This window comes from Lygodium microphyllum, chromosome 29 (genome assembly GCF_053477565.2).
Source record: "Lygodium microphyllum isolate KBCC chromosome 29, Lygodium_microphyllum_v1.1.10, whole genome shotgun sequence".
Classification (NCBI taxonomy): Eukaryota; Viridiplantae; Streptophyta; class Polypodiopsida; order Schizaeales; family Lygodiaceae; genus Lygodium; species Lygodium microphyllum.
Genome location: NC_141163.1, coordinates 12,899,771 through 12,971,859, shown reverse-complemented (window position 1 = coordinate 12,971,859; position 72,089 = coordinate 12,899,771). Strand labels below are relative to the sequence as shown.

Sequence of the window (72,089 nt, the reverse complement as noted above, 5' to 3'; positions counted from 1 at the left end):
GAAGAAGTTCAAGATCGCGAGGCATATCTTAATCAGCGTGTCCCATGTCCTTGCTCTCAATGCAAGTTGGCAATTAGACGAAAACGCTGATTGTCTATAGAACACGTACAACGATTTGGCAAGTTTCAATCTGAGATCATTAATCAGGCGATTGCGGATTTTCAGCAAACAGTAATTTGAAGTTAATATCAATCATGCATTGTACTCGCAAGCTAATTGAATACCATATACAATAAGATTGGGTCTTGCTGGCGAATTTTCTATCTAGGGAGGTGATGTCTCGTCTCAAGGGGGAGTGCACCCTTTGCGGCCAATTAGAAGAGTTCATGGCATGCGATGGATGGAGTGCAGGAGCCAATCCACCACTCGCAAGGCCAATCTATACCGTCAATGCCAGAGGAGACAGGAAACCTTCCAGACCTACCTACAATCTTGGAGCCTGAGATGGAGGCAATGATCGATGCATTGATTCCCATGGATGTCAAGACTTCTGATCCGCTTAGAGAGGAAGCATCCATACCATTATATGATGGGTGCCGAGTATCTCGATTGAAGACACTACTTGCACTCTTAAGTGTGTAAGCAAAATACGGGTGGAGCGATATGAGTGTGACTGAGTTGTTCAAGCACCTTGTACATAGGCTTCATTGATTTTTTTTTTGACACTATTATTACAAACATTTGTGCTTTTTCAAGGTGTTCTATGATTTTTTTCAGGTTATTGAAATATCATATATTACCACCTGCAAATACCATGCCTGAGTCTCGTGATGATGCACGACATGTTTTACGGAAGCTTGGCATGGACTACAATAACATCCATGCATGTATCAACGATCTATCTGTTTCGAGGAGAATACGAGACTATGGAGACATGTCCAAAGTGTAGTGCTCACAGGTATCGACAAGACTTGCAAGGGCAAACCATTCCTCAAAAAGTTCTCAAACGCTTTCCGCTCATCCCCCGCATAAACCACATATTTCGTACGTCTGGCATGGCAAGCTTGACAATGTGGCATGCGCAGAATAGGTCCACGAATGGAGTTCAACGAACATCAGCGGATTCGCGCGCATGGAACCACATTGACTCTACATTCCCAAGCTTTGCGTGAGAGCCAAGGAATCTTCGGCTCGGTCTCGCAATGGATGGCGTGAACCCATTCAGTCTGCGCTCAACTTCTTATAGTGTGTGGCCTATAGTCCTTGTCAACTACAACATCCCTCCATGGCTTTTTACGAAGAAAGGGCATCTCATCCTTAGCTTGCTCATCCCAGGCCGCTACAAAGTAAAAAATATGGACGTGTATCTTCGTCCATTAGTCGATGAGCTTAAGATTTTGTGGGAGAAGGGGGTCACTGTGCAAGATATGAGCAGGTGCGATGGTCGGCGGTCAACCAATATTCGAGCCATTCTCATGTGGACGATGCATGACTTTCTGGGATTGGGAGAGTGCTCAAGTGAGCAGGCCTCCATTCTCGCTGGTAATATCTATATTTTATCTCATTTAATCAAGTATTCACTAGGTCGTGGTGTTGGAACAGGTCTGGTTACCTCAGGTTATCATGCATCCATTGTGCGGGCCACAGTTAGACTCCCGAAGGTCATGAACCATGAAAAAGATGGTATATCAAGGACACGTTGCTTTCTTGCCGGAGGATCATGAACTCAGGGAAGGTTTCCTTGGAAGACCTTCAACACGTATGAATGCCGCAAGCTGGTACGAGCTGAAAATGGTCCACGCGGAATCACATCCAAATGGAATGCGACAGTTCTCAATTTTCTACGAGTTGCCATATTGGACCCACTTATACAGGTCAACCACTTGTTGAATCCCATGCATATTTTCAAGAATGTGGGCAGCTTGTTATGGGACCACATCACAAGAAAGAGAGACACTATAGGGGCACGAATGGATTTGAAGGAGGTAGGTAAGATGGAGGCGCTTTGGCTGCAGTCGAGTGCTGACGGTCACGTGCAGCTTCCTCACGCTCCTTGGGTTTTGTCCACTAAAGAAGAGCGCATTGTGAAGCAAGTAATTAAGTCTATCCGCACTCCGACGGGTATGATGCGTTCTCTCAAGTCCGCATTTTCTAAAGACAACCAAAATCGGGGCTAAAATCCCATGATTGGCATAAGATATGTCAGGTTTGTACTACGAATGGATTGTGATTAGCGTGGGCATTTTGCTATTTGGAATGTGGCCATTATTCATAATGCTTTCTCATTTGTGGCAGTTTGTACTACCGATTGCGAGCAGGATGTCTTACTCCAGAAATTTGCAGGGTCATTTACAAGTTGTCGACTTTGGTGCAATGGATCTCACAGAAAGAGATTAAGACATACTCTATTGAATCCGTGAGGAGGGGAGCAGTGGAGACGGTCTGTCTCTTTGAGAAATACCTGCCCACCAGCATGCTCACGATACAAATCCACCTTCTTGTGCATCTTGTGGACGAAGTGGATATTGCTGGACTTGTCCATACGCGATGAATGTTCTTCCTGGAGCACTTCATGAAAACCCTGAAAGGCTTTATGCGACAAGGAGCTCGACCAGAAGGTAGCATAGCCGAAGGTTGGTTGGTGTCTGAGGCGCTAGTGCATATTTCACAATGGCTACCAACGGTGGAACCAGACAATGAAATGCTATGGTTGCTGAAGGATGATGATAGACTCACTGGAGATGTGGTGGTTGGAAATGGAGTAGAAAAAAGAATGGATGCCTCAATGGAAGAGAAGGTGAATCGCTTTTGTATGTTGTACCATGCCTCCATGGAGACGTGGCTCGCCAAGTACCAGATTGCAAGACAAGATTGAGAGGAAGCACGAGCTGAATTCCGACGTAGTACGCGTCATTGACCGATTTGATATCCCGAAGGCATGGAGGAGATGCTGCGGTTTATGTCAACGCGATGATTGCATGGAGCCTTGACCGCAACATCTCGCGAAGGGACACAGGTCTCAATGGAGGAGTGGGAATTCTCGAGGGGATGTAGTCCAAAGGTGATGAGGGGTTTAGAATCTGTCGTATCTAAATTTTATATGCAACATCTAATTTGAGTGTTTCAATGTACAATACAAAATATATAGTGCAGCGTGGTCGCACGGATGGCATTTTCACGTGGAGCGTATTGACAAAATGTGCTCCACAATGGACTGTGGTGTCATGGCAAGGTTCGAGCAAAAGAGCCGGCGACAAGCAACGGATCCAAACACAGTTGTGGATGAGATGGAGTATTTTGGAAACTTGCAAAGTATTATTACGGTGGATTACCGTAGCTTCTCCATGATACTATTCGATATGTAGTGGTTCAAAGTGGTATTTGGAGGAGCTGGAACAACAGTTCGACGAGGTCCATCTGGATTTCTCGAAATAGATTCCGAAAAAAAATGGATGGATTTGCGCGACACCTTTGTGTTGCTGGCCCATTGTGAACAAGTGCATGGGGTCATTTGGTTGCTAATTGTATTACGACATGGTTTATGTCACAATGGTTTAAACTCTCTTGTACATGTTTGTGAACAGGTAATCTTCTATCCAAACCCCCGACAACCTCGATGGTGGTATGTTATACCTTCAACTCCCCGAAGTGCGAGAGTATATGATCAAAGTGATGTTTCGAGCATAGATGAAGATAATATGCAAATAGAGGGGTCGATATTGCAAGGGGTGGAGGCCGTCGAAAGCTTGGAGCCAGCATCGGCTAACAATGATGAAAATACAGGAGTCCAAGAATTCTTTGAGAACGAGGCGGACTCATTCTTTTGTGGTGACATGTTTATCAACCTTCGAGTGTATGCGGAGTTGTGTCAAGAGATTAACGTGGGACCATAGGATACTTCATAATTGGAGCATCCACTTACTCAATTCGTTGACCGGTCTCTTATAAAGATACATAAGATATGCATTTTAAGTGAGATTTTTTTAAAATGATTTATATTACTATGCTTTGTATGATTTAAATTGATTATTCTAACATCATTTTTTGTTTGTGCAGGTGACATTTTTAGGATGAGTCGAGGGATGAGCGATGAGGAGTTACATGACATATTCGCACACATGTCTCCAGACCAGCTCGCCAGATTTAGAGAGATGGCAGACCAGGAGCTGTCTCGTTCTTCGTCAGGGCGCTCTGCTAGATCTGCTTCAGCGCGATCAGATGCTTCGGCTTCGAGCAAACGATCTCGACGCTCACCACTTGGGCTAGAGGGAGGGAGTGCATCGAGATCAGGGGGATGCTACTGTGGAGACACGGATGTGGTGTCTCCGTCTCGTTGTTCAGCTAGGGCTACGTCACCTCCAGGATTTGTCACACTGTGGGGACGTCTACTCCAGTTACTCTGGCTTTTGTGTAGCCGTCAGCACAGGTGGCACCCCTTTGAGTGCCACTCCGAGAGAGATTACCCCCGTTGATACACCGGATGCAGAGGGGTCTCTTGGATATGCCCAGGAGCGTGGACGCAGATGGGAGAGGACCCATCTTAGGCAGACTCCTAGGGGTTATGGATATCTGGTCGATAATAGGTCAGGAGCCATCATCATGAATGATGAGGGGAGGAGGGTGATGGCTCACATGAGAGAGTTGTGCCAATAAGTTTTTCGGCACAACGTCTTGGATCATTGGAAGAACATACCGGAGGGGAGCAAGGACTACATAGTAGCATCCTTGCACGAGGAGTTTTCGGTACCAGCCGCAGTAGATAGATTCTCTACGGGCTGGATGATGGATTGCATGCGTGCATACATGCCACATAGACGATCTGACGCACGCAAGGCAATCAAGAGTGGGGCTGCAAAGCCCGAGTGGTTAGATGCATACAACTGGCACTAACTGAGGGAGGAGGCTACATATTCTCCAGGATGTTGGAGTCAGCAGAGTGAGACGGCGAGGGCACAACTCGAGGCCGGAGTGGTCCATCATCTTGGGAGTAGCGGCGGCCACATGGCATATTTGGAGGACTTTGTAAGTTTTTCTTTTGTTTTACTTGTTTGTTTTTTTGAAATATTCTTTGTACTGGCAATCATGTTTTAACAGTTAGCATTTTGTTTTCTTTGCAACACTCCATTACAAATCGCGATCCATCTGGCCTTGAGACTCGATATGCAGAGAAGCACAGTCTCAATGCATTGATCGACCGATTGTATAGACGCGGCGGCCCTGTAAGTCACTCATCTTTCTTGTCCGTAGTTACCATGAGATATTTGAATGCATTATTGTATGGCGGACTGATGTGTTGTTTCTTTTTCTGCAGAGTCCGTTCGATGCTCCTTTGCGACGGGACGAGCTTTCGGGGGACGAGGATGCGTAGCTCGCCCTTGGATCCCTGGAGCTCACACACATTTATTTTTGAGTCACCTGATTTATGTAGACATTTTCTATGTATTAGTGATATCCTGTCATGACTGTACCAATCGCTTTTTATGCGATCATGTATTTTTTCATGTATCAGTTTTATGATTTCAGTATACATTCTTTTTGTTTGCAAGTGCTTTATACACAGTAGTGCAGACTGCCCTGCCACAAAAAAAAATTTATCCCTGTTACCGTCGCTATTAGCATCGCAAATTTTACTGCTCGCGTCGCTATTGGCGCGCTATGCGCGTCGCAAACCATCGCTATTAGCGTCACTATTGGCGTCGCTATCAGCGTGGCAAATACCGACGTTTCTATGGCATCGTTAATAATGACGCTTTTTGCGACGACGAGGGTAAATTTTGTTGTTTGTATTTTCGTTGCTTTAAACGTCGGTATAAGGCCTATATCTTGTAGTGTATGAAATATACTTATCATGAGGATATTACTTTTCAAGCTAATTGGAATAAATTAGTTGGAAATAACTGGATTCCTATTGATTCACTGTCTTACAATGATGGATTCATGTTTTATGAAAAGAGATTATGTGTTACAGTTCCATTTAGATCTTTTGTTTTGAATGAGATTCATTGTCCTCCATATCAACGTCATAGAGGTATTATCTCTACTTTGCGTACATTGACTAAAGATTTTTATTGGCCACATATGGACACTGATGTATCTAACTTTGTTTCTGAATGTTTAGTTTGTCAAAGAGTTAAGAGACATCATGGTAAACAGTATGGTTTACTTATGCCTTTATCTATTCCATCAAGACTATGGGAATAGATTTCTATGGATTTTATTATTGGTTTACCTAATACTGAAGCTAACCATGATATGATTTGGACTGTTGTAGATAGGTTTAGTAAACAAGCATATTTCATTCCATGCAATAAAACTTTAACAGCATCTCAGGCAACACAATTGTTTTTTAAAACAGTTTTCACTAATCATAGATTACCAAAAGTTATTATTTCTGATCATGATTCTAGATTCTGTAATAATTTTTGGATTACTTTGTTTGCTAACTTAGAAACAAAGATTGATTTTTCATCTACATTTCATCCTGAAACAAATGGTCAAAGCTACTAACAGTACTATTTTAGATCTTTTACGTGCTTACACTATTTCAAAACCACATACATGGGATACACATCTACATTTACTTCAGTTTGCATATAACAATACTCCACACACAGCTACAAAGAAAGCACCACTTGAAATGATTTATGGTTATAGATTGTCTACACCTATTGCATCATTATCAAATAAGATTCAGAGTGCTGATGATATTGCTAACATGCACGCTACTATTTTTTATGAAGTTAAAGACATGATTGCCAAAGCCGAGTAATCATATACAAAGCAAGCCAATAAGAAAAGACAAGCCATGAATTTCAAAGTTGATGACTATGTTTGGTTAAGAATAGAGAAACATAGATTACAAAGTGTAGATAAACATCCAGTTGTAAAATTAGCACCTAGATTCTATGGACCATTTAAGATCATTCACAAAATTAATGACAATGCATTTAAGTTAGAAATACCACCACATTGGAAAATTCACAACACCTTTCATATTAGTTTATTACGACCCTTTAGAGGCCAATTACTTATACGCCCTGTTTATGAAAGCCCACCTTTGTTAGATGACAAGACTGAAATCCTTGAGCCTAAAGCTATCATAGATACGGACTTTATGACCACTAGAACTGGCCGTAGATATTCTAGATATTTGGTCAAATTTAAAAACCATCCTGTTGAAGAGGCCCAATGGATGCACGCTAGAGACTTAAATACTTTCTCCACTCTGTTAGCTCCACATTGAGCTAATAGCAATTGAGGACAATTGCTATCCCACCCTGGGGGTATGATGCCAGGAGGCATATTACACGGTGGATTCCGTGCCTCGGTGGATTCCGTAAACTTTGATTACCGGGGCTCATACATAAAGTGGATTCTTTGTGCGAGAAGTCGTTGGGGACACCCATCCTTTTCAGGTGTTTCGTTAATTTAGTGTGTACATGGGTGATTCCACAAAATACATATTAAATTAATAAAAGTTTATGAGTTTAGAGTGTACACTCGTGATAAATTAAGGTTAGGATTGATTTCTAACCAATTGATTTATTTATGTGGCTGAAGACTGCTAGGTATTCACTTTTGTCGGTTTAATTGTATTATTTTACTAACTATTGTGAATGCTTCAGTTGATGTGTAAAGATAGCAGCAGTGGCGGAGGAAAGCATTAGAGGATAGCGTGTATTCAAGTTATCACCTATATTTTGATGGGCGCATACCTCAGGCATGGCGCTTATATTTTGTCGCACCTATTTATTAAGTCATTGGATATTTATTTATTATTTTTGTATGCGAATGGACGCATGGTTATGATATTTGTATTTGGACATTGTATTGGGTATGCCTGGCTCTTTGGGCGCCCGCCCATTAGCTTTATTTCTATTTAGCATTAAAGCAAACTCAATAGCCGAAAGCGTGCTATTTTGTAATTTGGGCTATTATTTGAGCTTGAAGATGATTAATACATAAAATACATGCTTTGTGGAGCGCTCACACAAGGCATGGGGGGAGATTGCACCCAATTGGTCTCTTGTTCATGTCGTGCATGCTTTCTACCTTGAGTTTTGTGCAAAAAGTAGAGTTCTTTTGTTCTTGGGGACCTTTTGACGCTCACTGCGCATGCTTACGGCATCCAATCTGTGCACCAGAAAAGCTTGCTTTAGGCCATAGATGGCCTACCACAACCTATAAACATGGCCCTTCTTCTTCTACATAAGAAAACTAAGAGGTTATGACATAAATCTCCTCCTCCGTGACACCATTCAGAAAGGTCGACTTCACATCCATCTAATAAACCGGCCAATGGTGATGAGTTGCAACGACCTAGATAGCTCAAATACTGGATATCCAAGCTGTAGGTGCGAATGTTTTAAAGTAATCCAAGCCTACTCGCATAGAAAATCCATGGTTCCCATCAATCAAATCATGAACCCAACCTTTATTACACGGTTGATGGTGACAAGTCTCTCTTGATCATTTTGTATGTTGATGACCTTATCATCATAGGGAGTGTCTCATTAGAGGTTGACCAAACTCGAAAGATATTGCGATAAGAGTTTGACATGATGAATTTTGGGATTATACACTTTTTCCTTGGTTTGGAGATTTATTAGATGGCATGGGGCAGCTTCATATCCCATTATAGGTACATCTCTAAGTTACTGTTAGAGTTTGGCATGGCCGAATGTTGGCCTATTTCTTGCCCCATGGACCTAAAATCCAAGTTATTAGCAGCTGCAATGATCCCCTTCAAGATGCTATCTAGTACAAGCCTTATTGGCTTGTTGCATAATTTTTTTTTTAAAAAGGCCTCCCCTTCAACATAAATGTCAAAACTAACCCAATAGCAATGGTGTGGCTTTATTTTTATACATTATTGCTCCCACCACACTTCCTAGCTGTTCTAAAGTATATGAATGAGAGCTAGTTTACTCCATACTCATATAATTACCTTTCTTACCTCACATCCCTCTTGATTCATGTCTCTCCATGAGGTAGCACCTTCTTGACCACTCCTTCTTAATAAAGTCTATTCGTCGTATGTCATATGCATCTTACTTAATCCCCATGTCCTTCTGAGCATTTTAAGAAAAATAAAAATAAAAAATAGCAAATCTCCATTCCCACACTAAAGACACTACACTTACATCTAGGGGCTCTTAAGTCAGAAGTGTCTCATGGTCTCGACTAGTTGGCTCTGTCACTAACCCCCTTGCTCCCTCCCCTACCAAGTCACACCAAGGGCATGACACCCCTAACCTTACTAATTCCCTTAGATTCGCTACACAAATACCTCCCATCCATCTAAAATTTATGAAAGAGAAGCTCCAAGAAATCACAAATTTGGATACCTAATCTCTTCATATTTAGCGAAAACTTATCTTTTGAAATAACTAACAAAAGTTAACTAGGGCTTCAAGAGGGCGATGTTAAAACAAGTCTAAATATCAACATTTGTATAGTCTAGGGTGTGAATCACAAGAGCAATGTAATAGGTCACATAAAGTAGATGGAAAACACAATGTTCTAACACTTTAGTAATTAGATTCAATTGAAAGCTAAATCATTGTTATATATGCCAATATTTTAGCTTTTGTCACATCATCTATATCTTTCCAACATTCAACCATAAGCTTTTCATGTTCCACAAGTTCTCCAATCTCATTTATGCACACATATAATTTCATGATGCCTTTTTTACATCCTTACATTGTTCTTAGCCTTTTAGCTCAGATCAAGTGTAGGGCAAAGTCATTTATGCACACATATAATTTCATGATGCCCTTTAATCCTTTTAAGTTCTTAACCTTTTGGCTTAGATCGAGTGCAGGGCAAAGTTAGTGTCTGCCTTAACTTATATAATAGAAGGAGTCACAAAATATGACAAAGTTTGAGGCAATATGATGGTGAAAGATTATTCATATCTAAATTTATAGAGAACCTTTTGACATTTCCTCCTATGAAAGTCCACACTCTCCTAACACAATAGGTTTTTTGTTGGATAGCCTTCCAAACTTCAACTATACACTATAAGATCAAAATGGGCTATACAAAATGCACAACCTAGAAAAATCAAAATGTTTATTTGGAACATAACAAAGAGTTGACAATGGTTAGGATATGAAGGATCATGTTCCACCCCCTTTGCCAAGCGCATTCACCAAATGTTTTTTTATTTATACAAAATTTCAACCATGAATCCAAAATGAATAGATATAGTTACAATAAATACCCAACTACAACAAAAATATAGTCATTTGCTTTTGTACATCAAAATGACATAAATATAAACACCTCTTGCAAAAAGAAAAATGCAAGGATTTGTGTATAACCATCTTACCCTTCTCTTATTGTTTTGCTTGGCTAAGTTATTCATTGATAGTATGCCAACATCTATACTTGTATTATAAAATGTGTATGAATTTCCATTCCCTAGCCACTTCAAATGAGAGAGAGAGAGAGAGAGAGAGAGAGAGAGAGAGAGAGAGAGAGAGAGAGAGAGAGAGAGAGAGAGAGAGAGAGAGAGAGAGAGAGATTACAAAATGTCTATCTTGAATTACACATGGCTATGTGATAACAATGTAGTATACTATTACCAACTGAAAAGCTGTCCTATAGTGGTTTAGTGTTTCAAGGATAATAATTGAAAAACTGCATTGTAGTGGTTTAGTGTTTCAACGATAATAATTGAAAAGTTGCATTGTAGTGGTTTAGTGTTTCAATGATATGTGCAAGTTTATTTTGTCTAAAACTTTAGTATGGTAGCATTGTCACGGTTTGGTGTCTATAGGGTATGTTGTAAAGTTATGAGATGCAAAAGTGTACTAATGTAGTAAGATTAATGATTGAACATCAAAGCTCTTAGATCTAGAGACCAATCAACATCGAAGAAAGTAATGATTCTACTAGATCATTGAAATAATGAGTGAGCTCTAAGCTCTAAACACGTTTTTAAGAAACCAACAAAAGATCTAATATAATTGACAATTTTGTATTGCGGGTTGGTTCATAGTTTTGACTGACTTTTACTTGTTCATAGGTTCACAATTGCATTCTTATACAAAGGGGGCATAACACACAATTATAACAAAGTTGAACGAGATAGTAAATCAATGCCATGTCCAACTTGACGAAAAATATTGTCGATATTTGCTTAATAGCTCACTATGAGTGGTATATGTACCATCAAAGTCACTTAATAGTTGCATCCCTTCTTAGGTCGAGGCAAATACTGATTTGATCCATCAAAGAGACACCACTTTCAATTAAAAAGAGGGAACTCTTGTGTAGGGTTTATTGGTCCTTTGATGGCTAGAAGATCCAGTCCATGAGGGAAATTAGTCTTAGTTGGAGTGGAATTAATGTCAAGGTAGAGCAACATACACATATGCATCATTTGTTGTTGCATTCCTTCTTAGGTTGAGGCAAATACTGATTTGATCCATCAAAGAGACACCACTTTCAATTAAAAAGAGGGAACTCTTGTGTAGGGTTTATTGGTCCTTTGATGGCTAGAAGATCCAGTCCATGAGGGAAATTAGTCTTAGTTGGAGTGGAATTAATGTCAAGGTAGAGCAACATACACATATGCATCATTTGTTGTTGCATTCCTTCTTAGGTCAAGGCAAATACTGATTTGATCCATCAAAGAGACACCACTTTCAATTAAAAAGGGGGAACTCTTGTGTAGGGTTTATTGGTCCTTTGATGGCTAGAATATCTACTCCATGAGGGAAATTAGTTTTAGTTGGAATGGAATCCATGTCATGGTAGAACAACATACACATACACATACTTTATTTTTGTATTGGCAACATTTAGAGAGAGACACACACACACACACACACACACACACACACACACACACACACACACACACACACACACACACACACACACACACACACACACACGTAATATAACATAATATGTATACATGTGCATACATACCTATACATATAGGGGCCAGACCACTAATCTAAACTTAGTGTCATATACATGCACTATCCTATTGTTACGTATCTCTTTGGGTCATATGTGCATACAACTTTTCATCATTCTATCACGTATTACTGCTAACAAGTACTTTAATGGCTCATTGGATCCCATGTTATTGTTATGCATGCTTATGAAAAGCAAATGTAAATGGAAGCCAGTAAGGCTATTCGGATCGAGCAATATAGTAGCATGTTTGAAATGTATGTGGATAGAATACATTTATGGTGTTTGTAAGTCTAGTACCATAGTAAGACAAATTATTAAACATCAAGGCTCTAAGATTGATAGGTTGACTAATAGATAAGAAAACAACTATTCTACTAGATTGTTGAAATAGTGAATGACAAGTATAGTGATGCTTTCATCTCCAAAATCTTGTTAAGAATTGACTAGGATCCAATATAAATGACAATTTTGTATTGTGGGTTGTTTCAAAGTTTTGACCACCTTTTACTTGTCTAGAGGTTCACAATTGAATCTTAAAATGTAGGGTTTGCAACACATGATTTACCAAAGTTGAATGAGCTGGCCAGTTTAGTGCCATGTTTAACTTGATTAAAAGCTTTGTCATTCTTTGTTCAGGTGCTTGTTTCTAGGGCTAGTTGTATCACCCAAGTCACCTATCCTTTCATAGATGAGGCAAACCAGAAACCAAATTTGCTAAAAGGTGAAATCTTGTATAAGGGTCAGTAATCTTTGGATAGCTAGAGGATCAACTCCACGAGGGAATTTGATTTCAACATGGAGTAAAATTGACGTCAAGGTAGACGAACATAAATATACACATTGTTGTTGTAGGGCAAAAGACACACATATATGCCCATTTTCGAGTCAATCAATTAATCTAAAATAAATGGATTTCTACATGCAAATATAGATACAAATATATAGAGATATATCCATCCACCATTCTTACATACGTATTTATAAATGTACACATGTTATACATGTACAAATATCCTTGCTTCATAAACCGCCCATGCATACACCCTCCTCCTTGCCTCCCCCAACATCCCATCTCAACCCGAAAACCCCCCCGCCCCCCCCCCCCCCCCGGGGAAAAAAAAGCCCAAAAACATATGCCTATATAAACTTTGATACATATACATACATATGTGTACTCTGGACATATGTTTACATGTACACATGCACACGCCTAGGCCCAATGCATCCGAGAGAGAGAGAGAGACAGAGACCCGATTTCCATTCCTCTGGAGTCTGCAGTCTGCAGTGCTCTGCTGCCCACCCACCTGACCTTTTGTGGTTCTCCGCTGATTCACGAACCACCTCTCCCGCCTCCTTTCCCCCCGCGGCGTCCAAAAGCGCTCACACACAGACTCAGCCGATCGCCCACCTCCCGAATCTTCTGCCCGTTACAACCCTCTCTGCACATGACACAGAGGGCGATTTTCGACGCTAGTAACGCGGCGTAGCACATCGCCCCCAGTTTCTTCTCCTTCCTCCTACTGCCGCATTGACACAAAGAAAGAGCAGGGGAAACAGAGGAATGGGCTGGTTCAGCTGCTACGGAGGATCTCGAACGAAAGAGAAGAAAACTCCCCGTCGTCAGCAGCAGCAGCAGCAGCAGCAGCAGCAACTGGCCCTCCCTACAGCAGACCCTGCTAAAACACCACCCCTTAAGGCCCAGTCTGGTAAGATGCCTGCACGTCATTTGCAAAATTTGAGTGTTGTTTATTTGATTTTCCAGAAGTCGATTGAAATGCCTTTTTGTTCTGGCAAATAAGGGACATGATATTAAGTAAGCACGGCTCCCTTTAGAGGTGCAGCAAAGGACCGTAAGAGTCCAAGGCTCAGAACTGTGCTTGCACATTTTAGCAGACAAAATTTTACACTGTTCAAGAAACACACACATTCTCTATTTGTATGGCTTCTTGTGCCTTCCATAGCTATGGGAGGAGATCCATTAACAAGGGGAGCATCAAGCCATCCTTGTGTTTTGTGAGCTCGATAGTGAAGTCAAAATTTTGAGACAAGGTAACAAACTCAAGGGCACGAAGTTGTGGTTGTTGCAGAACTATTTGCCCCCTCGAGAGGACAGCAACATGAGCTTGGGCTGTTTTTAATGATTTCCTTTGCAAGTGTAAACAGCTTCTCCATATCATGAATGAAGTTAACTATTGATTGCATTCTTACTCTTGTGAGCTCTATGTTTTGCCTCATAAGTGCATGCTAGCATGAATACGGTACATTAGTAGTCAAATTTTGAGCATTGTTCTAAGCGAACTCAATTTGTGAAAGACAGTGCTCCTATCCGGATTGACAACGGGAGACATGCACACAAGGTATTCTCCACGCTTTGGTTGGTTCTTTCTACCCTGTCCATTAGTTTTGAGGATGATGGTCTCCAGTTTTTGGAAGATTGTTGGCGAAAAATGGCTATAGAACTTAGAATAAGGGATGATAGTTATTGACTATTTCATCGAGCAAACCATATAACTTATAAAGATGTTCGACAAAGAAACTTGCCAATTTGTGTCCTTTGAGAGTCAGTCTTTTGTTAGGTAAATGGAGTCATGTTAGCCAATTGGTCTACCATGGCCCAAATTGTCTCGTGGCTACTTTTTGTTTGGGGCAATTGTCAAAATATGTGACAAAGTAAAGAGAGAGTAGGGTTTGCGGGGAGAAACACAGAGTATCTATGGCAAAACATTGAGAGAGAAGAAAGAGAACACAAAAGAAAAAGATGATGAAGCACTAAATTATGCTAAGTGAAGAAGAGCTGATACAATGGACCCGAAGCTCAGAAGACGATGGCATTGTCCTTTTTGAATTAGGCAACAACAGTTGAAGGGAAATCACATAGAGAAGAGAGTGAAATGAAGTCCTTTTGGGTAGTGGGCTTTCGAAGTAATCATTAGGAGGTGAAGCATAGCTGATTGTTGAGGGAGTGGAATGTAGTCCTCAGATGCCGTCAAAGATGAAGAAGATGATCACTAGTTGTCAAGGTAGCGAAGTGGAGTCCTTTGATGTGAGAAAGTGGACTAGATTGCAAATGCAATTACTTGAGGTATGTGAGCTGCCAAATGTAGATGAGAGCAGTCTAGATGCTGACGGTTAGAGGTAGATGAAGATGCTAGCTATGAGGAGTGATGGTGGGTTGGAAATGCAAGTACCGACAATTTGTATGATGACATCAACAGTAGTGGAACTCTCGAATTTGCTAACACAAAAACCAAGATGATGCTAGGTGTGGGAGAAAAAACACTTGATGGTGGAGATCCTCTTGGAGTGCAAATGTAAGCCTATAGCTTGATGCCAAATGGATGGGAGTTGACGCCGGATGTGGGAGAGGTGGAAGATGACCTCGACTTGCAATGTCCTCTAGTAGGGGTTTGAGCAGTAGTGGTGAGGAGAGAGAAGAGAGATGGAATGACTGAGAATAAGTGTGGGATGATGTGAGGGATGATTGATGAATGAGGGGAGAGGTGGTGTAACCGGCCTGTTCACTGGGAAGGGCGGTAGTGTACAACCAAAATATATAAATGCTTTCATCCAATTAGCAGTCGCCCACTTTACCTGAATTTAAAGACAGAATCAAGAAGACATACATGAAGCTAGAGTGCTCCTGTTGTGACATAGACACCCTGTTGGCCCCTAAGTTAGGCGCCCCTTGCGGTATTTCTTTATTTTTAAAAAGAGAAAGTACAATGGACTGTCTTTCACCTATTCTGGGTGAAATTTGACAGCATAACAGTACAATTACTGACCCAAATCAAGTTGACCAGGAGGGGAAACTCTGCCCAAGTCTGAATCTTCTGGTTGAATGCTGTTTCAGACACTTGCTTGGTAAGGTTACCACCCTCACCTGTTCCTGCTTGTAGGCAGCAAACAACTGTTCCTGTTCCTGGAGAAAAGAGGCTCTTGCCTCATGCAAAAACAACATATTCCACACAGCTGTACCTGAATCAGAAGAAAGGCCCTTGATTCTGCAGCATAACCATATTGTCAGGGAGAGAAAGAGAGAGAGTAGGAAGCAAGCTCAAGCCTCTGTGCATCATAGACAAGGTAGACCAGCTCTCAAGAGCTCTCCATCTACAGCAATCCATCTCCCTTTCACAAAAAAATGAGCCCCCCATGCATTGAAACTCGTTTTTGTGCTGCCCTCTCTCTCTCTCTTTTGGGAATTTATACCCAAATTGTGACACATGGCATACATGTAACAATTTTCCTGTTTAAACCTTTCGGTCTAAAATTCTCCATCCTCGGTTTAAAATTTGACCTTGGCACATGCCAAAGGATTAATCCTCGTACAAAAACGAAGATAATGACGCGAACAGATTCTGGGGTCCAAAAATAGTAACTCCCTAAATTTTAGGAGTTGCTTCCATTGCATCCCCACAAGTCTTCTAACCATCTTTGCAGACTATGGCTACATCCAAATCTGTAATGTAGCTCAACTGAAAGTGATTTTCCACTGATGACCCCACATGGACTAATCTCTTGAAGATTTGTCCATCTTCACTTTGAACTAGTCTCTTCCAAGCTAGTTCTTCAACACACTTGTCCGTATATACTTTCACAAGTCTCTTCCTGGCTTGTTAATCTAGAGTGCCATCAGTCTCTTTCAGACTTATACTGGCAGACTTATACTGGACCTTAACTGTCTAGTCTTGACTCACTAGACATTCCTATCCGTTTCACAAACTGGCCATGCAACTCAGGCATTTAGATTTCAAGAGGGATCCTTCCAAAAAGAAAAACCAAATAAAATATGTAATAAAGAAATCAACAAAAAGGTAATAGTTGTCAGAGTCTTGTGACAGGTGGCCTATAAATAGGCCTCAGTCAGTCTAGGGTAGCTTCCCATTATATGAGTGTCTTGTGCCATTGAAAAAGTGCCTAGAATTTGGGCGCCCAACCCTTTTTGGGATTGTCAATGTGAAACCCTAAATAAAGGAATTATATTCTTTATAGACCTTTCGAGATAGTTTTAGGCATGGAAGGCCCTCAACCATCCCTTGACGTGTCAGCTCATAAAGAGAGTTGTAGCCAAGGTGTTCTAAGCGAAAATGCCAGAGATGCTCAGAGTCCATGGGCTCCTATGTGGTGGCCAAGGCTTGGAAGTGATGGAACTCCAAATCATTGGCAGTTGGCTTGTAAGAAAATGGTCATGTGGTAAAGGCCATTAGGTTGCGTCTTGTCATGAGCAATTACTAAATGAGTTTGAGAGTCTAGGACCTCGACTGTGGTTGTAGTGAAGAAAACTGCTCGCCCCAACTAGCAAAGTTGTTGAACGGACAACAAGTTTACTCCAAGCTGGGGGGGATGATAGATATCATCTAATGAAGCTAGATCCGGACCCTGATCAATGGGAGAACTGATGGGCATGAATCTTGACCGAGGAGTTATTTCCTACGCAGACTCGCCTGGCTATAGGGGCTCGGGAAATGAAAATGTCATCTATAGGAGTCTTGTGATGGATAGCTCCATTGTCCACAAGCCAAACATGTGCTAATGAGAAATGTGCTCGGATGCGAGGAGTGGATCTTTGTAGTCACCTCGTTAGGAGACAACTCGTAGATGCGAACGAGACTTGCATCCGATGTCTCTAAGGAGACGATGTGGGCCTTTGCAACTAGTTAGACAAACCCTTTGGAGTTGAGTAGTTCGCCAACTGTGATGGTTGATTGGTGGCAATGTGGGTTTGGTCTCGCCACTGCTCTTGTTGGGGGTTACTCAATTGGGGTGCAAGGGTTTGATTCTTGGATTTTAGCTGTGTCTCTTGCCTTAAATCAACACTTGTCATCATAATGGCCAACCTTTTGACAATGTTGACAATACCTATTCTTCTTTAGTACATTTTGCCATTTAGGTTTGAGAGTGGATTGTGTGGTTCCTTGGGATTCACTAGCCTTGTTTTGATTTTGATTTGGATTTGAATTTTGTTTGTTCTTGCCTTGCTACCCCTTTTGAGAAGATGCAACGAGAGTTCTCTCTATTGAGAATGTGTTATGAAATTGATTGAACAACCGTGCATTACGCAATAGCTGACACTCAAAATTCATACAGTGTGGGCATCTGAGGTTGTGAAATCACTTGTTGCACAAATGGAAATATTTTCTTGGTAGCTTGTTAAGGAACATGGTAACCTAATCATTAGAGGACTTAGGGGATCTAATAGTTGAGAACTCAGCGAGGAGACACCGATACTCAATCAACTTGACTTTCAGGTTATCCTTGTTGGTGATTTTAAAATTTTGGAGCTCATGATCCAAATTGATGCGACAGGTCCTATCTCGAGCCGCATAGTAGTTAGTCAAGTGTGCCCAATGCTTGGATGCTAAGTCGAAATGTTGAAGTTGAGAGTGAAACTTAAGCAATAAGCTCTACATAAGCTCGACAATAGGGAAGGTGTTATGAGCCTTCCATGAGCAGACAACCTCATATGGAACAAGTGCGGAATCAGGTTGGGTTTCAACCTCTACAACCAATATCATAGGTTCTAAGAGTCTACGACATGCCTCATCAAGTTGGACCAAGTTGTGTAGTTTGAGTTGTGGAAATGAGTCTTGTCATTAAAAGCATGCTTGGCAGATAAGAAGCTAGAACCGTGAGGTGTCTGTGAAGATGGATAGGGGTAGGGTGGAGGATAAGATAGTAGTGGCGGATAAGGAGGAGGAGGGGGTAATGGTGGATAGATAGAAAAAGGCTGTTGATGTCCAAGAAGTGCCGATTGATGGAGAGGTACCGAAATAGACATAGGTTCATATGGTACTGTAGGTGGAGGTGGAGGCAGTGGGACATGATAGCTCTATCCAAATATTGGTTGGGGCACAACATAATGACTGGATGGTCCACTAGATAATGCCAGAGGCAAATTGAGGCTGTGCCTAAGTGTGCAGAACCCCTCGCTGTGGTGTGTGGTGGTAAATGTAGTGCGCTTAGTGGAAGCAGAAAGGATGGTGCGGTGGAAGATGAGGGAGGGATGGGTGGGGGCCCAAATGGATTAGTGATAGATGTTGTTGTGGAAAACACGGTTGGTTTCTTTTGTCCATTAAATGCATTAGATGAAGATGCACCTACTTCAAATTGACCATGAGAAATAAAATCATTTGAATGAAAGGGAAGGGAAGGAATACTTACAAGTTCTTCTTTCAACTTCTTACCTAGTTTTGAGTTCATAAAGAAATACTTGTCTTCCTCATAACTTAGAAACCAAAGGTTATTTTGAAGAGTGCCTTCTTGATGAGCATGTCCCTTGATCCAACAAAAAATACAAATTAGTTGGCATAGAATTTGACATAGTAGGGTTTATATGTGGCATTGGAGAAAAGAAGTACTGTGGAAGTAGTGTAACCCGAGCCAGGTTCCACTTGCAGATGGCCAGTTTGTAGTGGAGTGTGCACCGAATCTAAAGGAGATAGCTTAGGCTTACCTTCAACCTCCCATTGAGCCCTCTGCATAAGGATGAGATCATACTTAGTGGCGGAAATCTAATATGGTCTGTGGACTCCATGGTATGGTAGTTTAATAGTTCTTTGCCCATGTCAAATCGGACAATAACAAGCTTGTGCCAGAAGTGGTGCAACAATGGAAGCATAGACAAGTGCTGAAATAAATTGCTGAACACAAGATGGAAGAGAAAGGAAACAAAAGAATGAAAGATCAAAAGAACAAAATAATAAAAGAACGTTACAAAGGAAGAGAACTCAGAGATGTGCTCAAGAATTGGAATCCATATACCAAACACGATAATGACATGTACAACAGTGAGTCACTGGCTGTGTGGGCACCGGCATTGGCTCCTCTCTCCAACAAGAAGGCCACTTGAAGAATGATGACGAATGAATGAGAGGAGGAGCCACTAAATAAACAGGCCCAAAAGATGCCAAACATGGTAGCTGATTGATGAGTAATAAATGCCTAAATAATCACTAATATGACCAGTGTAAAATGCCTAAAATACCCAGTAATGTCAAGGATAACCCAGACTCACACATGAGCTGACTAGAGTGCTAACACCCTCTCTTAGATCATGGGTGATTTGATACAGTACAATGGGACAATGATAATCATATACAACAAAGAACCACCAGAGTAGAACCATGGATACCCAAGTAGTGGGTGATCAAGCCACCACCAAGGTGCCTTGGAGAGAACTTGACGTCAATGTCGATTGTACCACCTCCCGAAAATAGAGAAGAGTCATGATAGATCTTTGTGTCTGCCAACAATGTCTCACAATAGCATATAAGACTATCTTGTCAAAAATGCCTTTGAAAATATGTGACCATGGATTCCCCGCCTTTGGCCAAGACCGCCAAAGTGTTGTTAGCATTCGAGTCATCCCCTGGACAGGCTGTGTTAGGGTTTTTGCACAGGTAGGGTTTGGTACAGCAGACAGATTACAGAGCCACGGCAGCAGCCAACAGAGTACAATGCCACATCAGCAGCCAGCCACGTCAGCAGATTGCGTAGGTGCCATGTGGCAGCCTGCAGTGGAGATGGACAGTTTTTTTGGCATTATTTTATTGCAGCCGGCTGCATTTAATGCAACCGACCTGTTTATTTTATGCATTTTATTTCTGATTTATATAGCAGTCCTCCAGCACATTGTTGGTACATTATTCAGTGATTTCAGATTCTGATCTTGAGATCTGTTGGTTGAGACAGACTGTGCTCGGGCTGATGGAGATCGAGGTCATCAAGTCGGAGACATATGCAGATATTTCCTCTGCTCCCTTGTGTATTTCTGCACTCTTATACAGCATACTACACCGCAGATTTTTTGCTTTTACACTCCTTTTCTCTCTCTCTCTTCTCTCTATGTTCACTCTCTCTCAGTCTTTGTCCTATGCTTCTGCATCGCTGCACTCTGACATGGTATCAGAGCGGTGAAGATGGACTGACTGAGGGCTAAACCTATCTAAAGAAGAGATTTCAGCACGACACAAGGCTGCGTTTCCAGGTTTCGAGGGCAAGCGGGAGGGTTGCGCATCGGATCAAGGCTGAAGCAAGCGTGGGCGTGTGGAAAAGGAGTCTAATTGGTGAATTTGCTGTAGGTAATTGCTGTTCAAAGGGGAGGAAGGCTGCGTTTGAGGCCTTCCATTCCAGATTTTACATTTTCATCGCCTCCGGCAGGTGAAGAAGGTTTGGGTAGCAAAGGAATCAGTCCTAGAAGGCTGTGTTTTCACAGTCAGAGGGGGCTGCTTTTGCGTTTGTGCAGGTATTGCAGGCTAACATCTCTACAGAGATTGATTTGGAGTTCTAGGCGATCATGGACAGGAAGGTGCCTGTCCTATCGGCTCTTCCAATGGATCAAAAGCTTGATGGTGACAATTACCGCATTTGGCGGGTGATGATGTTGGCCATTTTAGCGTCTTATGATTTGGCGGAATTGGTGATGGAGGAGATTAACAGGCCCTCGGTGAGGGATGAGTCTAAACTCTCTTCCAATGCTCGTGTAGAGTTGACCAAGGCCCAGTCTCATCAGGACAAACTGAATGCTAGGATTCGATCTTTTCTGTTTCTGTTTTGCACCACAGCTGTGATAGCTCACATCGAGCACTTGACGGTGGCTCGTGAGATATGGCTGGAGCTCGACCAAATATACAATTGGATGACCCTGATGAAGAGGGTTTATTTGGAGTTGCAGATGCGGACTTTGTCCGTGAATAAGTCTTCTTCGCTTGGGAAACACATCAGCAAGCTTCGACAGCTTCAGATGCAGGTTCAAAATGCGGGGAAGCCTATTTCCTTCGAAGACATGACTATCACTTTACTATCCTAGTTGCCGTCATGATTCGGTACTTTTTATTCCACTCTTATTACTTCAAGGCGGGAGTCGACTCTTTGGTGGGAAGAGTTGGTTCCTATGGTCTTGGACCAGGAGGAACAATTGAAGGGACAGAATGCTTCCAAATCAGAGGCATTGGTTGGTCAAGCCTCTGAAAAGAAGGGGAAGGACCAAAAGAAGAAGAAGTAGGACAACAAATCCAAGAAGGACAAGGAGAAGGAATTGACTTGTCATATTTGTGGAAAGACCGGTCACTGGAAGAAGGATTGCCCCAACAAAAACAAGAAGAATACCAAGAAGAAGGACACGAAGGACTCTGGAGCGGTGGCTGCACCCTCATTAGCTGCTTTTCTACACTTTGCAGTCAACGAGGACTCTACACCGACAACTTCTAATGCTGCGATGACAGCTCCCCAAGCTTGAGAGTGGATTGTGGAAAGTGGTACCTCACAACATGTGACTCCTCCTTCCGTTGGTGTTGCCCATTTGCGACCTTTGCGTGGGTAGATTCTCATTGGAAACAGCTCTTCTGTGTCTATTGCTGCGAGGGGTGAGATGCAGCTTATTCCAGATAGACGTGGTGGTACCCACACCTCTGAGGTGTTGCATGTGCCAGGATTGGGGTATCATTTACTTTCGGTTCATAAGATTTGTGCTCTTGGTCTCTTGGTGGAAATTGACAGTGATACTGTTCGAGTCCTTGATCGTGGATCGAGGAAGGTTCTCTCTGCAGGGTATGAGGAGAATGGAGTCTACAAATTGAAGTCTTCTTCAGCTCTTACTTCTCTTCTTCTTACTTCTTAGACACAATCTGAGCTATGGCATGCTCGGTTTGGCCACCTGAACTACGAGTACCTTCGGAAGGCGTTGCGAGGGTCGTTTGTCCGAGGCTTGCCGAACATAGTGGTGAGCCATCAGCCATGTGTCTCCTGCACTCGTGGGAAACTGCATCGGGATGCAATTTCCAACAAAGCTTCTAGGAGGACTACTTCACCCATGGAGCTTGTATCTACGGATCTTTGTGGCCCGATGAGGATTGAGTCCCTGAAGGGGAGCTTGTACTTCATGTTGATTGCAGATGACTACAGCAGGATGACTTGGGCCTATTTCTTGACTTTGAAGTCGGAGGCTTTCTCTCATTTCAACGATTGACTTCTCTTTGAGGAGAACTATTCTGGCCGGCGATTGAAGACCTTGCATTCAGACAAGGGAGATGAATTTATGCATAATGAGTTTGCTTGTTTTTGTGTAGATAGGGGCATTCACCAAGAGTTTGCTAACACCAATACTCCCCAGGAGAATGGCATTTTGGAGCGGAAGAACCGAAGTGTGATTGAGATGGCACGCACCATGATGGAGCACTGACAGACACCTTAGTTTTTGTGGGCCAAGGCAGTGGCTACTGCAGTTCACATCCTTAATCGATCTCCCACTTCGGCCGTTGACAGGATGACACCTTTTGAGGCTTACTTCAGGACTAAGCCTGATGTCTCTTATTTCAGGATCTTTGGGTGTGACGCTTATGTGCACATTTGGAAGACGTAGCGTGATAAGTTCGAGGCGGCTTCTCGACGATAGGTTTTTGTTGGCTATAGCTCCCAATCCCAAGGTTATCATTTGTTTGATCCCGTTAAGCAGGATGTCTACACGAGCCGAGATGTGCAGTTCGTGGAAGTACCGGCCACAGAGGGGGGTGAGGAGCACCCCATCCTTGGAGATCCAGGGGAGAGTTGGGCTCCCAAGTCAGTTCCTTTGGAGCCAGAGCCTCTTGATGGAGATTCTTCTTCGGATTCAGTCTTCTCTTTCATCGGCCACCCCCAAGGAGCTTCTGCCGGTGGATGTTCCTGAGTCTTCAGCAGATGGAGAGCGATGGGGAGAGGTTCGTCCTCCTCCTTGTTGGGCCCGTGACACCCTCTGAGATTTAGGGATCGAGGGGGTCCTTGAGGAGTGGGAACCGCAGGATGGACTGCGGAGGTCACGGAGGAACCGGACACATTCTTCAGAGCTTGTCTGCTCCAACTATTGTTTACTGACCTGTGTTATGCAGGATCGAGAGCCCACTTTAGTGAAGGAGGCTTTGCAGTCTGATCATTGATGGAAGGCCATGGAAGCCGAGTTGGAGGCTATTGAGAGGAATGGCACTTGGTCTCTTGTGCCTCGTCCCTCTTACAAGAAGGTGATTGGTATTAAGTGGGTCTTCAAGACGAAGTACCTTAGCGATGGTTCTTTGGACAAGCACAAAGCTCGCCTTGTTGCTAAAGGTTTTGCTCAGCGTCTAGGCATTGATTTCCATGATACTTTTGCTCCCACTGCTCGATTTGAGCTGTTCTTGCCTTGGCTGGCCATAGGAGATGGCCTGTTTATTAGTTGGATGTGAAGTCGGCCTTTTTGAATGGTGACTTGCAGGAGGAGATCTATGTTGAGCAGCCTCCTAGCTTTGGATCCTCGGATGGGATAGTTTACAAGTTGAAGAAGGCCTTGTATGGCCTCAAGCAGGCTCCGCGTGCATGGAACGAGAAGATTGACTCATTTCTTCAGTCGAAGTTGGGATATTGGCGCTCCAAGGCAGATCTGCAGCTTTATGTGCACACTTCTGAGGTTGGTCATGTGTTGTTCGTGTTATATGTTGATGATTTGATTTTGATAGGGGATCATGCACAGAAGGTCCGAGAGATCAAGACAGCTTTACATTAGGCATTCGAGATGACGGATTTAGGGCTTCTTCATTTCTTCTTGGGTCACGAGATTTATCAGTCTCAGAGGGGGATTTTCATCTCTCAGCAGAGGTACATTCAGGAGCTCTTGGTGACTTTTGAGATGGAGACTTGTCGTTCCATTACTACTCCTATGGATCTAAATTGGAAGGCCACTTCACACTCAGATTCTCTCTAATGGATGCTTTACCCTACTGTCAGTTGATTGGATCCTTGATTTGGCTTCTCAACACTTGTGTTGATCTTTGTTTTGTTGTGGGTCTTTTGGCAGGGTTCATGACGGAACCCAAACGGGTGCATTGGCAGGCTGCCTTGAGGATTCTTCGGTATTTGAGGGGGACCTCTGACTTAGGGATTTCTTATCCCACAAGTACAGATGCTTCAAATCTGGTTCTTGCAGGTTGGAGTGACTCGGATTGAACTGGCGATGTGGACCACCGACGGTCTACTACAGGCTACTGTTTTATCTTGGGTACAGGTGTTATTTTTTCCAGGAACTACAAAACCCTCGGGCTGTTTCATGTAGATCTCCTCATCAATGTCACCATGCAGAAATGCTGTTTTCACATCAGCAGTGAGAGCAAAAAGCACACGTAGTGTAGTCATCTTCACGACAGGTGAGAAGACCTCCTGGAAGTCAATCCCTTCCTTCTGTGCATACCCTTTGGCAACCAATCTTGCCTTGTACTTGGGTTTTCCATCAACTGTCTTTACTTTGTAAACCCATTTGTTTGGAAGAGGCTTTCTTCCTTTGGGCAACGACACAAGATCCCAAGTATCATTAGCATACAGAGATTTAATCTCTTCCTGCATAGCTAGCTCCCACTTATTGATGAATCTGCATGACTTAGCCTCTTTATATGTCAGAGGCTCACCCTCATCAGTAAGCATCACATAATGCAAAGAGGGGTCATACCTATGTGGCTGCCTTCTTAGGTGTGTAGACCTGCGTACCCAATGATCTACATCCTCAGGAATCGGATCTACATCTGGAGGCATGTTATTTTCAGCATTTATTGGCTGCTGTAAGCCATTTTCAGCATGCTGTTCATGCTGTACAGCACCTTCATTTTCATTTCCAGCACCTGCATTTTCATAATCAGCAAGTCTATCTTGCTGTCCATGACCTCCCTGTGCTTCTATTTGCTGTTCATCATCATTTGGCTCAAAGATAACCGGCTGATCATCAGTTTCAGCTTGTGGTATAGCACCATGAGGCTCATCATCTGAAGTAATTGGTGGCTGCGAATTCTGAAATTTGACCTTTTTCATGTCTTCATCAGAGGCTAAAGTACTTTTCAGCAACTTTGCCTCATTAAACACAACATTACGGCTGCGAACAATTTTCTTGGACTGAGGTAGCCACACTCTATAGCCAAACTCACCCTCATCACCATAGCCCATGAAAATGCCTTTGATGGATTTCGGGTCAAGTTTATTCCTCAGCTCATTTCTAACATGCACAAAAGCATCACAGCCAAATATTCGTAAATGGTCATATGAGGCCGGTTTGCCAGACCAAACCTCCTCAGGAATGCCATTATTTAGGGACCTGTTTGGAGAGCAGTTGCAAATGTGAACCGCGGTTTTAAGTGCCTCTCCCCAAAATTCACGAGGGAGATTAGCAGTGGACAGCATGCACCACACTCTCTCACATAGAGTCCTATTGTATCTTTCAGCCACACCATTTGAAGAAGGGCTGTAAGGGGCTGTAAGCTCCCTCTTGATCCCATGCAAGTCACAAAAGGACTTAAATTCATTAGACGTGAACTCACCTCCATTATCAGTTTTCAAGCATTTCAACTTTCTACCTGTCTGAGTGGTCACGAATGCATGAAAAGTTTTACAGCAAACACTTCACTTTTCTTTTTCAACAAATAAACCCAAATCTTCCTGGAACAATCATCAATAAAAGAGGCAAAGTATGCAGCACCATCCAATGATTTCACAGGCATGCTACATACATCCGAATGCACTAAGTCCAAGACATTTGACTTACGGGAGACACCAGAGTAAAAGGAAATTTTCATTTGCTTTCCAAACTGACAGTCATTACAAAAATCAAGTTTAGAGCCTTTTCCATCAACCCTCTTCAAAGAGGTAAGGACATCAAGTCCTTTCTGGCTCATATGGCCTAATCTCTTATGCCATAACTCCAAATGACAGCCAATTTCAGTAATTGCAAGAAACTTGCCATTCAAAGCTTTACAGTGCAAACAATACAAAGTGCCCTTCTTGGTTCCTTTAGCAATCAGCATGGAACCCCTTTTTAATTTCCACAAACCACCACCAAACAGTGTGGTGTAACTATGCAAGTCAAGCTGTCCAATAGATAGTAAACTCTTCTTGATGCCAGGCACATATCTGACATCTTTCAACACAAGTTCTTGCCCGTTATCCAAAGACTAGTGTATGGTGCCAATTCCATCAATGCTGCAAGCATGATTATTTCCAAGGTAAACCTTGCCATAACAGCCTGCATCAAAAGTAGCAAAGCACTCCAAGCATGGAGTCACATGGAAAGAGGCACCAGAGTCTACAATCCAAGTGTGAGTGACACCATCATCAACTGACAAAAGTGCATCAATCACATCAGCCTTGGTGATCTGCATATCCTCCATATGACATGCAAGGGCATCATAATCCACTGCACATAATACATCAGCCTCTGCATTCGAGAGCTCCTCTATGATAACACTGGAGGCCACATTGGCCTTTTCCTTGCCTTTGCTTGCCTCAGATGCATTTGTCTTTTCCTCTTTCTTCTTTTTGTCTCCTGCATTTTTCTTTTTCTCTTGTTCCTTCTTGTAATACATGCAATCAGGCTTCTTGTGGCCCTTCCGACCACACTGATAGCATGTAACATCACTCTTTTCTTTTCCTTTGCTCTTGCTCCTGCTTCTCTGTCCAGCATTTGCATTTTTCTTTTCAGCCCTGCCTTTAACATTATAAGCTGAGTTGCTGCCTTCTCCACTAGACTTACGTCTAATTTCTTCATTTAAGATCGAACCCCTCACACCATCATATGTGAGATTGGGGTTATTGCTGAGAGAAACAACCAAAGTCTCCCAAGAGTCAGGCAATGTCATGATCAAAAAGATCGCCCTCAACTTATCATCAAAATCCAAACTTGCATCCTTGAGCTGATTTAAAATGCTAGTAAATGCACTCGGGTGCTCAGCTGCAGGCTTGGACTCATCCAGCTGCATATTCACCAACTTGCGCATTAAATGCACCTGATTAACAGGTGTGGTGATCTCATAGGTAGTCTTCAACTTCTCCCATATTGCATGACCAGTGTCTAAACCCTTAATGTCTGTGAAAATGTCATCAGTGACACCCATCTTTATATAAGCCACAGCCCTTTTATTGACTTTGGCCCAATCTGCCTCAGACATTTGTACGGGTTTATCTATTTGCAAAGCATCCTCACAATCCTTTAAGAAACAGTATGCCTTGCATACGATCTTTCCAAAGATCAAAGCCCTGACCATCAAATCGCTTGATTTCCATCAAACTTTTAATGTCAGAACTGGAAGAAGTTGCAGCCATTTTATCACAAGTACAAGTGTAAAAGCACTGAACTGCAAGAGCACAAGCTAAATCAGCAAACACACTGCTGTTCTTGCATAACCAGCAATAATCCTCTACTGTTTTGACATAAACCAGCCACTGCACAGGCAAATAATGCAGAAATTTATCAAATTCTGCACAAAATCCCAAATTTCCAGGTCCAAATGTGCGCAAATGTCAGCCAAACTGACTCAGCTGAGCAAAATTACATCAATACATGAAAAGCCCCAATTTTTCTTGGTCCAATGCCAAGAAATTTTACTCGGATGAGCAAAATTCCAACAAATTTGAAAAACCCCCAAATTAATTGAGATCAATGCGAACAATGTCTGCAATTTCTGACACAGATGTCACTGTCAAGCATAAATAGCATCAAACCTGGGAAAAGCCCTAAATTTCCAGGTTCAAATTTGACCAAATCTGAGAACTGTGCTTGCGCGCGCGAACTCCCGTTAGTGGCAAAGGGGTTGCTTGTAGTAAACCTTAGAAAATTTTAAAAAATTTTTGGAAGAAAAATGTGTCGAATTTGTAGCCGTTGACCTGCGCTGCCCGTCAGATGCCATGCAGCCTTGCGTGAGCTGTCACCTGCTCAAAAACATGACGAAAACTGCATCGCGTGACCTGTGCAGCCTGCGCCTGGTGCCACGCAGCCTGTCGCTGCAGTTTCGTGACCTGCATTGACCTGTGCAGTGTGCGCCTGGCTGCTCGTGACCTGTTCGTGACTGCCTGCCTGGTCAAAAGTTGACCTATCGCTTGTCTATCAGGCTGTCGTTTGCACAAAACGTGACCTGCAACACTGTCGCCTGACTGTCCAGCACATACACGTGCCTGGAAATAGTGACGACCTGACCTGTATGAGTGACGACTTACTAATTTCTCGCGAGCGAAGAGCTGGTGATGTCTCACGCGGACTTCGAGGAGCGCGAGCACCTTAAGCTGTCTCTGATACCAGTCGTTGGAGCGCGCGGGTAGCGGAAGCGTGAAGATTTGCAGCAAAGGAAGTGAACAGGTGAGTGAGAGTAAGAGTAACGAACAGATTTGGGTGTACCAACAAATGTGTTGGTACACAAAGAATAAAATTTATTTATACTTAGGGCCCGTAAGGGTGCATTCACATGTACAACATAATACACGTGTAAAATACACGGAGGTGAATAAAGGACCTTTACATCCCAACAAAAACGGCTTGTACAAGCAGTCATCCAGCCATGGTTAAGGGCAGGAAACCAAAAACACAGGCTGGTCGAGCATTGAATGCAGCAAACAGACGATTGCAGGCTGAAATCCAGGCGCAGGCTGAAAACGCAGGTTGCTGGTCTGAAAAACGCAGGCATGATCAACAAGGGGATGAAAGACCTGTAATCAAGAGAAAATTGTAGCAGGAACCAATATCTTGCAATCTGATACCATGTCAGAAGTGGTGCAGCAATGGAAGCATAGACCAGTGCTGAAATAAACTGTTGAACACATGATAGAGGAGAAAGGAAACAAAAGAATAAAAGAACACTGCAAAGGAAGAGAACTAAGAGATGTGCTCGGGAGATGGAATCCATATACCAAACATGATAGTGACACCTACAACAGTGAGTCACTGGCTGTGTGGGTATCGGCATTGGCTCCTCTTTTCAACAAGAAGACCACTTGAAGAATGATGATGATTGAATGAGAGGAGGAGAAGCCACTAAATAAACAAGCCCAAAATATACCAAATATGGTAGCTGATCGGTCAGCAATAAATGCCTAAATAATCACTAATATGACCAGGGTAAAATGCCTAAAATACCCAGTATGTCAAGCATAGGCTAGACTCACACGAGTCGACTAGACTGCTAATAGCTTGGAGGTTCACTCTTGATGGTTTCTGTCCATGTTTGGATATGGAGATTGGAGTGGTGGTGTGAATGTGTTCGAAGTCATCAGACCCTTTTGTTGTTTCTGCTTGTATGGATGAGCTTTTTGATCAAGGGCCAAGGTTTCTTAGAGAGTACCTAGTTTTGATACCATGTGAACAAATGCTCTAAATGCAGAAAACACAAAACCAATTGTATGACAAAGCACAAACTAATAAACATAGAACACAGTTAGGGTTAGGGTAACTTAGAGACAATGAATACAATGAATAATGAAGTGAATGACTACTGAATATACAACGTTCATGCAGCAAAGAGACTATACAGCGAATATTGAACCTCAAACTCTTGTATCTTCGGGATCAAGGCAAAGGTTATGAGTTGGAGAGAGTGTCATACTCCAAAATGGATCCCGAAACATAGCAAGGCAGCCTCTTTGTGTTGAAAACTAGCAAACACAGCCAAAGAGGTTGGATCCAATGTAGATAGGCAGTGAGGAGAGAGAAAGTCTATAAATGCAAGTACTTGAGGAGAGAGAAATTGCACGATAGCTAGAAACAATAGACGACCATACAGGAAGTGTAGACAACAACTCGAGGAGAGAGAAACTCAACAAACACAAGGTTTTGGATGATGGTGACAGTGCTTGATTGATGGCAACAGCTCTAGATGATTAAGTCAATAGCAAACACAATGTTTTGATAGTAGGGAACAAGTCCAGGGTACCAAGTGACAGCTCCTAGATGTAGGTGATAGCTCTAGGATGCAGGCGGGTGGAGACAAAGGCTAGAATTAGGTACTAGATGATAGCATACAACAAGGGGAAGGTCTGACCGTGATGTCTTCCATGAACGAGGCGTGGGCAGTAGAGATACAGCTTGTGAAACCTGCAAAAACGAGATTGAAGGAGGGTGGTGGGCTGCTATCAGAGTGTAGCGAATGAAGAAGCATATGGACAAGATAGAAAGAAAATGAACACGAGAGAAAGGGAGAGAAAAGAGACCGAAGAACATAGGAATTTGTAGTCAATGAATGCTGAAATGAAGAGGGCAGATATATAAGGGCTATAGGCGTATCTCCTCAAGTTGTATCTCTCCCGTCAGCACCTGGAAAAAAGTGAGTGGGGCAGATTGCAAATTGGGCCTAAATAGGAGAAAAGAATGCAATAAAATACTGCAGTTGGCTGATAAAAAACTAGCCGACCTGACCAAAACCAGTCGACTACTATACAATGGAATAAAATAATGAGCGATCGGTCCTCCAACTACCATGTGGCATTATCGCTTGCTTGAGAAACTGCCCGCACACACTGTTTGCTGAAAATGCCTATTGATTTCCAGGAATAATGAGGTAATGCCGTCCAAGAGTACCTCCAAGAGAATTGACTGTTAGTAGGATTGTAAGCCCATGTGTGAGTTTGTGTGTGCCAGATGGGCTAGGCATTTTAGTCCATATCTTAGGCATTATTTTTGTGTGGCATTTGTAGCATTTTATGCTTGTCAGCCAAATGCTGGCCGACTAGCTGTCATATTTGGCATATTTTGGGCCTATTTATTTAGGGGCTCCTTCTTCTCATTCAGTCATCATCATTCTTTAGGTGGTCTTCTTGTTTCTTCTAGCATTTGCCTAAATGCTTCTCGACTATGTGATGGTCGTGGAGACTCACAATGTACCCTACCCTCTGCCCAGAGTTCTTTTTCCAAACAATTGAGCATGATCAATATCAATACAAAGCTATCCTTTGCACACATTGTTGCCCCATGCAAGCATCACATGAGATTCCATGTCTTTTATATCCTTCTTAGAATTTACAATAGCCCGATTACCGCAGTCATCCACATCTTGTTACTCATTGCAATTTGTATTTTGGGCTTGCCTATGGGAGTTTTCACCTCTATTTTTTTGCATTGCATGAGAACTAAATTGAGCATATCCAGTAGGGAGATCTTGAGGTGGATGATTATATTATGCGTGACATGAAGCATCCTCCTATAAGTTGATGAATAGGATTTAAATGATGCAATCATGTATCAAGCTTTAAGCATGAGCATGTGCTATTTAGCCTTTAGGGCACGTGGGAGTCTTCAGCTGAGACTTAATTGCTGAGTGTACATTATATACTCCTTTTGACATTTTTCTGTTCTTAGGTCCTAGTCCATTGGCTTTACTAAATTTCTTAGTTTGTACTGTTTCTTGTAGTCTTTGGTCCAAGTACTCATTATTCAATGTTTATTGTTGGAGTGTAGTCTTTATATCATATGGTATTTTGCAATCACCATTTGGAATTATTACTTCTACTCTTCGATTTGAGTATTCATTGTTTTTAACTATTTTCAACTTGCATTGCTAATGTATGTTTTAGATGTGACATTTTAGGAAGGCGTTTGAGTTAAGGTATCATTTAGTTTCTTTATACATTAGTTCAATTATGTCTAGAAAATATATAATTTTTAAGTCCTTATCTTGGTCCCGATCCCTTGTCCCCTTGTCTTCCCCATCTTCATTCCCATCCTTGGTGACTATGGACTATTCCCTTTGATGAATGGGAGTCATGAAGCCAATCTTGTGGAGGAGTTGTAGGACTATGCGCTATTGTCGATGAGGCAAGGTCTCTTGGAAGATGAGATTGTCGAAGAAGACTCCTCCACTTGATGGATGTGCATGATGTAGAGCAATTTGTGTGCACATGCATTGTATGTCAGAGAGCATAGCAACAAAGAACATGTTGCTTTACATTTGGAAGTTTTGAAACGCTTCTATGAGTGGAAAACTTGAGGTTTTTTTGACCAAAAAAGAAGTGAAGCTTGACTTTAGGAAAATGCTACATGATGCTTCGAGACCTTAATCTGAGCCGTTTTTTGTCCTTCCACCCTCTTCCCGTCACTCTGATTGCTCTATCATGCAGGCGCATGCATTGTATGTCAGAAAGCATAGCAACGAAGAACATGTGCTTTAGGTTTGGAAGTTTTGAAACGCTTCTATGAGTAAAAAATTTGAGGTTTTTTTGACAAAGAAGGAAGTGAAGCCTGACTTTAGGAAAATGTTACATGATGCTACTAGACATTAATTCAGGCCTTTTTTTCCTCCTCCTTTGCTCCTCCCATCTTTCTAATTGCTTTATCATGCCTAGATAGTAGATGCTTCTTAGTTCACTAGGCCTTTAAGTAGCAGCCTCCCCCTCTAAGCTGCCACCTCCTATGTTCATTATTTTAGTTCTTTTTTTGTGATATGTATGGATCATAGTATAGTTCGTCTGTCCAAAGACTGATATGTATGAATCATAGTATAGCTCCTCTAAAGCTTGTCCAAAGACTAAACTTTGAGATGAGTCAATAATGGATGCACAACGCGCTATCTCAAATAAGTCTCATGGAGCTGCAACAGGGAAGGAGAGCCTTTGAATGACAGCAAAGCAGGTTGTGATAGATGGCAACAATCACATGTAGCTGAGGATGCTGGGTGGCAAAGTGATGGCAGCAAGGTAGAGTGTCTGCCAACAAACGGCAGCAACCAAGATGTCGATGCACATGGCTGGCTGCAAGGCAGCACCTTTGGATGGTGAAGATGGGGATAGAAGATGATGGTAAGAATTGTGGATACACCAAAGAAAGAAAAGAAAGAGTGGTGTGCACATTGGTTCCTTTTATAGAACAAGTTGGAGCTGGATATTTGCCTTTGTAGCATATTCTTGAGGTGCATGGGCCATACTTTGCAGAAAAGGCAAGCATCGGAGTTAAGCCCATGTAGGGGATGGAAAATTTACACTAGATAGTGCATGGTGTATACCAAAGAAAAACTGATCATGGTGGAGGGATGAATTGCAGCAATCCAATGATCCTATTGCTATCTTGGTGGTTCAGGATCATAGTAGCAGATGAAGCTTAACTCTCACAGAAGAGAGCAAATGAAAGTGTATAGACATGATTAAATCACTTCGTGTCACTAAAAGAGCTCGTTTGATGTCTTAAGTGTCAAAGAAAACCATGCCAGGTATTTAGAAACAAGGCTTTGAGAATGTAGTTAATGGGTTCGAAAAGAGCTAAGATAGTAAAATGAAGAATGTGTTCAGTGTGAATGCAATTCATTATTTAAGAGAGAAAGAGAGAATGCATCTATGCAAACAAGTCTTAAAGTTTAAGCACTATATAAGAGGGCTTCACTTTCTATCTTATTCATTGCGATTTCAAATTTCTTGCTATGTAGGAAAGATGGCTGCAAAGAATGCTTTTTGGGGCTGTTTTAATGAGCAGAAATTAGCCAAAAAAAAGAAGAAGATGAATTACAGGCAAGTTTTTGTAGCTCAACAATGCCGAGACTATCTTGTTGGAAAGAAAAGAGGAGAGAGAAAGAGTGACGAGAGAGAAACGCTAGAAATATAAAAAAGAAGAGAGAGAAGCTATGAAAACTGAGTGCAAGCAGGTGAGATGAGAGATAGTTATTGTATATTGATAAAAGATGCTAAAAATTACACGTCTCAACTTTTATACATGCATTAGTGTGACAAGGTATTATTAATAACTCTCTCTCACTAATATATATATTTCCAACTTCTTACAATCCATCCCTGCCCAAAGGTTTTTTCCCACAAAAACAAATTTACAATGGCAAAGAAGGATGGATGAAAAAGAGAACTCCTTTGATTTCAGCTATACAAAAGATTAGTAATGAAACAAGTGCTGAAGAGTTATTTGTTGAAATGAAGACATAAAGAAAAGCCTTTGCCATATATATAATTTGGATGTCTTGAAAAGGAATTGGAACCTTCAAATCTTTAAGAAATAGACTCTGTAAAGAATAGACAGCTTGCCCTAAAAAATAGGTCATGTTGAAGAAAATTGCCATAACTTTTGATAGAAGTATCCAAATAGAGTGTGCCACATATCAAAATGTAGCTATTGAAGAATATTTTGATGCTATATAGGTGGCAAAATTCTAAAAAGTAGGCAAAGTAAAATCTGTTCTAAAACAGACTGTGTTGAGATTCTGTTTAGAGTACAATTGGCTCACACGTGACTATGTCTTAACAACCAATGCATCTCGTAGGTAGGGAAACTCATTGTCACGAGGGCGTGAAAATTTGATGCTTTGCTTATGTTTAATTGACATTCGATTAAAGGTTTAATCAAATGTGCAATTAAAAGATGCACATGTGTTGCACGTGTGAGGTGCAAGCTACTTTTTCACAGTTGAAGGCCGAAGGACCCTGTGAAAAAGATGGGTGTCAAAGGCAAAAGTTGTAACAAGTTACACTTGTTAGATTCTAGGTGAATTTTGGTGTCAGTTTGCCCCTAGGACCATTAATTGGCCATTAAGTGTCAGTGGTGACACTAGGGACTAGGCATTAATTAATGGATTAATGCTTGTTCAAGAGTCGATTAATACATGGGATCACATTGGGAACCATATGGCCTAGCCAATTAATTTTTGGATAGGCAAGGCCAATTTTCTGGACATGGATTAAGGGTTCAATTAATTTTCAGAATTAATTAATTCTGAAAATTAATTAAATGGTTGGAAATTGCTGAAAATGGATTAAGAAAGCTGCGACTTAGCAAACCTTTCCCATGGAAGTGGGGAAAAGGCTAAATAGGGCTTTTGGTGTTAATTTGTCCCTAGGACCATTAATTGGCCATTAAGTGTCAGTGGTGACACTAGGGACTAGGCATTAATTAATGGATTAATACTTGTCCAAGGGTCGATTAATACATGGGATCACATTGGGAACCATATGGCCTAGCTATTAATTTTTGGATGGGCAAGGCCAATTTTTTGGGCATGGATTAAAGGCTGAATTAATTTTTAGAATTAATTAATTTTGAAAATTAATTAAATGCCTGGAAATTACTGAAAATGGATTAAGAAAGCTGTGACTTGGCAAAACTTTCCCATGCAAGTGGGGGAAAGGCTAAATAGGGCTGAAGGGAGAGGGAAATATCGTTTTTTCATTTTGGAGCGGTTGGACTGTTGCTGCCAGCTTTTGGGGCCATTTCCCAGTCATTCGAGACCATTTTGGTGATGGAGATTGCATATTCTTGACCTTGGGAAGCTGGCAATTGCTGCTGCTGATGTACTTTCTCTTGAAGATCACAGTCTCTGATGCTCCTATTGTTGTTGGTGCATCCGTTTAGGGGTGGTACAGTAGGGAAGCAGCAGATTTTGATCAGTTCTTCACGACAAATCTCAGAATTTTCTCTCTCTACAGCATTCTCTCAACTCCTTCAGCCTATGCTCAGCCATTCTCAGCAATTCTTAGCCATTCGGAGGAGATCTAGGCCATTTTTGGTGGGCTGATCTGTAATTTCTGTAGTAAACCCTTATTTACAGCAGAAATTAGGGTTTAGCAGCCACCGTGGGATCCGTGCCAGAGATTGAAGGCTCAAGGGACTGAAATCAGTAGTTGATAATTGAAGATTATCAAGGGATTTCAGGAGCCAACCCATCTCAAATTGATTTGGGGCAGCATTTGGCCAGCCAAGGGTCAAATTGGAGAAGAAGTCCTGGGTGAATCAAAGGGCAAATGACCCAAAAGGCTTGCGGGTCATTTATGACAGTAAGAGCAATTGGTTAATAGGAGGAGATTGAAGAATCTCGAGTTGTACTCCTTCCAATTGAATGAAAGCTAAAGAAATACCGCAAGGGGCGCCAATTTTGGGGCCAATAGGGTGTTTACTGTTCAAGAATGTTATGGTAAAGTGTGTATTTCATTTTATGTGCATTTATTTATTGCTGTAATTAACTCTTAAATCAGGTTATCACCACCCATTCCAAGAAGGAAGGCCGATTTCACTCATCCAAAATGGAATTTGGCCTCTAAGAAGCTTCCTCAAGTGTGAAACTCTTCCACTTGATCAAATACTCAATGATGGAGCGAGAGTGAAGCTTTTTTTCATGTTGACCTATGATCAAATGTTCAAAAGACTTACTTAGAGATGTGTGATTGGCATCATATGGATCTAGAACACCAAACATGGGATTGATGAGAACTTGGACAAGCACAAGGCTAGGCTCATTGACAAGGACTGCCCCAAAAGAATGGATTGGACTATGACAGATATTTGTGGCAAGAGCTCGAATGACTACTATTCAAATGATAATAGCCTTGGCTACTTGTCAATCATAGGTGGCTCGTTTACTAGATGGATGTACTTAAGATTTCTGGAATGGTGTTCTTCAAGAGGAGATTTGTAGTATTTCAAGCTCAAAGTGTGTGCCTAGCATTTAAGTGAAAACTCTTTATGGCTTGAAATAGGTACCTTGAGCTTGGTACCAATGGATTGACTACTTCTCCTTATAGCATGGATTTTGGGGGTTGGATTACAACCTTGACCTCTATTGTAGATATGCACATGATTTGATGGCTTAGTATCTTGCACGTGGATGTTATGATCTTTACTAGGAGTCACAACAAGTGCATTGCTCATACATCATTTCTTTCTTGGGCTAGAGGTTTTGAGGATCACAAAAGTGAAAAAAACGTGTGGTCAAGTTGCTGTCAACCTTTTATAGACTGCGTGTAGGGCTCTTTCTTGCTCCATGGACTTGGGATCCACCTTGTCATAATGTATGCTGAGTGCATTGTTAGATGTTAGGTACAAGAGTGTAGTCTTGCCATTGATTTGACTCATCTATACCAGCTTAGTTGTTTCTACATAATTTCTATCTTGATTGTGCTACTTGCAAAGGCAATTGTATTCTCATTGGAAGCCTACATTGCGGGTATGATGGTACTTATAGGCCACTTGGGCACATGGGCTTATGCATGGAGAAGGGGTCTCAGTGTTATGTTGAAGGGATTTAGATTGGGGAAGTGATATACACATAGATACTATATCTTTTTGTTTTACCTTGGGATCACATGCATCATTGTGTGAGACAATTAATAATTCTTCAGCATAGATAATCAGAGGTGCTTGGCCATAGCGAGTAACCCTATGTGCATGTTGTCAGAGCTGCTTGCCCATAGCTAGTGAATCCTGTTAACAAACGTGTGTCTTGTATCGTCATCTCTTGCTTGTGAGCCTTAGTCTGAGTTATATGGGGACATTAGGAGCTTTGACATTGTTTTTGTTTGTCATTTTATGTGCATTAGGCACTTTAGGTGGAGGGTATATTAGTATATTTCTTTATGGGCAACGTAGGCTGTCCTCGGCACACACATTACGGGCCTAACCACTTTAGTATCAGTTGTGGCCCCAATTTGCTTATATAAAAGTGCCTTGTCCCCTCACTCTTATTTCAATTATCGATCCTTTCTGATCAGCCAGCCCTCCTCATTCTCTCTTCCCCTTGCTACCTTTTAGCTCCGACGCTGATGCATAGAGCTGTGTGTTGGGGATGAGTGTTGCAACCTTGTATCCTTCAGCCATTTCATACAGATTGTTCCTTTTCTCACTTGCGTTCTCTTTCTATCTCCTCCTCCATGTTTGGTTTCCTTTTCAATGCGCACTCTCACATGGTATCAGAGCTACGAATGGGAGCTGGAGTTTCTTTGAAGAGGAGCAACCTATCTGCCATATCCAACAAGGTGGGGTCTACAACATTCCTGCAAACCTGCGTTTACTGTGCTGCAGAGCAGGGTGGCCTGTTTTCCTCACTCCTCCCTGTTGCATTTGGAGCTGCACCCACTTCTGTACCCTGCATTTCAGGCTGAGGAAATCTCCTCTTTGCTAGGCGGTATCAACTTCAACTTGAAGACTACTATTTCTGCAGGAACAGACCCCTAATCCTCTGCATTTTGCACCAGCCAGTTTTCTGTATGCTTTGTTTTGGGCCTGTTCAACTTTCTTCTACCTAGGCGATAGTCATCTGATGTGGTCGGTCTCATATCAGGCCTGGATGGCATCTTATTGACCAGGGTGGCATCCAACCAGGCTGGGTGGCCTGTTTTCCTTGGCTGATGACTGCAGGGCTGACTCTTAGATCTGCGTTTTTGTGCAGACTTGTGTTTCTTAAGTAGGATACTTAGGTGGATAGACCCTTCTATTGCTTCATTTACTGGATACGCCTGTGTTTTGAGTTGGGAACCTCTTTTGGGTGCTAATGTCATCATTTGCTGAACTTGCAGCCACTTCTAGGCATCAAATTGTCACCTCTCCTACCTCAGATACTCCCCATCTTTATTGATTGTACATCAGCCTTTTTGATGAGCAGATTGACAGACCTTGCACAGGCGGAGAACATCTAGTGGAGCACCTATTTTCTTCTGTTTCTTGCAGGTAATCTTGAAGGACATGTATGGCATACGTGTATGTTGTGGGGGATTGTGTAGATTGACCACTATGCTATCATTCTCTCCCTTCATATTCTTTCAAGGTTTCTAATCCCTAATTGGTAGTGATGTCACTCTCTCTTTAGGTGATTGTTGTTGAGAAACCACTTCTTCAGTTTACACACTTCATTTAGGGTTTCGCATTGATAGCCCCAATAAGGGTTGGTGTCCACATTTTTGCCTCTTTTTTAGTGGACTCCCACATAGTGGTGCGCCACCCTAGACAACTTATGCCTATAAATAGGCAGTTACTTCATTCATTCTTTACTCCTACCACCACTCTTCAATCATTTTTCACCCCCTCTTCCTTCGTCATTAGACACTCTTCCCTTCACCAGCCCCTTGCATTGCCCTCACACTCCTTCAGGAGGACATTGCGGCTTGTGGCCCGTGGCGGCCTTCACCCTTCCTCTTTTGCTTCAGGTGCCCTGTTCTAGCATCAAACCTTGTGTTTGGAGCATCATCTGGTGTCACTCGTTTGTTACACAGGTTGTTGGCATCTGCGCTTTCACAGCTTGGCTTCTCCTCAATCACATGGTGTCACTTGTCTGTCGGGAGGTTGCTTGGACTTTTGTTTTTGCAACCCAGCTCATCCTCCATCATATGGCGTTAACATTTGGGCTGCTTTCCCTACGTTTGATGGCTTTGACACTCTGGGATTTATGTTTTGCTGCCCAAGTCACTCCTCGGCATTAGAGGATTGTGGTTCGCTCCCTTGATAGTTGATGATCATCTTCCACATCTTTGACAACATTAGAGGATTGTGGTTCGCTTTCTTGATAGCCGTCTTTTACCTTCTACTCATTACTTCAATAGCCCACTACCCGAAGGAGTGCGTTTCACTCGTTTCACTGCGCAGGTTTCCCACAGGTGCTGGCGCGTAATTTAGAGAGGACAGTGCAGTTATCTTCTAAGCTTTGGCTCCGTTGTATCATCTTTTTTTCTCATAGCATGTTTCAGTGCATCATCATCGTGTTTTTTTTGTGTTTCTGAGTTTCTATTGTCTTTGTACTTGCTGTACACACTTTGTGTTACTCCCTGCAAAACCTACTAGTTTGCACACTTACTTGTTTTGACATGGTATAGAGCATACCTCTTATTTTGACACGGTATCAGAGTATGCTTGTTATTTTTGACATGGTATCAAAGCGCATGAGCTCAGAGAGCTAAAGATCCATAGATGGTGATCATCTTCTACATCTCCAACATCATTAGAGGAATGCGGTTTGCTCCCTTGACAGATGTTTTTCATTTTTCAGTGATCACTTCGATAGCCCATTGCTCGGAGGATTGCGTTTCGCTCCCTTCAATGTGTAAATTCCACAGGTGCTGCCGTCTGATTTAGACAGGACAGTGTAGTAATCTTTTGAGCTTCCGCTCTATTGTATCAGCTTTTCTTCTCATAGCATGAATCAGTGAATCATCACCGTGTTTTTCTTGTGTTTCTGAGTCACTCTTCTCTCTTAGTGTTTGCCGTACACACTATGTTACTCTGCGCAAACCCTACTCTCTCTCTGCACTCACTTATTTTGACATGTTATTAGAGGATACCTCTTATTTTGACATGGTATGAGACCATACTTGTTATTTTTGACACCTCTTCTACCCTCTCTATCTGCATTCGAGAAGCTGGATGGGACAAACTACTCGCTACAATGGTGTAGAGTCAAGTGCATCCTCGACACCTATGACCTTTGGGATTTTGTTGCAATCCCTATATCTTGATCTACCATGGATGATTGGATCGTTGTGATGGTGTGACCTCAGACTTGGTAGCTTTATGGGATCGGTTGAATGCTAGAGCCTGCTTTTCTCTTTTTGAGTTGTGTGGATTTTGTGCTATTGCATGTAAGATGTATCTGCATCCTCGTAGAGGTTTGGAAGAGATTGGTAAGTCTCTACTGGATCCAAACATTTGGGCATTGCGTATCTCTTGACTTGAAGCTACAATAGTTCTTTGTCGTAGATTTTCCTACAATGAGGGATCATATCGACAGGATGGAGGAAATTTGGGATGGGCTTGCATCCCTTGGTCAGGACATTTATTCGGAGGACCTAGTTGTCTCAGATCTTCCATCACGGACTTCTGATTTGCTCTACACCAGTCTTTTCACCTGCTATATACAATAGAATATCACTTGGGAGGAGCTAATCCCATTGGTGCTTGAGTAGGATGTGCATCAGAAGGAGATAGATTCTAGTGGAGCCCGTGCACATAGTCATGCTCTTGTGGCCTTATCCACATGTACAGGACAAGCAAAGTAGAAAAAAGGGAAGAGGTTGGAGCTATCTTTTGACTCTGATACCGATTTTGTTATCCTATGTGTCCTCATTGTGGGAAGGGCTTGCATCCGAAGGGGAAGTGCTAGAAGAAATACCCTCATCCTCATTTGGGAGTGAAGATTGGATCTACATTAGAGTCTCCATCTACCTCTACTTCGTCACTAGCTATCATCACCGAGCTAGTGTTTCTTCACATTCATCAAGTGGAGGAGCCTTCTTTGGTTGTCTTGTCATCTTAACAACTTTGGCTCATCAATAGCGGTGCTTTGAGTTGTATGACTTCTCAAGGAGATTTGGTACATGATCTTTGTCCATCTAAGGGTACAACCAGTGTTGGTGACATCTCATTGGTGGTTGTTAGTGGTGTTGGCACTTTAGCTCTATTATGTGGCCGTCCATCAAGCTCTGTTACAAAGGCCTGACATGTTTTGGACTTGGGCTTCCATGTCCTCTCAGTTTATGGCCTTACTAGACTTGGGACTTGAGTTGTCTTCATTGAGCATTCCGTTTTTGTTGAGGATTCTTCTACAAGAGCCACTCTTGTGACGGGTTGGTAGGAGAAGGGGCTATACATGATATATTCCCCTTGCATGGTTGAGGGTCCTCCAAGGCAGATTTCCATTGCTGCACTTGCTCTTGGTTGTGCACCATCTCTCCCATAGGTTTTATTCCATCCCCCACGTTCGCCTCTGGGTGTTTCCTCGTACCTCCCATCCCTTTCAAAGGGGGACGATATCAGTGATGTGGTTGTAGCTTTCTTGGCTCCTTGTGTTTCAGACGGGTTTTCCTAGGATCTTGAGGAGTTTCTTCAACAACTATAGTCCTCTTTGGGCCTTTTCTTTCTATTTTGACCTCTTTTCTTTGTCATTGAGCCACCATCCCTTGCAACTTGGCCCTTGGTCCTTGTTGTTTCGATGCAGGTTATGGTGTTTGGTTGCTAAGCTTGTACTATGTTTAGAGTTTGACTTAGAGATCATTGTATATACTGAAAGTCTTTGCATTTATTACAAGCCAATAGTACTTTTTCGAAGAATAGACTATGTGAAAGCTGCATTGTATTGTCTATTCAGATAGCCTTGTGAACTGTGTTATATGTGGAAAAGGATTATTGAATTTATGCTTGATTTTTTGGAATAGGTGACTTGAAAACTGCACCTCTAGTTGATGCAACAAAAGTTGCACCAAAGAACGGGCATGCAAACACTTCTGCAGAGGACAATCCCGGGCTAACCTCACCTGCTCCAAACATTCGTGCACAGACTTTCACATTTTGGGATCTAGCTGTTGCGACCGACAATTTCAGGCCAGAGTGTCTGATTGGTGAGGGTGGATTTGGATGTGTATATAAAGGCAGGCTAGAGGATGATCAGGTCAGAACACTTTAAGGTAATGTAAAATTGTCATTGTAAGCATTACTTTGATTTTGTGACCAATTCAATTGTGTCTGTGCAGGTTGTTGCAATTAAACAACTGGATCAAAATGGATTGCAAGGGAATCGAGAATTTTTAGTTGAAGTCTTAATGCTCAGTTTGCTACATCATGAAAATCTTGTGAACCTCATAGGATACTGTGCTGATGGTGATCAAAGGCTTCTTGTATACGAGTTCATGCCCCTAGGATCTTTGGAGGATCATCTACATGGTATGATGCCCATGTGAGGATATTATCTTATGTGTTGCTATTTTGGTTGCTATACTCTGTGGGTTGTTCTAATGTTAAATCTAGGAAGTGATCAAGCACACATTGCTAGCCAACATTCTGGATTTGGATCGGATTGATTGCAGATCTACCACCTGATAAAGAGCCTTTAGATTGGACCACACGCATGAAAATTGCTGCTGGCGCCGCAAAAGGTTTGGAGTACTTACATGACATTGCCAATCCACCAGTCATCTATCGTGATCTAAAATCCTCAAATATTCTTCTAGGGGAGGGGTTTTTCCCCAAGTTGTCTGATTTTGGCTTGGCAAAACTGGGACCAGTTGGTGATAAGACCCATGTCTCTACTCGTGTGATGGGAACATACGGATATTGTGCACCTGAGTATGCAATGACTGGTCAACTGACTCTGAAGTCAGATGTATACAGTTTTGGTGTAGTATTATTGGAGTTGATAACAGGTAGAAGGGCCATTGATCAAACAAGGCCCTCAGGCGAGCACAATCTTGTAGCTTGGGTAAGATCTAATGCTATTAGAGCTAATCTTGGCTATTAGGGTGCTGCAAAAGTTTAAGCTGTCATGATTGCTAACATTTTTGCTTTTACTTGTTATAAAAATGAGTTTATTTACTGGCAGGCTACATGAAGTTAGGAGGCTACTTTTTCTTTATCAATGTTAAATTTGGATTGCTTGTCCTTGAACTTTGGGGTTATCGGGCCATGAGAGTATTTGGCATGTTGTTTCAACTTTCATTCATTCATCTCAGACACAAACTTTGTCATGCACCGCTTTTTGGACTCATATACATTATTGATACTTTGTTTCTTTTATTTCTTTTGATTTCCTCCTTGCAGGAGTCAAGTGTGAGTGGTAAATTAGCACAAGCTTATCCTACTTATCATATAAGTGGTGCATCAGAGGTTATATGTATGGATGCCAGACCTGAAGCCAGCAAACTGTCCAGATAATTGGATTGATAAAGGGCGACTCCCTGCCAAGCTACAGCTTGCAGCCCAAACTTCCAGCCCTTTTTGCACTTCTCCTTGTGTTTTCCAAAACCCTTAAGATATCTTCAAAGCCCAGCAAGATTTTCATTTGGCAGGAATAGAGAGACATATCAGAGTCATGAGAAGGTGGGACTCCATATCTTCGAGGAGTTGGCATTCAAAGAAGTCTAAGCAGCTGGGGAGGAGTTGCATTTGGTCATCTTGACTAGGTTTTCCATCGGAGGAGTGTGAAAGGATGAGGAAGCACATCATTTATGGGCTGAGAAACCTTGGGTTTGCTTACTGAGCCAGTGTGCTTTGGTCATCCATGCCTGGCTCAGTGGGTGCTGCTTGTGAAAAGCCAATTTGTGCCAACATTTGGTGGAGCTAAATTGCCTCCTGTGTAATAGAGTAGAGGGCATTGTACTCAACCTTTGTAGAAGATAATTCCTCCTCACATGATTCCGTAGGACTTGGTCCCATGTAGTATTTAAAGACTGAAAATTAATATTTAATTATGGATAATAATGGAAAATCCATTTGGGAAGGATGCCACTTGTCAAAAATGCCCATGCAAGACTGAAAAACGTCTTTAGAGGTTGGAGAGAGGCATTTTTAGTGTATTCAGCCTGCAAGAGAGAGGAAGGAAGGTTGCTGGTTTGATTTACAGCCATTGGAGGACCTTCTGAGGGAGCCAAGGGAAAGAGAAGACCAATCAACAGCAGGTGATAGCATCTACAGGCTGTTGAGATGGGGCAACAACAGTAATGACTAATTTCTTCAGTTATTTGCATCTACAAGCTGTTGTGGTAGGGCAGTAGCTGCATTTGATTGATTTTCAGTCATTCTTCGCGACAAAACTATGAATTTTCTCTCTCATCTCCCAACCATTTCATAGCCTTGCTGCATTTGACCCTTGGAGGTTGAAAAATTGCAGATTTCTCTGTTGTAAACCTTAATTTGTAGCAGAAATTAGGGTTTAGCAGCAGCCTCGGGAAGTGTGCTAGAAATTGGAGTCTCCTAGACTTGGATTTTTTAGGGCTGAAGGTGAATTTCAGTTGAATTCATGTGGAGGACTAGCCAACCATTGAATTTGGGGCATTTTCATCGTCCATGAAGTGGGTGAAGGCCAATCAAGTTCTTGAATCAAGGAGCAAATCGGATTGAAGACTTGCTAGTCACTTTGGACAGCAAGGGGAGTTTGGATTGGGAAGGGCATTGGGAGAATTCCGTTGTAAATCAACTTTAGTCTTTTTCTTCAATTTTGAGGCCAATCGAGTGTGCATTGTCCAAAACCAATAGGTAAATTTGTATTTTAAGATTTGCATTAATTGTTTGCTGCTATAATTAAGTTGTAATCAAGGATTTACCACCCATCCACGGAAGGAAGGCTGGTTTCATTGCAAGTAACAAAAAACATGCTTGGTAGCTTGCCAATGTGACATGCGTGGCTAGTGCATATATTTGCTTAAGGCTGAAATTGCAAACTGAATGCCCGGCCTTGGGTTGCATAAGTAAATGAGATATTCAATTGTTGGAGCATACGTATGGATATCAAATAAATCACTATCATCATGCAAGGACAACTTGAGTCCAGGTTCCATTTGTGTACAAATTGGCTTGCAATCTTGTAAGCCAAACCTCTCAAGAAGTCTACCAATGAATCTAGATTGTGACAATCCAATGCCGCTAGCATCATGAATGAATTGAATGCCCAAATAATAGTTCAAAGGCCCCAAATCTGACATCTCAAAAGTTTGCTGCAAATTTTGTTTGAATGCTGAAATCTGATCAGCATGTGTCCCTATTAGTAGAAGATCATAAACATAAAGGTATATGACCAACAAGGATCCCCCCTCTTTACAACGCAAAGTGTAGACTTTGAAGAGCTGTTTATGAACCCTTGGTTGAGTAAAAAGGCATCAATCTTTGCATACTAAGCTCAGGGAGCTTGCTTCAAACCATACAAAGCCTTTTTTAGCTTACACACCAAGTGTTCAGATCCCACAATTGCAAAACCAATGGGCTTGTGTACATATGCTTCTTCTTGAAGTTCCCCATGTGAAAATGCAGTCTTTACATCAAGCTAATGCATAGTCCATCCATAATGGGCAGCCAAAGCAACCATAGACCTAATGGTAGCCATGCAGGATGTAGGAGCAAATGTCTCCTCATAGTCAATGCCTTTCTTCTGTGCGTAGCCTTTAGCCACAAGCGTGGCCTTATGTTTATCAATGGATCCATCTGCATTCCTTTTTAGCTTATAGACCGACTTTGTACCAATGGCTTTCTTTCCAACAGGCATAGACACTAAATCCCATATTTGATTCTTTATGATAGAATCAAACTCAGCTTGCATTGGTGCCATCCAATGCACACTATGTTGTGCATTCTCAAAACATTTAGGCTCCTCATCATCGTGTGTATCTGTTGCCATAACAAACTTCATTGTATGTGCACCATCATGGATACGAGCTTGCCTTCCAGTACGACCAGCAATAGGAGCATCCAAATGGCTATCTTTCATAGTTTGCATACCATCTAGGCATCTGCCTAGCTTCCTCACTGTGTACAAGCTCTTGCTAAACTTCAAATTTAGCACCTTGCTGAGTATTCAGATCAGCCATAGGCTGATTTTCTGCATTACCCATTGGAGTAGCTGGTTGAACATTAAGTTCACTTGTTGAAGCTCCAGTTGTATCATCGAAAGAGATGAGCAGCAACCCTTTAAATATATCATTGGTAGCTTGATATGTATGAAAACCAGCAAGGGATAATTTTGATTTTTCATCAAAACCACATCCCTACTAACAAATATGTTCTTAGAGACAAGATCATATAATCCATATGCATTTAACAGCCTTGTTATCCAACTTCTTTTTGAGTACCTTGGGAATGTGTGCATACACAAGACACCCAAAAGCACGAAAATGTCCAACAGAAGGTTTTTGGTTGTTCTAAGCCTCAAAAGGCGTGACATTCATTAATGCCTTGGTGGGGCACCTATTCAAAACACGGCAAGCGCACATAACTAGTTTCATCCAAAAAGTATGTGGCAAGCTCTTTGCTTTAAGCATACATTTGGCTATCTCCATGAGTGACTGATTCTTTCTCTTTGCAATCCCATTATGTTGTGGAGTATAAGCAATAGTGTACTCATGGACAATGCCTTTTTGCTTCAAAAAAGAATTCAGCATAGAAGACATGTATTTCTCCCCTCGGTCCGAATGGAGAGTCTTAATCTTATTGTGAGATTGATTTTCAGCATGTGCTACAAAAGCCAAAAATGCATTATATACTTCTGACTTTTTCACCAAAGAGTAGGCCTAGCAAAAATGAGTACATTCATAAATAAAAGTGACAAAATAGTAACAGCCACCCAATGACTTTTTCTGCATAGGGCCACATACATCCGATTGCACAATCTGTAATCTGGCAGTTGCTCTAAAAGCAACATCACGAGGAAATGAAAAACGATGCATTTTTTCCAAAATGCATCCCTCGTATATATGCTCAAGAGGTCTCTCCAAGAGAGGTAAACCATTAAACATTTGTGTACGTTACATAAGCATCAAGCTACCATAGTTTACATGCCCCATGCGAGCATGCTATAACTTTGCCTGTGACATAGTAGGAGTGAGAGTAGACGCTAGATAGACCGATTGATCAATTGAATTAGCATCTAACTCATATAACCCATGACATAGAGTGCCAGTCAAAACCAAAGTCGTGTGTACCTTTGACTATACATTTGTCATTATGAAAGGTGACTTGCAAATCAAACTTTGCCAAATAAGAGATAGATAACAAATCCTTCGTTATGGATGGCTCAAATAATGCATCTTGCAAGCGGAGATAGAGCCATGAATGGCTGTCAACACAATCTCCCCAATATCTCTAACAAGGTATGATGCATTGTTGGCACACTCTACAGACTTGCCAACAAGGGCTGCAATAACGGAAGAAAACAAATCCCTGTGGGATGTGATATGCCTAGAAGCACCATTGTCAAAAACCATATGGTCGCATCCTCAATAGAGCTAAATGCTCTATCAGCCCAAGAAGAGTCATAACTGCATGTGTAAAAACAATAGTCCGGGCTTGCAACAAAAGACGTGGACTCAGTAGCAGTAGAAGGTGCATAAAAAAGAGACATGCGTGACTCCTTCTTCTTCTCCTTAGCTATGCACTTTCTACATTTTGTGATGTAGTGTCCTGGCTTCTTGCAATAGTAGCACTTGCTCTTCGTGGCTTACGTGCCCCCTTGTTTCTTGCTACTCTGTGAAGCACCTGATATCCCAAAGTGGAGCATAACATCCATACCACTGTTCTTTCTTGTCTGCTCTTTCTCTAAGAGCAAACTGGCCAATTGAAGGAAAGCAAGTGGTTGTGGGAAAATCCTCATGGTGAGGTTCAAGGTTGCATGAAAGGCCAATTATGGGGTCGGCAATGAATAGATATCAATTGTACATGTGAGTAATACTCATCTATATTCATAAGTTGCCCACTCAAGTCATGAATTTTCTTCAGATGATCTTGCATAGAATCACTCTCATCCATCTTCACAGTCTCAAGCTCTTTCTTTAAGAAAGAGATGCATGTCTCATTCTTTCTAGCAAACATCTGCTCTAAGGTCAGCCATGCTTCTCGTGAAGAAGCTGCAGACGGAATGTGTGAGATGATGGACCACTGAACTGCCAATGCAATTAGCAACAAAGCTTGAGCATCCCATGTGTCCCATGCCTTTTGTGCTACTGATCTTTGGGGAAGTGGTTGAGCTAGAGTGGGCTGAATAGGTTGAGCAAGCTGAGTTGCCTTGTCCACGTCCTCCTGGGGGAGATGTAGTAGGAGCTAGAACTCTAGGCCTAACTTCTTCACCAGTGATATAATCCCAAAGATTCTTTGCAACCTACACATTCTTTATCATAAAAGTCCATAGAGAATAGATGTTGCCATCCAACCTATTCTCCTTGGACACATGCAAATATATCACCTCCCTGATTGGCCATGGTAAATGTCATTGATTAAGGAGCAAAAGAGCAATACTTCAAGTTGGACCAACTTGGAAATCTCAGAATTTCTATAAACTACTACAAGCACTTTGCCGTAGTTAGCAAATGTAATCACACTCTGTGAAAAACTATCTGAAGTACACGTTGTCCAAGGTGCAAACAGTGCTCAGTGGCACTAAAAATGCAAAAGCCCAAAAATTTCTTGTCCTAAAATGCACAAATTCAGTCTGTTTCAGACTGTCATTGATGTACATTTGCCAATCTCTGAGCTGACAACAAAAGCCCCAAATTCTTAACCCAAAATGCACAAAATCTTTGCAAGAAATGTGTCCCAGACACTTGCAAGAGCAGAGAGATGCTGCCTGCACAAGCCCCTTTTTGAAGATCAAATCTGAATTAAAAAAGTTTGTTCTCTGTTTATCTCTGATAATGCAGAGTTGGAGCAAGGCGGACCAGGCAGTGCAGGTGGCAGTTGGAGGTTGAGCTGGAGTGGCAGGCGGCTGCTGGTCAAGGATTGGCGCCCAGGCGCCTTTAGTGCTGGCAGCACCTGCAGAATGTTATGTAGGGTCAAAATGGTTTGGTGCAGGTAAGTATGGACAATCAAGCATTTGCAACCAAATATTGAAATAAATGGAAGTCATGGTAGCCTTCAAACTCATAGTTGTCAGGTATGAAAGGTACGATACGGTATGGTATGATAAAATAAAGTACTAAATGATACCTTATGCTTTTATAAGGTACGATACAATATTAGTATTAAAAAAACTTGATTTAAAACAAAACTATAAATCATTAAACGATAGAACACATGTTTAAAGTGAAAATAGCCATGTCATTACAAAATAAGATTAATACATGAGGGTGGCTCTCATGGTCGCACAAGTTGCGGTATCGCACAAGATGTGGTACAACTAGAGTTAAGTACATCCATGGATGAGAGATCGTAGTTGATACAATGATAGTAGATACAAAAAAGAGAGAGGCCTATGATGAAGGATCACTATTATCATCATCATCATTAGAACCATTTGGGTTGAGGTTACCATCATCATCAAATGATAGCTCCCTAGGTGTTGGCTGTGTAGGCAGGGGGAGATGCCATCATGAGGCATGGGATGGGAGCTACTAGAGCCTCGCCTCACATATTTTTGCAAGCTGCTTGAACCATGTCTCCTTTATACTGGAGGATGTCGAGGGACCATGCCCTTATTGCCACCTACTTGAACTCCTCATCACGAGCACATTGACTACGAGTGTTAGGAGTATTCTATAAAATTTTGTAGGGATCATCTCCTCCTCCTTATTCACCTCTTGATGTACACTAGGGAAGAGCATTGTGTGTCAAATTTAATGTATCAATATTCACCTACACAATGCATAGAAGATTGTAAATACTAAAGTCTAAATCTCCTCTCTATTCTCTCTAAAACATGTGCATGTGTGTCTCTATGAACACCGTGGAAGCATGTCCTTTCACCAATGTCGCTCTAAAAAAGTGAGCAAGGTCTATCGTGTATCCCCCACAATCACTCATATGTAGCACCCTATAAAAGAAAGTCACGATAATGACAATGGCATAGGCTTTTTGCCAAAACTACTCATTGAGGCACAAGTGTTGCATGGCTTTGGCCTCTTGAAGTATCCAAGGCTTCCCACCCCCCTAAAGTGCTATGCAAGACAACACGGAGTATCCAAGCATAGCCGAAACACGTCTATGCCACATAGGAATGTGCCAGATGGGATGGCAAAAAGTAGGCAGTTTTATTGTATGGGTCCATATAAATACATACAAGATGGTACTCTACGAATCATACAGTATGAGTAATACCATTTGACATACGAAGGCAACTATGCTCAAACTCAAAGGATAAAGGCAAAGTAACTTCTTCTACGGACTCTTCAAGCACCAAGGATGATGTGCTAAGAAAAAGAGATGCAATTATTGTAGAAAAAAGGGGCATCTTATTGAAGAATGCAAAAAGATGACGGCAAGTGAAAAGAAGAAATAATCGGGTATGAGTGTTGCTGAAAATTGAGCAGAAACGAAGGATGCAACCACACATTTAGCAAGCTTGGATATTGGTTACTAGTCTTATACTTTTGTTGTGCATTGTTCGTATAATCCTTCTTTAGATGAACATGGTCTTTCATTGGCTGAAAATTGTAGCACATGGTATTTTGATAGCGGAGCTTCCAAGCACATAATGTCCTTTCGTTACCTATTTGTATCATATGCAAATGTACAAAAGGGGGGATCCATTGGGAAAATTTGCTTTCGGTTTTAGCCATTGCATGTGTTAGTTTTGTGGTTAAAGTCCACATAGGTCAATGTAGTGTTTATGGTTGTAGTGATGGAGATGCCCTCATTGTCACATGCACATTGTACAATGGGTTGAGGCTGTCCACGTCCGACGGATTGGTCGACTTGTTTGATCCGTCCAATTCGATCTGTTTGATGGCTTTAGTGTGCCGGTCAATTGCATCCCGTTTGAGGTCAAAATAATTGTTTGGTGATTGTTTTTTGCACTTTTTCCTCTTGGTTTCTCCAACCGCTCTCTGTTCTCTATGAGCTATTCTCCTCCATTAGCTCTCCTCTTCTCTCTCACACACAAAGTCTCTCTCTCGAAAAAAAAAACATTTTCTCATGACACATACACAATGTGACAGTGCAGCCACCTTCTCTCTCTCATCCACACACAGATCCCTTTGATATATCTCTCTCTCTCTCTCTTTCTCCCTCATCTCACCAACTCTAAACCCTAAATCACTCTTCCTCTATAAAAACTTCTAGTATCTACTCACTTGACTCTTGAGCTTCCCACACTTTCTTTTGCACTTACTTTTGAGAGTAGTCTCTAAATTTATATTTTAAGTCTGAACATTAAGTATTGCATTTAAATTGCATGTATTTTTTTTTCATTGGACGTAGGTCCAAGATTTATTAATCTTATTTGTACCACACCACTATCGGGTAGTACTAATTGGACACCATCGGACGTGACAACCTTGGAATGGACTCTTATCAGCTTGATATATTTTAGAGGAGAGTATTAGAGGATGCATTACAAGTTGATACCACCATTGTAGATGACACTGAGTTATGACATGCCCACTTTGGTCATCTTAATCATGGCAATTTGCTTTGCCTATAAAGCTAAAATATGGTGCTTGATCTTCCTCCGTTAGAAGCACCTACTCACAATGTATGTGTAAGTTGTGTACTTGGCAAAATGCATCATGGTTTGTCCCAAAGGTGGATCTATGCATGCTAATTAGAAATTACAGCTTGTGTATAGTGACGTTTGTGGGCCCATGCATGTCAAATCCATTTGAAGGTTACCTGTACTTTGTTACCTTTAGTGATGACATAACTTGGCATTCTGGGGCATATGCTTTGAGGCACAAATGAGAAGTGTTTGTATGCTTTAAAACCTTCTTGGCTGTGGCTGTGGCTGAAAATGTCAGTGGATGCAAGTTGATTACACTACGTACCTATCGAGAGGGGGCAGGATACATGTCATAGGAGTTCAACTCCTTTTTGGCTGAAAGGGGCATTATACATTAGTGCACTACACCTTATACACCTCAACAAAATGGTGTGGTGGAAAGAAAAAATGGCATTTTGATTGAAATAGCACATTGTATGTTGTCACACAATAAGGTGCCCCCAAAGTTTTGGCTTGATGCTATTATGTGTGTAGTGTGTGTGTTGAATTGCAGCCCCACTAAATTATTGGCTGAATGTATGCCTTATGAGGCTTGGAATGGATGGAGACTAGTGGTGTCACTTATTCATGTCTTTGGTTGTTTGCCATATGCTTTGGTGACACAATCGTGAAGGCACAAACTGCAAGAGCAGACTGTTAAATGCATTTTTATTGATTACAATGCAAAAAGTGAAGGGGACCGCTTGTACCAATTGTTCGACAACAAGATCTTTGTTAGTAGAGATGTGGTACTTGCTGAATATGCTTGTCAGCCCTTCATGGACTGCAAAAATCAGCCCAATGTGGGGTGTGTGGACATGTTTGACAATTTGTTGCCATTGTTTTCACTTTGGACAGCAAGGGCTGTTGTTTTCACTTTGGATAGCAAGGGGAGTTTGGATTGCGAAGGGGATTGGGAGAATCCCATTGTAAATCAACTTCTTCTTCAATAAAGCTAAAGAAATACCAAAAGGGGTGCCAGTTTTGGGGCCAATCAAGTGTGCATTGTCCAAGATCAGTAGGTAAATTTGTATTTTCAGATTTGCATTAATTGTTTGTTGCTGTAATTAAGTTGTAATTAAGGATTTACCACCCATCCATGGAAGGAAGGCTGGTTTCAAAAGACCTCTTAGAAGTCAATCCCTTCCTTCTGTGCATACCCTGTAGCAACGAGTCTTGCCTTGTACTTGGATTTCCCATCAACGGTCTTTACTTTGTATACCCATTTGTTTGGAAGAGGCTTCCTTCCTTTGGGCAACGACACAAGATCCCAAGTATCATTTGCATATAGAGATTTAATCCCTTCCTGCATACTTAGCTTCCACTTACTATTGAATTCGCATGACTTGGCCTCTTTGTATATAAGAGGCTCACCCTTATATGTAAGCATCACATAATGCAAGGAGGGGTCAAACCTATGTGGTTATCTTTTTACGCATGTAGACCTGCGTACCCAATGATCAACATTTTCAAGAATTGGGTCTACATTTGGAGGTATGTTATTTTCAGCATTTATTGGCTGCTGTAAGCGATTTTCAGCATGCTGTTCATGCTGTACAGTACCTTCATTTTCATTACCAGCACCTGCATTTTCATTACCAGCATGCTGTTCATGCTGTACAGCACCTTCATTTTCATTACCAGCAGCTGCATTTTTATAATCAGCAAGTCTAGCTTGCTGTCCATGACCTCCTTGTGCTCCTATTTGCTGTCCATCATCATTTGGCTCGAAAATAACTGGCTCATCATCAGTGTCGGCTTGTGGTACAGCACCATGAGGCCCATTTTGTGAAGTAATAGGTGGCTACAAACTCTGAAATTAGACTTTTCTCATATCTTCATTAGAGGCTAAAATACCTTTCAGCAATTTTGCCTCATTAAACACAACATTACGGTTGCAAATAATTTTCTTGGACTGAGGTAACCACACTTTGTAGCCAAATTCACCCTCATCACCATAGCCCATGAAGATGCCTTTGGTGGATTTTGGGTGAAGTTTGTTCCTCGGCTCATCTCGAACTTGCATAAAAGCATCACAGCAAATATGGGTAAATGGTCACACGAGGCCGATTTGCCAGACCAAACGTCCTCAGGGATGCCATTATTTAAGGACGTGTTTGGAGAGCGGTTGCAAATGTGAATTGCGGTTTTGAGTGCCTCTCTCCAAAATTCATGAGGGAGATTAGCACCGGACAACATGCACCGCACTCTTTCCCATAAAGTCCTATTGTATCTTTTAGCCACCCCATTTGAAGAAGGGTTGTAAGGAGCTGTAAGCTCCCTCTTGATTCCAAGCAAGTCACAAAAGGACTTGAATTCAATAGATGTGAACTCATTCCCATTATCAGTTCTCAGGCATTTCAGCTTTCTACCTGTTTGAGTGGTCACAAATGCATGAAAAGTTTTTAAAACAGCAAACACTTCACTTTTCTTTTTCAACAGGCATACCCAAATCTTTTTGTAACCATCATCAATAAAGGAGACAAAGTATGCGGCACCACCCAACGATTTTATGGGCATACTACATACATTAGAATGTACTAAGTCCAAGACATTGGACTTACGAGTGACACCAGAGTAAAATGAAATTTTTATTTGCTTTTCAAACTGACACTCGTTACAAAAGTTAAGTTTAGAGCCTTTTTCATCAACCCTGTTCAGAGAGGTAAGGACATCAAGTCCTTTTTGGCTCATATGGCCTAATCTCTTATGCCATAACTCCAAGTGACTGTAAATTTCAGCAACTGTAAGAAACTTGCCATTCAAAGCTTTACAATGCAAACAATACAAAGTGCCCTTCTTGGTTCCTTTTGCAATCAACATGGAACCCTTTTTCACTTTCCACAAACCACCACCAAATAGTGTAGTGTAACCATGTAAGTCAAGTTGACCAATAGATAGTAAACTCTTTTTAATGCCAGGCACATATCTGACATCTTTCAACGCAAGTTCTTGCCCATTGTCTAAAGACAAGTGTACAGTGCCAATCCCATCAATGCTGCAAGTATGGTTATTTTCAAGATACACTTTTCCATAACTTCATGCATTGAACATAGCAAAACACTCCAAGCAAGGAGTTACATGGAAAGAGGCACCAGAGTCTACAATCCAAGTTTGAGTGACACCATTAGTAACTGACAAAAGTGCATCAATCACATCAGCCTTGGTAATGTTCATATCTTGCATGTGACATACAAGGGCATCATAATCAACTGCACATAATATATCAGCCTCTGTATTCGAGCTGCTCTATGACTACACTAGAGGCCACATTGGCTTTTTCCTTGCCTTTGGCTGCCTCAGATGCATTTGTCTTATCCTCCTCCTCCTTTTATCTCCTGCATTCTTCTTTCTCTCTTGTTCCTTCTTGTAATACGTGCAATTAGGTTTCTTGTGGTCATTCCGACCACAGTGATAGCAAGTAATATCACTCTTTTCCTTTCCTTTGCTCTTGCTTCTGTTTCTCTGTCTTGCATTTGCATTTTTCTTTTCAGCCCTGCCTCTTACATTATAAGCTGAGTTGCTGCCTTCTCCACTAGCCATACGTCTAATTTCTTCATTCAAGATTGCCCCTTACCCCATCATATGAGAGATAAATCTTGAACTGCAAATGCCCTTGAACTGCAAAAGCACAAGTTAAGCCAGCAAACACATTGCTGTTCTTACTCAACCAGAGATAAATCTTTGCAGTTTGTACATGAACCAGCCACGACATGGGCAAAAATGTAGACAAATTCTGCACAAAGCCCCAAAATTTCGGGTCCAAAAGTGCATGAATGTCAGCCAATCTGACCTAGTTGAGCAAAATTTTACAGATACATGAAAAGCCCCAAATTTCAAGGATCCAATGCCAATAAATTTTACTCAAAAGAGCAAAATTCTAACAAATTTGGTAAAATCCCCAATTTAATTGAGCTCACCACATGCAATGTCTGTAATTTCTAACTTGAATGTCATTGCCAGGCATGGACGAGATCAAATATGAGAAGAGCCCCAAATTTCCAGGTTCGAATTTGCACAAATTTGAGATTTGTGCCTCCAGTGTGCAAACCCCGATTAAAGGGAGAAATTTCAAAGGAGATTTTGAAGAAAAATAAATTTTTGATTAAAAAAAACAGAGTGAAGGGGGGTGCGTTCCCGTTAGGTGGGTCGTGTAACGGAATTGGCAGCTCCTATTCTATTGTGTGGCACCGTTGGCGCCTGGCGGTTGCCTCTCGTGCTTGGTCCCTGTCGCCCGCTCCTTCACTCCCACGTTGTGCTGTATCGCCTATTACAGGCAGTCGCCCGTCAATTGGTCTACGCTTGGCGGTTTTTTGCCGCGTTACACGACTGCCCTGTCGCTCGACTGCTGTCCGCCTTTTGCCTGATTGCTTCCTATAGTGAGCCCATTGATTGCGACTTGATTGTTGCTTGATTGCTGCCCACTACTCGTCTCTTGTTGGTGGTCTCGGGAAGTGCGCGAAACCTTACTCGTCTCCTGTTGGTGGTCTCGGGAAGTGCCCGAAACCTTATGCTTTGATACCAGTTGTTGGAGCTGAGTTGGATGTAGCAATTTGAGGACGAGTGAGAGTGACGGTTGGAGAGACTCAGAGAGGGAGAGTGAGAGTACGATTAGATTTGAGTGTACCTACAATGTGTTGGTACACAAATAATAAAATGTATTTATACTTAGGGCATGTAAGGGTGCATTCACATGTATAGATAAATAATGTGCGTGTCCTATACACGGAGGTCAAACGGGCCTTTATCCCAACACATGAGAGCCTTGAGAGGGGGCTACCTAGGGTACATGGCTATCCAAGAAGCACTTAAGAAATGGGAGTTCCAAGGATAGAGTCCACATTATGGCGCAAGACCCGAAGGCGCGATACATGTGGATTAGAGCTGAAGTCTCTTGAGACAGGATGCTTTACATTGCTCTCTGCTACTTTCCATTGGGGATTGAGATGTGCCCCGGGGGAGCCTCAACTGTAGGAGCAAGAGGGAGATGGAGGATTAGAGGAGGGGGGTCACCATTCACACTAATAGATGAGATTACACGCACTACTTAGGGCTAGGAGAGGTCCTTTTGATAGGAGATTTTGATTCCCAATGGACGGTGTGACACAGAGTAGACAATGTGAACACATATGACTTTGAGGACCTAGGGTGGTTGTAGGTGATGGATGTGAGGGAGATAGGTATACAGATAGGGTATCAATTGATATTGGAGGGGATAGCACTCAATATGGTCTGCATTTAGTAGATCTAGGGTCATGACTCCGTCTCATTATTTGTAATGGGATGAAGAAGGGCTGGCAGTCGGAGCATTGACTTGCTTTCAGCCCACAGATTCTAGCATAGTGGATTATGTCCTAGGCCCCTTTGAGATGATGGAACCAGTCAGATTTTTCATCATCCTTCCCTGCCTGATTAGAGCAGGTCGTACCTACTTGTCCCTCACCATATCCAGCCCCCCACACCCACAACCTCCAGCCACAACCTACATCCAGCTCACCACCTACTTTACACGTGAGCTAGCTGACATATACAATCATCATGTCTATAATGGGCTCACGCAGATCAAGCACATCCCTACCTTAGGGACACACACCTCTCATCTCACCTCCATCCTACACTCAGCTACCCTCTAGAGCTTTTCACACTCCACACATGCTAGGGGACTTGTTAGATCTGCATAGAGAAACTGAGCAGAAGAAAATACGATTGTTGCATAGAGAGGAATCAAGAGAACAGATCAAAAGACAGCCAGGAAAAGGCACAAAACAAAGTTTGCAGCCACCAGACATTGAATCCAGTGTGAAAACACAGTTACCCAGCCTGCACAGAAGCAGAAACGGTTAACACAGATGTTAATAACCAAAATGCAGGCAGAAACAGTAAATGCAGTTGTTCTTGAGGGAACACAGGTCGCCTCAGCCTACAGACACAAAGCACAAACTGCTGAGTAAAAACATAGGTAGCAGGGGAATAGAATCAGGCCAAAGTTCATCAGAAACTAGTCACCAGGCTGGACCAGCAGTTGTAGCAGTCAAGACAGGTGAGAACATCAGCTGATAGATGAAAACACAGACCCGCACCAGCAGAAAACAGCACCGGCACACCTGAAATGGCTGACATGAGGCAAGAGCAGGACCTAACCTGAAATATTATACCATGTCAGAAGTGGATGCAGTGACGGAACCGTAGAAAATTGCTGTAACAAATTGTGTGACACGAGAGAAGAGACATGCATTGGCTAAGTTAATATGCATCCATTCTTGAGTAGGAGCAGGAGTTGAGCAGTGGGGCGGAGAGATGGGGTCATAGAGCACAAGGACAAGTTTGGCTTTAGGAGAGGCTTCTCTACATTGTATCACATCCTTACAAGAGTGATCATTGAGGAGGGTAGAGCTCATGGCCGACGGATCTACTAGTGTTTTGTGGATTTCGGCAAAGCCTTTGACATAGTGGTTAGAGACAGGCTAATATGTAGATAATATACTATGGGGGCATGTAATATGGGGGCATGTAAGGAGCTTAGTTGGGGGATTCTTGCACTCTATGAGAGGGTTGTTGGCAGAGTGCGTACACTTGAGGGCCTTTTAGCACCTGTTCACTCCACCATCGGGGTGAAGCAAGGATGGCCCCTCTCTCTAAGGTTATTTGGCCTCTTCTCATTGATGACATTGTTGATTACATATCTTAGGGAGGACATAGATGAGCTCCACTAGTTGGCACTTGGATACCTCTTCTATTATATGTAGATGACATTGTATTGATAGTTGATTCTCCATGGGGAGTAGAGAAACATTTGGATGCACTATCTCCTTATGCATTAGATAGTGGATTCTCAGTGAACCTTGGTAAAACTAAGGTGATGGTGTTTAACACTACACCTTTGGGTTAGGAGATTAGCACCTAAACTCACATATGGGTAGGAGGAGATGGATTATGTGGATTCGTATACATATTTGGGAGGATTATTTATAGGCCCCACCTTCTCTATGAGAGAGGTAGCAGACAGTAGATTGACCTGAAGACACATAGCACTAGGTGGTTTGGAGAGGATGTGCTCACATGTACAATTTTAGGAGCCCTGCACTAGGATGTGGCTCTTTGATACATTGGTCACGTTCACATTACTCTATGGAGTACATGTATTTTGGGGGCCTAGTCTTGATCACTGCAAGTGATCAGGCTGCACTTATGATGGATGGAGGTCGATGGAGAGACCATTGCATCTACGATTTCTAGGATGCTTAGATGCAAGGCATCGGTCCCACATGATATCATCACAGCTGAGCTAGTGACCACACCAATCATAGTAGAGGCGCTCACTAGATCACGTGTTTCATAAGTTTCTTTCAAGAGGGGGTAAAACAAGAAACGTGGGTTTTTTTATATAGGGGTTTTTAATAGTTTTGACTGGGGAAAAGGTTCTAAACCTCTATGGAACTTTCTCTTAAACAAAGAATGGCTAATTGAGCTTGAGTGATAATAGAGTCAATTAAGTATAATACATTATACGTTACATATCCATGATCTATTATTGACTTGTCACTTATGTCAAAGTTAGTCTTTGGACAAGCTATACTATGGTTTACAACTAAAGCATTATGATTCATATGTATCATACAAAGAAAATTGAAATTAACATGTAAATAGCCTATCTATAATATGGATTGAGTCAAGTTGCAACATCATGATTCTCATTTCAAAACAAATTGACAAAATGTCAAAATCGAGAATGAATTGTAATATATCATAAATAACTCATAAATGAGAATAAAGTCGTATAATATTCAAATCTCAAGACAAGAATAGATACTAGATTGACAAAATCCAATAACTAAACAAAATCACAATAAAATGAGTCTCATTTAAAATCTTGAGCCCTCACGAGTCATTACACATCATCATGATCATGTTTAACATTGCGTAATAATTTTTGTCAAAAAAACCATGTTTTGGGTTCCAACTCACCAAAAAAATAAAAATAAATAAAAACACACACGTTCTTTACTCTCAGAAACGTTTCGTAAGTTTCAAATTCAAAGAAACGTGTTTCTTAACTGCTATGCCTTTTGTTGTCTGGTTGGAAGGACCATTAATTTAAGCAATGGTACTTCATACGTTAGAGATATAGCTAGTCCTTTATGGCTCTTTTACTGAGCATAGGATAATATTTCAGCTAGCTCTTGTGTCTGTGTGTTTTTGTTCACTTTATGGGATTGTGTATTTTCATTTGGCTCAAGAACCAACAAACTCTCAGGTGAGGATTCACAACAGTACTTATGTGTGCCAATCCTATCAAATTCTGGGCTCAGCAAAGTCCATTATATAGTCAGAGTTCAACATGTTGCTTGTTGTTTTGGTTAATTTAGCATGGAATCAGGATCTAGCAAACTTTTTACTGTTTTCAGAAAGATAATGCTTGGTTTACTTGGCATAATGGTGGTTCATGGTGATTTGCAGGCACGGCCTTTGTTTAAAGACAGAAGGAAGTTTGGACAGATGGCTGACCCAAAGTTAAAGGGCCACTTCCCTGTCAGGGGCTTGTTCCAGGCTTTAGCTGTGGCAGCAATGTGTCTTCATGAGCAGGCTGCATCAAGGCCCTCCATTGCTGATGTTGTGACTGCACTTAACTTTTTGGCATCTCAAACTTGTGATCTGGAACTTCAGTCTCCTAGCAAGGCTGTTTCAGAACCACCTGTTGCAGACAACAAGGATGAGAAGAAAGGATCAGCAAATCAACCGGTACAGCAGATGCCTTCACCTGAGTTGGTATCTTCTGCTGCTGCTGATAAAGTGAGATCAAAGGTGGAGGGGAATGATGCCAAAGCTGCTGCAGGTCTTGAGGCCCCAAGCAATGGAAGTCCAGCAGCATGGAGGGCTCCCATGGAAGGTAAGGACAGAGAGCAGGCTGTAGCAGAGGCTAGGGTCTGGGGTGAAGCCTGGAGAGAGAAAAGGGCTGTGGCACGAGTTGATAAAGGATGCTTTGAGAATTCAGCAGCTCCAATATCTCAGGAAGGTTAGGCTGGTGAATTGATACGTACTCCATGTAGATGGTTTGAAAAGCTGCTACAAAAGTATAAGACAAAGGTATGACCTGATCGGTATAGGCATTTTGCTCCTTGTTCAGCAAAGGTATGTTCTCCGAGAATGGTATCTAAATGTGGTTGAAAGGTGACAGGAACAAGGAGAATTTGGTCAATTGGGAGAGAGTTGTTGTATCTGTTAAATGATTGTAATATATTGTAGTGAATGCAATTTGTGCCATATGTCTTTTGATCTACGTGTGCCATGCAGCATGAAAGTATCATATGCCTGCCCTTGTGCTGTACAGGGCCTTTCTTCACTGTTTCAGCAGACAGGTTAATTGACTCTGTCACATACAAAAGGATGAATATGACAGAGATATTTGTCTTAACATATTAATGTGTCCTTCCATTTCATGCAATGAGAGAAAATTCAGTTCTCCCGCTTCTTGGATGTGGAATTATGTTTGCTTGTGAAGTATGATAGTTTTCTGCTTGAACAGAATGTAAAGTTGTCATCATGCTTTTGGTATGGGAGTCTCATGTTGCTCTTCTATTAATGAAGATGCATTTTGAGAGCTGTAGTTAACTGCATTCAGTGGATTTACTATTGAGAAATTGGATTCATCATATTTGATGTAATTTCACGAGCTGTAGTTGAACTGGATTTGGTGGCTTTGCTTTGAGAAATTGGATTCATCTTATTTGATGAAGTGTCTCAAAACTGCAATGAAATCAGTTGTATCCCTTGGCTTACTAGTGGTGTTAGCAGTGAAGCAGGAGTAAAGGCCAAAGGATTCTCCCTCATTTCTGTAAAGAGGCATGATTAAAGATAAGGTATGCCTTCAATGATATTTGAAGTCACGAAACTTTCTAAAAAGATGAGAGGGGATGTGTGTGTATGATCTATGGTTTTATATTGGGCTTATGGCCAGATGAATTGCTGTGAAAATTGCCGGAGGAGAATGGGGGTTTTGTCTGAAGTTATTTTGGTTTTACATCTCTCCGGTGGTTTATTGCTCTGCGAAAGTTTTGTTAAATGAATTTATTTCTGTCCTATCAAACAATAGTCAGAGATATTTCTGAAAGTATGCTTGAGCTAAGATGTGGAATTGACAATGAAGGGCTTAATTTGGCATGCAGGGTAGTGTCCTAATCGTAGAGTGAACACTCTTTTGTGTTAAAGGACTGAAAGCAAGAATTGAGACATACAATCTCCAAGCATGTCAAAGCACATCTCTCATCCCTCAACTGGATTTTCATCTTGCTATGAATTGAAATAGCGTCGATGTGTTAGACATGATATTTTGCCCTCATCTTGCTATGAATTGAAATAGCGTCGATGTGTTAGACATGATATTTTGCCCTCTAGATGTGTTAGAAAGTAGGTTTTCCTGGTTTAGTTCGGTAAAAAACAAAAAAAAACAAAAAAGCACCATATGGACAATGTCTGAACCATCTTATATTGCAACATTCACATGTTAGTTGGATTTGTGGTAGGCAAATTGAGCGGATTGCTTCCCATTGATAACTTTGAATGGTGGATTCAACCAGTAAGATTACATTAACCAAACTTTCAAGAGGCCACCAAAGGGCACAAAAATGTAAAAATAATGGAGCTTGAAAAGAAAGTCTTTATGCACCATGTATTGCTTGAGAGAATATGGGTGAAAGGTAATAGAATTAAAATCAACAAAATAATCACAATATGGAGAGAACAATAGCACTCTTTATTCATTGGAGAAAAGCAAATATGGCAGTGAAGTTCAACTGATGGGTAATCCCCAAGTTTGAATCTAATGTGAAGGACCTCACTCAACTTTGATATTTTTTGTACAGAAAGATCACAATGTTGGCTACTCTTAAGACCATTCATTCTCAATGGTACACTTTTGCACTTGAGTGTTAGTACTATGACACAAAATTCTTCAAACTATAGTTTGTTTATGCAATACCACTGGTGCATTATCCAAGTGGGCTGAGTACATTTCATGGATCCCTTTGTTTGTTGGATGCTACATGGTTTTCAAAGATGTTTATTCATATTTCAACACGATATGATGCAAGTTTCATGCATATTTAGCTTTGGGCGTAGGTTGGTGCATTCCATAGTTTGTAGGTTGGTAACCAACTAGCTTGGATGTGAATGACATTTTTAACATATACGATGTGGAAGGTTGATGGTAGGTAGGTGGCTTCTAGGTTTTTATAAGTCGGGAAACAAATAAAATATTCAATGCATTGGATCTACAATATTGTAATGGTGAAGGTATAGTGCACACCAGTATGAATGATAAGGGAAAGGGTTTTTATTGATGATGTAAGCTTGCCTTCAATTTTTGAAACCATTGCTAAAAATAATATAGCCTTAGCGTAAGTGATGAAATATTCAAAGTTCAAAATTTTGGGGAAATCACCTCATACGCATTGGGCAATTGCTCAAACTGTTGCTAAGTGCATCACATAAACAATGGCATTTTTAACCTAGCTTATGCAATGCATTCAACAACATTTGTGAACTAAGTTGGCATTGCTAAAGAGATGCCCTTGATCATGACAATGTAGTTTTTAAGGGACACACACACACACACACACACACACACACACAGACACACACACACACACACACACACACACACACACACACACGAAATGATTCATTAGTGCTTGAAGATAAAAATGATCTATGAGGTCGTGAGGTACAACCATGTGTAAGACGATGCAATTGTTTGGAAAATAAAAAGCAAGTAAAAGCTGAAACCTTAAAAGAATAATTTGGACAATTCCATCACAAGTGATAAAAACTACCTAAGTTCTTAGAGATGAAGATAAAGATACATGGCTTGGGCCTGTGGATGCCATGAAGATTAATAGCATTCCAAGAAATCCCTTATTAATTTCTCTCTCATAGCCTTGATGTTGTGCTACCCTAAGAAGAATTTGGGGATCTTGTTGTAGCTCTACCTTAAGTAATAATCTCATGTATCACCTACATGTGTATTGATGATGCCTCGATTGAACTCTATGATGTGTTGATTGTACAAGCTAGACTACTTCACCAATCAATATTGCTTTCTTTAATGAAGATTAGACATGCGCTTTGGTAGCTCTTGGATGTAGCATGAAACTACCATGAGGTTGCCTAAGTAATCCTTATAAAGAAATTTGTAAGTTGCTAGTGACCCTTTCCAGCAATGTAATGATTCCTTGGGTAGGTGGTGCTTTTGTGGAGTCTCAATGCTACATTGATTGCCCTAGTGAGTGCATTCCCAAAACTGGTTACCCTTACCTTTAGTTTAGTGACGTTTGTGTTAGGGTCTTGTATGAGAGTTTCTTTTGGCCCTAATTATGTACTCATGAACTCCCTCTATCCACAAGTCATTTAAATGATTGGTTACTATCTTTTCTGTTAGAATGTCTTCCATAAAGCTCTTAGGAATTCTTGTTATATGGTGGAGGATTTGGGCTATTACACACAATTGTTCCTACATAATGGCACTAAATCGATGTCCATTTTGATTAGACCCTTGGTTGTTTAGAAAGTGTCTCTAAGCCCTCCTATCTTTGAGGGAGAGAAAGAGATTGACACATCTTTGATCGGCATAGTTTATGACTCTTGATTGTAGCTCAAAGAACCATTTCCAAACAAAGAATAAAAGTGCCAATGAATCTTATCTATCTTGGCTCTTGCTATTAAATTCAACATATACCCTCCTTAGTAGGTACATATGTATAATTTCCAATGTCAATCTCTAGCTACCATGAAGAATGCACAATTGGTCAATAACACATCTAATTCCATGAGAAAGATGGATGTTGATGTATCTTGGGCGAGAAATAAAGCCATCATCTCTAGTTTGGAGGAGACACTTTTGGTAAAAAGGCATGAGCGTCTCCAACTCATACACCAATGTCAGCCATGCCCTCATATCTAGTTGAGCAAGAGCCTATCTATTGATCTTGCCAATCTTTGAGTGGCTCAAATTGAGAGACCATTTATCAAATGAGTACTGAAAGGTGGATAGTGCATCCATGCTAAATCTATGTGTCTCCAAATCATATACCAATGTTAGGCATGCCCTCCTATCCACTTGAGCAAGAGCCTATCTATTGATCTTGCCAATCTTTGAGTGGCTCAAATTGACAAGTGATTCATCAAATGAGTACTAAAAGGTGGGTAGTGCATCCATGCTAAATCTACGTAACTCAAACAAGGATAACATATGGGGATTCCAACATGAAGTGTCATGTTCCATAAGCTATGTTGACCACTTCATGGACAACCATGTATATTCTTCCACAAGCCATATGTGAATGATAGTGATATGGTACGAGCCCCTAACACACTTGAAGAGACCCTAACTCAAACTCTTAGGATCTCAAATGCACCAAAGACTTACATTTGATCATCCTAGAAATCATGGGTGCCAAGGGTCTCTTCATCAACCATCACATGTCCAGCTTGATTAACTATGATGCTCAATGTTGGGCCTCCATATTTATGCTCTAGATAATAATATGGGTGTGACCATTATATCAAATAACCATGACTTGGTCCATGGATTCTAAAATTGCATGCGTGAGCATATCCTCTCAAAATACATTGTCATGTATATCTCGGTGTCAATTTAGTCTCTACGGCTTTCCTCATAGAGTAAGTGGCCCTTGTGGATAAGACTCATAGATAGTATAATAATGAATATACGCATCATCCTAGGTGTAATTAAATATCGATGGTGGTTTCTTGACCCATCGCGACATTAAATGCCATATATCTAGGTTTCACCAAGATTGATTGAGAATCCAATATCCTATGAATATCAATTTTCTAGAGAGCTGACTATCAGCACAATGTAATTTGAATATAACATGAGGGGTACTTAGGTATCTACTAGTCGAGCTTTGTTGTCCTGTTCCTTGGACATAGAGATCTCATCAATGCATAGTCCAAATAGTGATTATGAAAGAGGGCATCCCTACTTCATGCCAATGGTGGATTCAAGAGAGTTAATAAAACCTGAAATGTCCTTACTTTGGTGTCACTTTTCATGTAATGCTAGAATTTCCTAAATGAGCTTCATATGTCCTTGCATGTCCTATAGCTTGTGCATCAAACTAGCTCTTGGAAATGTATCAAAAACTTTATGAAAGTCTAGAAAGTAGTAATAAATTTCTCTCAAGCAGCTTTGGCCTTCTTAATACTAGCTGAAAAGTAGAGCTTGAGTGGAAGCACACAAGTGAAAGCAAGAGCTATGGTAGATGGAGCAAGAGAGCAAGAGAGACAATGCATGTGGGAACTCCAATAGTCATAATGTGTGACTGGCCGTCCCTTATTCAAATGTCATTAAAAAGAATGAAGAATGAAGTGATAGTGATGAGTGCCCACCACTTGGAATGTACAGGTATATGGGTATTGCCAGTATAATGAGTACATGGGTGGTTAGGCATATGCACATTTACCCCCAAAACCTTCCACTTTAAGACAAATGTGCCCATGTTAGTGAGGAGAGAACAAGAAATAAAGTGACAAAGTATAGATGTACATAAAGTATAGTAGGATGAGGAATAGACGTCATGTCATCCTACATCCATCATCTTCCTAAGGAAGACAAAACATTTCGCCGAGGGACTTTTAGTGAGCAGATCTGCGGGATTTTTGTCAATTGAGATCTTAACAAGCTCAATAGATTTATCGTGTACCACCTCCTTGATGAAATGATAGCACACCTCAATGTGCTTTGTCTTCACATGGAAGACTGAATTCTTGGCCAACTGAATGGTACTCATAGAATTCGATTGCAATGTAGGGACTGCATTAATAACAATAAGGCCTACAACCAGACAACCTAATGAGAGAGACTCCTTGCAAGCCTCAATGACTGCAACGTACTCTGCCTTTCTGTAGTAGATAGGGTTGTAAATTTTTACACCATGGACATCCAAGAAATAGCTTCTCTTGCAAAGGGGAAGACATAGGCAAAGGTAAGCTTCCTACTGTGTGCATGTCCTGCATAATCAGAGTTATGTAACCCATGACTCACGTATCCTGGTCACCATAACATATACATATCTGCACTGCCCTTAAGCTAGCTCATGATACCCTTCATAGCATCCCAATGCCACATGCTAGGTGTAGCCATATAATGTGTCACAACTCCCACTAAAAATGCTATGTTAGGACGAGTGGCTATCATGGCATATATTAAACTCCCCACTACTGATGCATAAAGGATCTTGGCCATCCTAGCCTTCTGCTCATTAGAATGCAGACAATCATCTTGACTAATCTTCATATGAGAAGGTAAAGGAGAGCCAATAGGCTTAACATCTTGTATATGAAACTGCGCAAGAACCTTGTAGATGTACTCCTGTGCGACAATTAAAGGAGCCCCTTAGAGCAATTGCACGTGATACACATCCTAAGTATATGCGAGGCCTATTTCATGTCCTTCATCTCAAAGCTCTTCTTGAGTTGACCTTTCAAGGCATCCAACTCATCATGAGCACTCCCAGAAAAAATCAATATTTCATTAATATAAAGTGCCAAAATTATAAGGCTACCATCAGGAGCCTTTTTTGTATATAAACATGGATCCATATCATCGGGGGTGTATCCTTGGGAATGCATGAAAGCATCGACCTTGTGGTACCATTCCCTAGGTGCTTGCTCAGGGCCATAAATGCTCTTTTTCAACTTGCATACTAAGTGTTTCCTTTCTTTTTCCTCAAAGCCCTTAGGCTAATGCATATAAATCTCATCATGCAAGTCCCCATATAAGAAAGCTATTTTGACATCCATCTGATGGAGGTCTAGATCAAGTAGTGGAACCAAAGTCAAAACCAAGCGTAGGGTAGTCATCTTGACAATAGGAGAGAAGACTTCATTGAATCAACACTATGCTCCTACTTAAGACCCTTAGCAACCAATTTGGCCTTATAGGTTGGTTTGGGGCATCGAAGGTTACTCTTCATCTTGTATACCCACTTGCATGGCAAAGGACGTTTCTCACTAGGCAAAGGAATCAAATGCCATGTATGATTTTTTTTGTAGTGAGGTATACTCTAACTACATGGCCCTTTCCCAAGAGTGACTATCACCTCTGCACATGGCCTCATCATAAGTAAGAGGCTCACCTGTATTTGTTACCAAAATATAATCCATAGAGGGCGCAAACCAATTAGGATGATGTCTATCTTTAGTAGACCACTACAAAATAGGATATGGCACATATATCTCCTTTCTAACATCATGGTCCTAGGCCATTGGAGCATCAATTGCTACTATCTAGCTGGCTATAGAGTAACATGAGGCTCCTCCCAAAATATCACTCTGCGTACCTCAATAGCTTGCTCAGGTTTCTTATGCATTATCTCCTCATGGAAAATAACATAATGCCTACAGATAACCTTCCGGGCTTATGGATCCTATAGATGATAGCCCATCTCACCTTTGCATCCCCATAACCAAGAAATATGCATTTCATGGACTTGGGATCCCTCTTACTGCGCTTGTCCCCCCTGGGAACATGGCAGAAAGCCTCATAACCAAAGACATTCAAATGAGTGTATGATGGAGGTTTTCTAGACTGTACCTTCTCTGCAAAACTTGATAGTCAAGGGAAGTGCATAGGGATTGATTAATCAAACGTATGGAAGTAGTGACTACCTCAACCCAAAAGTGTTGTGGTAAGCATGCATGGCTAAGCATACTACAATCTCACTCTTGAATTGTTCTATTCATGTGCTCATCCATACCATTTTGGGGTGGGTGTACGAGGTGGTCAATTGACACTTAATACCCCTCTTATCACAAAATTGAAAATTGCTCAAAGGCGTTAGATACGTACTCGCCCCCATTGTCAGATTGTAGGAATTTCAGTATATACCCAAAGCTTATACCTAGACTAGTTCTCAACAAAAGCAAGCTAACGTTGAAAGGTAGCCAAGACTTCATGCCGTCTAAAGACTTGCAAGTATAGGTCCACAAACATAAGAATGAACAAGAGAAAGAGGCTCACCCATGCATGTAATGTTAGACTTCTTATGCAAATTACAATTGTGCCTACCATAAAGACAATGATCACAAGAATCAAAATAGTTATAGTCAAGGGATAGAAGATGCTGCAAATGGGTAAGCATTTTCATTTCCTTTAATGACTTGTACCCAACAATGCCATAACAATACATGTGGTATTGCAGCCAATGCCAAAACATGGTCGATAGACCCATATACAAGTAAGGGATAAGAGTGTTAGATTTGGCACCTTGTGTTGGGACAAGATTCCCATGGATAAGCTTCCATGAGAAATCACCAAAAGAGACATCATAATGTACATCATCCAACTGTCCAGTTGAAAGTAGGCTTTTAGTGAAAGTCAGCACATGGAGTATATCATGTAGAGTAAATATAATACTTGAAAAGAAAATTGTAGTTAGACATCTCCAATACCAAAAATATCCAATGCCAGGTACATTATCTGACACTTGTCATGTTGCGATAGGAGTGGAACCACGCACAATAAGGGGTGACATAAAATGAAGCCCCTGAATTAAGTAGGCAGCACTAAGCATAGGTAGACAAGGCATCACTCAACTATAAAACATCAAGAGAAGAAGCTGCAAGTATGTAGTCATCATCAGATACAGTCTACACGATATTAATCTCTTCAATCTTGACAATGGGCTTGACTTGCTAAGGACAATGCTATGATAATCATTCTTTTCCTACACTTTATCATTTCCATTTTCCTTGTGCTCATCATCACATTTTTTATGGCACTGTGGTTAAATATGACCATGCTTCCCACAACAATAGTGATAATACCGATTTTCATAGTCTATATATGTTAAGTACTTCATTTTTGATATGCTTCAACTTACAATTTGCTTTATGACATAACATGTTAATGGACCAATTCTATTGAGCACATATGAGATCTCAAGGTAAAGAGAAGATAACTACCAAATGCATAACCCTCTGAGCCAAGCTCAATATAGAACCCTTAAGTATATAAATATCATTGACAACACAGTTAGATATATAAGTTCTAGGTCCAAAGTAAGTGATCAAATTAGTCCATTGTAGGGTAACTACGTCCAATACATATCAAGAGAGTATGTACATGAAGTATGTGTCCCACGGTCTTAATGAAATAAAGCTCAAGCTCAATTGCATAAATCCAAAGCTCTATGTAACATCCAAAGTAGTGCAAGTAACTTCCATTAGAACAAAATCGAGTGCCAAATGAGCAATACAAGCTCAAGACATCAAGTACATGACATCCGAGCATCCAAGATACATGAAGCATAAAATGGGAGCATAACAGATTCTTCAAGCCTATAACTATATAAGCCACTAAAGTAACCTAGGCATGTAACCATAACCAAGATCAATGTAACCAAGGGCAAATCTTACCTCAAAAGTATGCCATAGCATATCAAGAAGTATACATAACAATCAAAGTAGTAGTAGATCCACTAAGTATCCCGTAAAGCATCAATGAGCATTAGGCATAAGCTTTTCAAATGCTTGTCACCCTATTATTACAACACTGAAATGATAGTGAAATTTGAGCTACTTCAAGCTCAAATCAATCCTAAAAGCATAACCATACCATCCATGCACCAAAGTAGCATCCTCCTCGAAGCATCAAAGATGCATTATGACATTTATTGTTTACTATCCAAACTGGAATTGTTATGTTCTATGTAAAAAAGAGAACAAAAAAACTACATAGAATCAATGTTGTGGGTGCCCAAAATTGTAGTCCTTGTCGTGCTCTTCATTTCTAGCTATAGAACGCCTAAATCAATATCGTATGCAAAAGTTGCCATAGCTATCCAGGACTTCTATAGCATGCTCTGTATGCACTCAAAATGGATAAAATGGTTGCTCCTTAGCTCAATAAGCACTCAAAAAGGCTCAACTAAGCCCTGGGAAGCTCCTCAACAAGCAAGGAGCAAGCTAGAATAAGCTGAAAGAAGGAAGGACTCAATGCATACCTCGAGAAGAAGAAGCAATGGTTACTATGGAACCTTGAGTTGAAGATTTGAATATGGGATGAAGCAAAGGATGAGGAATCTCCTTGAATGGTTGACTCTAATACGAGTTGAAAGATAGAGCTCAAATGGAAGCATAGAAGTGGAAGCAAGAGAAAAGCAAGAGCTATGCTTGATAGAGCAAGAGAGCAAGAGAGAGAGACATCGTATGTAGGAAATCCAACAGTCACAATGTGTGACTGGCCTTCCCTGATTCAAATGTCACTGAAAGATTAAAGAATAAAGTGATAGTGATGGCCCCCACCACCTATAGTGTATAGGTGTGGGGTTATTGTCAATGTGGTGAATACATGGGTGGTTAGGTTCATTTACCCCCAATACTAGCTAAGAATGTGGGGACATAATTAGTATCAAAAAGCCTCTCCCAAATCCAACATAACCCAATGGTCTAAGACCTAATCTCTCTATCCATCAAGTTAGCTCAAGATCAAGAATGGATTCTTATGATTTGGCCAATGTGTATCCAATGATGATAGTTTGGTAATTAAAAAGTGAAGTAGGATCACTTGACTTGACTACACATTGAGTAGTGTTAGTGCTACAACTCTGTTGAAAGCCTTTGAGCATGGATATAATAAACACATGCAATTAGACTTGCCACCATATCTCTAGCATGTATCAAGCGCTTAGCAAGGCATCTTGATTTGTGTGTTACTAGTGTGAAGCATGACAATGGCCTCTTGAACCATACTCTTTGTGGAGAAGGTAAATTTATATGGGCAAGGATTTGTTGGTCAAGGAGAGGTGATTTGTGTGTTATTAGTGT

The 72,089-nt window shown here is 41.4% G+C and overlaps 1 protein-coding gene across 2 annotated transcripts; it reads left to right on the top strand.

The window, feature by feature from the left end:
* The first annotated feature begins 13,064 nt into the window (after nt 1–13,064).
* Nucleotides 13,065–61,741, top strand: LOC148010392 (putative serine/threonine-protein kinase PBL7). Of its 2 annotated transcripts, XM_087672186.1 has the most exons (6): nt 13,065–13,586; nt 42,517–42,749; nt 42,832–43,021; nt 43,165–43,233; nt 43,309–43,556; nt 60,702–61,741. In XM_087672186.1, exons 1-6 carry the CDS (start codon nt 13,442–13,444, stop codon nt 61,260–61,262), a joined length of 1,446 nt encoding a protein of 481 aa, XP_087528312.1. In that variant the 5' UTR covers nt 13,065–13,441; the 3' UTR covers nt 61,263–61,741. The 2 variants fall into 2 exon arrangements, with proteins under 2 accessions (XP_087528312.1, XP_087528311.1); XM_087672185.1 differs by having other exon boundaries at nt 43,165–43,556; nt 60,702–61,739.
* The last annotated feature ends 10,348 nt before the right edge of the window (nt 61,742–72,089 follow it).

Bases quoted from the DNA above. Each gene is read 5' to 3' on its own strand.
- LOC148010392 (XM_087672185.1), top strand. From the start codon at position 13,442: ATGGGCTGGTTCAGCTGCTACGGAGGATCTCGAACGAAAGAGAAGAAA. The intron at 13,587-42,516 runs GTAAGATGCCTG...TTTTTGGAATAG, and splicing joins ACCCCTTAAGGCCCAGTCTG to GTGACTTGAAAACTGCACCT. The intron at 42,750-42,831 runs GTCAGAACACTT...GTGTCTGTGCAG, and splicing joins GCAGGCTAGAGGATGATCAG to GTTGTTGCAATTAAACAACT.